The sequence below is a fragment of the Euleptes europaea genome, chromosome 2, assembly GCF_029931775.1.
Source record: "Euleptes europaea isolate rEulEur1 chromosome 2, rEulEur1.hap1, whole genome shotgun sequence".
Lineage (NCBI taxonomy): Eukaryota > Metazoa > Chordata > Lepidosauria > Squamata > Sphaerodactylidae > Euleptes > Euleptes europaea.
In genome coordinates, this window is record NC_079313.1 from 30,251,041 (window position 1) to 30,323,129 (window position 72,089).

Genomic DNA, 72,089 nt, shown 5'->3' on the forward strand with positions numbered 1-72,089 from the left:
GTAGTGGCATCGAAAGGGTACTGGAAAGCTGCCAGTTGGAAAAATGTTAGTGTGTTGTTGAGGGTTTGAAGTGATTGACAGGAATTTGCTCAGTTGTGAGCATGTTTGCCTTGCACATTGTACTTCTGAGATAAACAAGAATTAATTTGTATTTGTGAGCTTACAAATGTAAGCTGTGTATATTTTAATGATAACTCTCCAAGGGCATGGTATAAGGCAGGAATTAAACATTGCCACAGCCTTATGGAGGTTGTAGGAAATGTTTCCTGCAAGGCAGAATCCACGCAACTGTTCTAATGTACAGTGACTACTCTGTACATAGATTTCACAAACATGTTCAGGTCAGAGTTTGGTTCTCTCAGGCAATTTGAAGTGTTGCTGTTGAGATTCTCCATGTTACTATAGAATTACCACAGTATGGAAGCATATCCCATGGTCTTCACATGAATAATATAACATTACAGCATATCCTACAAAACCACTCTAGAGACAGAAGGGTTTCCAACTCCTGGTTGGGATATTCCTGGAGATTTGGGGGCAGAGTTTAGGAAGGGTGGGGTTTTGGGAGGAGACGGACCTCAGCAGACTATGATGCCATAAATCTACCCTCCAAAGCAGCCATTTTTCTGCGGGGGAACTGATTTCTCTAATATGGAGATAAATTGAAATTCTGGGAGATCTCCAGGTCCCACCTGGAGTTTGGCAACCCTAGACAAAAGAAATGCCTTACTCCAGGGGCTGCTTTGAGATGAGGTGATGTATAGGCTATAATAGACACTGAGACTAAAGCTAAATCACAAAATTGTTTATTATTTAAAAGATAATGAAATTATTTAACTGGACATTTACAATAATGGTAGATATTCTTCTTCATTTTTAATGCACTGTAGCAAAGGGAGACAACAATCCCTGTACTAGTTTTCTCTTCTAGTTAAATTCAAACAGCTATTTCCCCACAAACTACCTTCCTTCCCAAATTAGCACTTCTAGAACACTACTTGTTTTAATCTAATATATTCTTTCTGGTCAGCTTCCCTGTTGGCTGTTCCAGATCCTGATGACATGCACATTACTTTTGAAGCTAGTCATTTCTCCATGGTCAGGACCGCTTTCTGGACACACTTTCTTAACTAGGACACCCACAGAGCTTGGAAGTCTCCCATGCTTCCTCGTCTAATCTTCTTCAGGTTATCCCTCTCCAGCCTCCATCTTCCTTTCAGTCCCACCACATGCTTTATTTTTCTTCAGACAGATCTTCTCCTGCTCTCCTCTTCTATCTTCTTCAGCTCTTTTTGCTGTCATCACCTGTAGCCAACTGTAAGCACCACAATGTGTACAACCTTTTATTCTGTCAAGCCAAACCATTTCAGCCAACCACTGGTTGGTATGTCTCAGACTCCCAGTTCTTGGTTCTTATTTAAAGGCCTGTAAGAATGGATAGACTGTCCATTTACTGACTGATCATATACTGGCCAATATGTATAATGCATTTGGATTCATCTGTCCTACATGTGAGGTGCCCTTGTTGAAAACTTCATAGAGCACTATTGCCTGGGTTACAATGACCAAAGCAGCTGCCTTACTTGTTAGGCCTATAACTCTGTGCCCTTCTTAGGTTTTTTCCCCCCACATGCTCTACTTACTGCTGATTTTCTTGGGAGTCAATCCACAAGCATTGGAATTGGTTTGGGCATGGTTGTTCAGCATGTTTGCCCTCCCTCTGCATTTTCACAGTTGTGGAGCCAGTTCATTTTCTTCCACACATGCCTTCAATAATGAGGATTTTCAAGGGAGGGTGCTGTCATCATCAATGGTGTGAATGGTGGTGTCACAGAACACACACCCTTTTAAAAAACACTAAAATATCAATATATTGCTGGAGTGCTGTAACAATAGGCTTAGGAGCGTTTCTGAATTCCCAGCTTTCCTTTTATGCCTTTTCCTTATATCTCCAGGAAGGAAGAAGAGTTGATGATTATATGCCGACTTTCTCTACCACTTAAGGAAGAATCAAACCAGCATACAATCACCTTCTCTTACCCTCCCCACGACAGACACCCTGTGATGTAGGTGGGGCTGAGAGAACTCTAAGAGAGCTGTGACTAGTCCAAGGTCACCCAGCTGGCTTCATGTGGAGGAGTGGGGAAACCAACCTGGTTGTCCAGATTAGAGTCTACCGCTCATGTGGAAGAGTGGGGAATCAAACCCAGTTCTAGAACTAATGAAAAAACCCATGCAGAAAAGCTCTCAGTCCATTCTAGAATTAAGATCACTTTACTTTCCCCTCAGAACTTTGCTATTATTTCTTATTCTTGAACCTTACCCCTTTCACGCTAAACCACTCACAGTGAATTCCTAAGGAGAGTTACTCCAGCCTAAGCCCATTCATTTCAATAGGCTTAGACTGGAGTAACTTTCCTTAGGAATGCACTGTTAATGTACAATTGATAAACTTCATACAGGATTTTATGTTGTTTCATCCCATCCTTCCAACCCTACCTCCATACAAAGGAAGATGACATCCACAGCAAGGCATGTAAATTAACAACCAAAAACTGCTGTCAAAAACTCACATCTCTACCTTTGTGAATGTATCCTGGATTTGTGATGCCACTGCCTAGTGAGGTGGCCATTGTATGGAACAAATTAGGAAAGGCTTCACGCATCCCTTCAAGATAACTGTTGTTATATTCTCATGCAGAGGAAAAGTTCAGCAAGGAGAACAAAAGTACACTTGCAGCAGATTGACACAAAGGAAAGCTAAACAGGAGGTTGTGATTATGCAGACGATGAGATAAGTGACAAAACAATATGCATCACCCGCACAGCAACATGCGAGCTGATTTGATTTGAATTACATTACTCTGAATAAAGCACGTACCTTCCAAATACACTTGCTAAATTTGAAGGCAATGGAAAAATGTCCCAAGATTAATGCAATCTGTCACCATTTTATTCAGGTCTATTCAATAAGGGGGGGAAAAGCAAAGGAGGATGATAATGATCTGTGTCTTTTGCTGAAAAGAATTTACTCCCCACAGGTTTTATGCTGAGCTTTTGGGGGGCTTCAAAGAAATAATACACAAGAAATGTTTTCCAGCTGGGATATGGACAACCTAATAATGAATAAGCAATATGATTACAAATGAGAAAATGCATTGTGCTTTAAACAATGTTATCAATACGTAAGCTTACTGGAACACAATTCCCCCAACTAAAATAAATTTAAAACTCACAATGACTTGGATTAATCTCAGTATATGAATAGTGTTTCTCCTAGTGGGAGAAATGAATTTTTGCCCTTGTAAAATGGCAGTTGAATAGGTCAGGATAATCGTGAGAGGTCAACCAACATTTTTGTAAATCAGAACTAAGGGATTGTAGGATGGTGGTCAGTGTGGGGAAATTACTTCTGAGGCCTTGGATTGCGTGGAGGAGATGGCCTCACTCTTGGATGGTGTAGGGATGGTTGACAGAAAGGGAGAAGTTCAGTGCCCAAATCTCTTGAATTGCTGTTGATGGACTGGATCCATTCAGGGTTTCTAGTAGTGAAAAAGAGAGATGGGGATCCTGTTTCACCAACAAAAAGGCTATGCTAGGGATCATGGGACGTACATGAACATAAGCCATGTGGGATGGGAGCTGTAGTAGGGAGGGTAACTGGATGAGATTGAGTGAAAAAGGTGACTGGATCCAACACCAATAACTGTACTGTGGGGCTCCAATGGACTCCCAGATGATAGCACAGAGTTCTTACAGCGGAGAAAAATGGTGTGAAGACCAGTGTAATGGGGAATTACCACTCTGGAGCAAAACCTTTGCAGAGCTACAAGGAGCTTTTAAAAAGTAAAGTCATTGTTGCAGTTTTTTAATGACAGAGAGCCTTCCCACCCTCCAGTCTCTATAAGATGTAAACATTTTGATGTTTTGAAATTATACAGTTTTAGGAAAGTGTATATTGCAGTGAGATGTCTATTTCAAATGGATTGCTCAAGCTGTAATAACATATTATCATGGGAAATACCAAAGAATCCAATAATTATTTGCTTCTCAATGGAAAAAGGGCTGACAAAATAATTAGTAACCGGTATATCCTATAAAGTACAAGCACAGACGGAGATGGCGCTGAGAACCAGTGTTCCTGACAATCACCCGTCAAAAACTAGATCCTAATGATAGCCGCAGTTAGCATGACATAGGATGGCATTTATCTGAGTAACCCATTAGTGAGATACCTGTTATAGAGATGCTAAGAATACAGCATGCAATTACTAGTGCATGAGTCACGCACAGGATGACAAAACAGCTGAGGGTGGAGTCACAGCAAACACAGGTGTCCAGTGCTTTGAGCCTGCTTGAGTAATATTGCTTGAGGAGAACTGTTCTTTGAAAAACAGTAGGCAGGGATGGGCTGAATGATACCTCTCTCTTCTTCTCCCCTGAAAAGTTCATCCTCCTTAAGATAAAGGTCCCCTGTGCAAGCACCGGGTCATTCCTGACCCATGGGGTGACGTCACATCCTGACGTTTCCAAGGCAGACTTTGTTTGCGGGGTGGTTTGCCAGTGCCTTCCCCAGTCATCTTCCCTTTACTCCCAGCAAGCTGGGTACTCATTTGACCGACCTCAGAAGGATGGAAGGCTGAGTCAACCTTGAGCCGGCTACCTGAAACCAACTTCCGTCGGGATCGAACTCAGGTCGTGAGCAGAGCTTTTGAGTGCAGTACTGCAGCTTAACACTCTGCACCACGGGGCTCCTATATTACCATTATTCAGTAAACCCTGGGGGTTACCGCATTATGTATTCCCACTGATGTATTAAGAATTTGAAACTGTTATAAAAAATACTGTTTGCACTGTGTTTGGCCCCTTTAGCTGTAAAGACGTCTTCCAACCGTTTTTTAGCTGTGGCATCCAAAAACCCTTTTAAAGCTATGTTTTTTATAACATTTTCAAACTCTTAATACATCGCTGGGAATACATAATGTGGTAACCCCCACAGAAAGTCAAACTATACAGGACAGCAGGCACAAGTCCAGTCTGTGGCTGTCAGCGCTGTTGTAAAAGCATCCATATTTCTTTTAAAAATTGCCATGAGGCCTTAGTCCTGATAGGGTGCCTGGTGCAGTGGTCCTACAGGCTCCTGTTTCACTCCACCCTGCACGCCTTTTCAGGTGCAGAAATACCCACCATGGCTGTTCTGGCACTTGAAAAGGTGCAAGAGGGGGGAGAGCTCCTCAGCTGCTGCACTGAGCTCCTCAGCTGCTGCCTGATCCAAACCGGGGCCTCAAAGCAATGTTTAAAGATGTCCCGGGGGGCCCACCCCCCATTCCCGGGCCGAGTTGCAGCCCCTCCACTCACCAGTCTTCCCGGGGGGGGGGGTGAGTCACGGGGGCTTGCTCTCTCCACAGCGCCGCTACGAGCCTGCCAGAGGAGAGGGAACTTGCCCGCAGCCTCCACAGGAGCAGCGAGCCGCCGCCACGCTGGCCCGGCCGACGCAGGAGCCGTGGGCCACAGATGCACCAGTCCAGCCGAAGCTGACGCGGGAACCGCGGGCCTCCGACTCGTCGGCCCGGCCAAAGCCAATGAGGGAGCCGCGGGCCACAGACGCACTGGCCCAGCCGAAGCTGATGAGGGAGCCGCGGGCCACCGCCCCACAAGCCTAGCTGAGGGAGGAGGGGGCCCTGGTGGCAGCGCAGGGGGGCGTTGATGGTAGCCGGCCTCCCCGCCCCCCCCAGCTGGTTTGCGGGCGAGCTCGGGCGGGGGACAGACGTGGTCTTCGCCCGGCACCTCAAGGCTGGGAGGCGACGCCTTCCAGTCCTTATGGGGCGGAGCTTGGGAGAGACTTCTCTGGCCTGGAGGGTATATAAGGCCAGAGAAGTCTGATTGCCGGGGAGGATACAAGCCAGAGGCTGCCCGCAAGGTGCGTCCTGTGGCAACCTGGCGACGCCCGAGGGAGAGTCGAGCTCTGACTCCCCCTCGGACTGGTCTGAGGCAGAAGAGATTGTCTCAGCCCCAACGTCCTCCAGGCCAGAGACCCTCCCGGCGACAGGGCCCAAGGCGCCTTGCGACAAAAGAAGTACAAATGCCTTTGAAATGGTATTGGAGGCCACAGGATGGACCCACTCCTCTTGTCTTTGGTTGTTTGGCCCTGTGTTAAGAGTTCTTAGTACAGATATCATACTGGCCTTAAAGGCCATCAAGTGAGTTGCCAATGGTCCCTTAATGTTTACCCTCAAATGAGAGATGCTATCAAACTTTTTCCAAAGCAACATTTTGAGGCAGATTTGTGTGTTCCTGTCAAACAAAATATTTATTTATTTATTGAACTTCTAACACACCCTTCCCGGCCAAGACCAGGCTAAGGGCAGGTAACAACATTAAAATCCCAATGTATATAACAATAAAAACATCTAACGCCATAAAATAGAATCTCCTAAAACTGATGGCATACCAAATTAATACAGTGTCCAGTGCAGCATAATGAGTGCCCAATTCAAGTAGGCAGGTCACCCTAGGGTTGCCAGGTCCCTCTTTGCCACTGGTGGAAGGTTTTTGGTGTGGAGCCTGAGGAGAGTTTGGGGAGGGAAAGGACTTCAATGCCATAGGATCAAATTTGCCAAAGCGGCCATTTTCTCCAGATGAACCGATTTCTATTGGCTGGAGATGAGTTGTAATAGCAGGACATCTCCAGCTAGTACCTGGTGGTTGGCAACCCTAGATCACCCCCCTATAATGTGAGTTGTAGAAGAAGAAAAAAAGGGGCGAGTACGTAGTCCAGCATTAATACCACCTGGGGCTGGCCTCAATTGTAGGCCTGGTGGAACAGCTCTATCTTATGGGCCCTGAGGAACTCTTTCAGGTCCCACAGGGCCCTGATATTACTAGGCAGAGCATTCCACCAGGCCAGGGCCGAAAGGGCCTTGGCTCTTTTCGAGGACAGCCACACACTCTTAGGACCACCATCAAGTTGGGGACCACCAACAAGTTATTATCAGATGAACATAATGTCCTTCGAAGGGTGTACGAGGAGAAATATTTGAAAAATATTGAGAAAAGCCAAAAAAGAAGAAATTAAGATTAACAAAATTGGCTTGCTGAAGGAGGGTGTTATAGATATTCCCTGCCACCGAAAGAAAACATTAATGTGGGTTAGTGGAATTGTGGGCTTCTTTTGCCTCTCACCAGCACTTCATACCCTGATGGGAGTTCATCACTGGTGAAGAACCTCTTCCGCAGACATTAAGGTGATGAGACCCTGGGCTTACATTTGCAACTAAATCTTGGCTGAGGTGAAATTATGCAAAGAAGCCAGAGGTTTTTTTTCAGAAGCAGCATCTAAACTTCCAACGGGAGCAAAAAGAGTTTTAGTAAAGTTAGCATGAACACACATGAAGCTGCCTTCTACTGAATCAGACCTTTGGTCCATCAAAGTCAGTATTGTCTACTCAGACCGGCAGCGGCTCTCCAGGGTCTCAGGCAGGGGTCTTTCCCATCACCTACCTGCCTAGTCCCTTTAACTGGAGATGCCGGGGATTGAACCTGGGACCTTCTGCATGCCAAGCAGATGCTCTACCACTGAGCCACAGCCCCTCCCCAAGATTGGTTCAAACCTTGTAGCCTGGTCCCCTGAAGGGAACTGAGTTCTGTATTTTGGGGGGGGCAGAGACACTGATAAACAGAAGAGTGCATGTTTTATATATAGAAGGATTCAGGTTTAATCTCTGTTGTTTTCACTTAAAAGGAACCAGGTAGCAAAGGCACCTCTGGTTTAGACATTGGAGAGCTGCTACCAGTTGAAATAGAATACCAGTTGTAGAGGTTTTGCCTTCTGCACAAGTGCAAGTGCAAAAAATGTGGCTGAGGCACTTACCTCTAGCCACAGTTGTGGCTGGGGGACTGCGGTTCCTCCCAGGAAATGGGGAGAGGCTGCTGCCAGGATCACATGCTCCCAGGCTGCTATTCTCTGTGGCTGCATGGCCGGGCATTGCTGCCTGCCCCCGCTAGATAAGCAGCCAGTAGCTTGCAGGAGCAGGCTGTAATGAGGGTGGGGGAATTGTGCCAGTTGATAACGTGTGTGTGCCAGTGTCGCCCTGCCCCTATTCTTCTATAAAAGGCCCCCTCACCCAGCCATTCAACCTTGCTTCTCTAGCAGCCGATCCTCCCTCCCTATAATTGTTGGTTTGTTAAAATTCATTTGTCACAGTTTGATGGGTTTTGAAATTGGGTTGGATCCAGTTTGGAGAAGATGTCCCTGCGTGCCTGCCTTCCCTCTTTTGGGGATTCCCCATAAGGTGTCTTGAGGTGGAGTCCTTCTACGGATGCCCAGCTTGGGGGCTGTTGTGTGGCTCCACTCCCAGGTGGCGAAGGAACCACTCAGAGATTTATGTCCTAGTGGAACCACTGGTTTCAACGTTCCAGTTTGCCCCCAACATTCTGGTTGGGGAACGTTCATCAGCTAACAAGGTGGTTGCCTGATGCTGGATCCATGCCCTATGTCTCGCCTATGCTCCATCTGCTGTAACCAATAAAGCTGTGGCCTGTTTTGTTTCCCACATCTGTTGTATTGTTTTATTTCTGGGGTCATTTCCAAAGCGGAACCACTTATCGGAAGGTGAAATATGGTACACATGCAGCACAGGATGGTCTGATCACTGGAAACATTTGAAGAGGCAACATTTTTAACAGCAACAGAATATGAGACATGACACTTACTTCATAGCAGAAATGAAACATTGAGGTGTAGGACATTGTGCATAAGTGAACGAAGTAGTCATGAGGTGTCATAGAATGAGCAGTTCGTTTCAGCCCACAAGTCAAGTATTATCAAAGATCATATATGGGAATGTTCTCCTGTGTCAAAACACTCCATGAAAATAGAAAACTAGCACAGTAAGTAAACAGGAACTAGAACCTTTCTCCCTGCTGTGCTAGTTTTCTACTCGTGTAGTTTTTTGTTTGTTTTTAATGCAAAGGATCATTCAAAGCTGGCACTTTCTGTCTGTGGTCTGAAATGGTACTGTCCATTCTACCCCCTCAGGGCTCTGCCACATTCTCCTCTATGTGTGAACCTAGCCTAGGAGTTCCCTAGCTTCCTCAAACACCAGAATTAGCCAGAAGAAAGGGTGCAAGGTCCGTAACTTCCAAAGATCTGTGTTTGACGAATGCAGCTAGATAGACTAGTACAACATCCACCAAAAGATGCAGACACAATTGAAAAATACTCAAGTACTTAGCACTCAAAACTCTTACAAGGTACGTGCATTCTTCTGGCTTCCTTTTGCCTTTGAGAAGCCTTTGTATCAAATGTTTTTGATACACTCCATTAATATGTATGTACTATTGCACAAATACACTCAGACTAGATAAATAACACTAACATCCAAATGTTTCCGAAACACCCTGTCTTTTTCTTTTTCTCCTTAAGTGTACTTGATGCAGATTAATACAAAGAACAGACAGGATTATTTTCTCCTAGGAGCCAGGCTGGCTCTTATTTGCATCCTAAAGTGAATTGTTGTTTAAAATGACCCACCAATTGTTTCATATCAAGGTTGTTGTTAAAGTGGGGCTTTCAGAAATCAGAATGCAAAAATCAAGCTTGCCAAAAGATAGAAGCAAGTTCTTCTGCAGAAATAAGGTACGAGTGCCAGAAAGAGGATCAAAATAATTTGCATTGGAAATAAAAGGGTGGGGGGGGGACACCTTCGAATTAACCACACTGGCATCCAATCACCCAGCAGGAGGAGAAGAGAAACACGGGCAACAAAGATGTAATTAATTCAATCTGTCACACTGTTTCTTTGAATAACAAGGACGATGTTTGAAGGCTACCTACACGAACATGGGAAGGTGATATGGAAGTGTGTTGTTCTTTCCTGTTTAGTTCTACATTGGAAGCATTATTTATAACGAACATGCTCATCGGGATGATGTGTCATACATATGTGTGTGGAGAGAGGTAATGCAAGACCTATATATTGCAGAAACCTCAGGGGGGTGCAAGGTATCTCTACGTTATCTTCAGGTGTCTTGTCCCCATGGGGGTCCCTTGACACTGGGGGGCTGCACAGTTAAGGATAGTACTGAGATGGGACTCCTAGCCCTGGTGGCTGTGGTATCTGAGGAAAGCAGTAGTTTTTGCCACTTCCCAACTGTATCCCACAATGCAGCCTGTTTGCATCCCAGCAAAGGAAACTAGAATATTATACCAAACCATACCTTTTATCCCTGGCAGTGGGTTAGGGGAACTTATAATGGTATGGGTACCATTCACTTCTGTGGGGGGGAAAATGCTGTACTGGGGCACAAATCATGACTCTCATGAGTGTCCCAAAGTGTGGGGTTTGGCCTCCACCAAGAGGTACTATATGGCAATAAATGTATTTAGTATATTTATCACATCTACCCTCCAAAGAGCTCAGAGGTGTACATGGTTCACCCTTCCCTCATTTTACCCTCTCAACAGTCCTGTAAAATGGGTTAGACAAAGAGTGAATGACTGCCCAAGGGCATCCCACAAGCTTGATGGCAGGGTATTTGAACCCAAGTCTCCCAGATCAGAGAAGCTGACCACTAGCTCTCATCATAGTGTGTACATGAACACACTGAGAGTGCAGCAGGTATCTATGCTTTATGCTTTTCATTGCTTTTGTAGTCCACCTGTTATGGGAAAGAGATGCAAAACTGGGTGTGCATATTTTGAAGGGAGCAAGTATGGTTGTTAAACTCTATGTTAGTTCAGTATTAAACAATGTGACCAATGAGATAAATATTCACTCCCCTAGCAAATATCTCTGGATCAGGCAGAGAGCTGACTGTTTAGGGAGCTATTTGGATATGTTCAAATGAATTTGAATGAGTCTATTTGTATGACTTCCTGCTTTTTCTCACAATTACAGTGCTTTTCCTAAGGTATCCACTCCTCACCACTTGTCTGTTGCCAATTTCAATTTTTGAAAACACGTCATTAAAAAAAGTTTGAGATTTTTGAGTTGAGACTTACTGTTTAGTGTCTATTTGTGCCTTTAGTGTCTGCTCAAAAGCCCAACTAACCTTGCAATAATTTCTTTCAATCACTTCTAGAACAGATGCCCCTCACTGCACAACCATAAAAAGCAGGTGATACAATCTTGCCAAACTAAGCCTAAGTAAAATGGTAAAGGTCCCCTGTGCAAGCACTGGGTCATTCCTGACCCATGGGGTGATGTCACATCCTGACGTTTTCTAGGCAGACTTTGTTTATGGGGCGGTTTGCCAGTGCCTTCCCCAGTCATCTTCCCTTTACCCCCAGCAAGCTGGGTACTCATTTTACCGACCTCGGAAGGATGGAAGGCTGAGTCAACCTTGAGCCAGCTACCTGAAACCAACTTCCGTTGGGATCGAACTCAGGTCGTGAGCAGAGCTTTTGACTGCAGTACTGCAGCTTGCCACTCTGCGCCACGGGGCTCTTACAAGCCTAAGTAGATGTACCTAAACAAATGGAGATTCTTCCAGTGTTTGTCATGTCTTCTACCTCCCTTCCTTGGTTTTGTTGTCTTCACTGCCAAACATTTTATATTGGAAGCTCCTCAGGACAGGGTCCTTTCTTTTTATACTATGTGAATATCCCTACATGTAAATGGAACTAAATAATGTATTACAAGAAGAAAATCACAGAAAGGACCTAAGAAGGAAGAGTGAAGCAAGAGTCAGGGTTGCCGGCACAGGCTCCTGGGAGAAGATTCCCTTTGCATCCTCCTCACATAAAGACAGACAGAGTACATACACATGGGAGGAAACTCACCAGTCTTTAATGAAGCAGAGGAGTGAAAGCCTTCCTAAGAATGTTCTCTTTCTTGCTGTAAAAAAACAAAGAGTAAATGTTCTCTTTCTTCCTGCAAAGAGTAAACATAAGTGACTATGTGTTGGTGAAGCCTTGTATGAAAGACAATGAGGTAGAAGGACTGCTCCCCCCAACCCCTCGAAACTCAGGTCTGGGGAAATTTGTATCCCTGGCTCTCTCCCCCTCAGTGGCCTGGAAAAATACATTTCAATTACAGCTTTGATGCTGAATGTTTTACAGATACTATTGGAATACACTATTTTGGCCGAATATTCACAGAATATTTGATACCTGTATTTGAGAGTTGAGAGTTGACATCTAATACTAGCTGGCAGCTGACATGGAATCGGATCAAATATTTAATCATTGACACGCAATGACATTTAACATTTAACAGCTGACAGCTTATGATATTTCAGATCACATTCTTCTCAAAATAAACAAGATAAGACAATATATTATCCAGTTTCAAATGCTGAGTTGAAATTTCACATCACAATGAAAATTTGATTTTTAAAAATTGAAATTTGAAAACTGAGTAGCCAAACTGGAATTTTCAGGAAATTCCAACTATTTGCAAAAAAGCCAAAAAAACAAAAACAAAAAAACCCCACCTTTGCCTTCAGTTTAGTGCTTTAAATTCATTTTACCCCCTCCCTCCAAAAATCAGGTTGCTAAATCAAATGGAATATATGGTCTTAATGGTGTTATATAAGCCTTTTTTCCAAACAGGAAAAGGCGTGTATAACACCATGAAGAACCATGTAATCAGTTTAATTCAGTTATCTGAAGGTAGTATCTATATTTAATCCAGCTGAAATACTCCCAAAATGTATGTGAGTATGATGGATCAAGAGTCTAGTCAACCCTCTAGAGATGCCAAATGATTTTATGATTCCTGTGTGACTGCCAGAAACATGGATCCTCTCTCTCCTGTACACATACTTCAGAGGCAGTAAACCAGATGGGGCTTTGAAACATTTCAACCCAGAGTTGGATGAAAGTCTGCTCCAGATGGTGAAGGGGAATATTGCTAAATGTTGCTTTTAAGGTATTTCAGTAAAGCGTGTCGGAAAGTCCCTATAAAGCAAGAGTGGGGGGAAATGCCAATGTGGTTGTTAGTTAAGGAGAGGATGCAGCCATCAGGTGTAGGCACTAAAGAAGAGGAAGCATGAATGTACAGTAGTTTTATCCTTGTTTTCATGGATATTCCTGCTGCTAGCATCATAGGTTCAGGACTGATGAACTGCCAAAAACAACTCTTCAATTTTCATAAGCCGTTCTGAATTATTGTTGCATATCACATGCAGAAATGGCTCGATTGTATATCAGCCATGCAGTTGGCTTCTCACTGCACAACAGCTTGTATAATTTAGCCACCATATTTGTAGGGTTTGGTGGATTTGTGTGCGTGTGTGTGTGTGTGTGTGAAGATCTAACAATAATATTTACAAACATGCTTCCATTTGAATGCAGTTATCTGCTGTGCTGAATATGCAAGCTTTGCTTTAGGATCAGGAAAGCAGTGATATTATTAGCTTCCTTTGGATGCGCTGATTTGGGGACAATCCTGCTGTTTGAAAATACCCCACATTTGCACACCAATTTCAATATGCATTACAACTGACTTCTCACTGACACAATCACTTGACTGTCCAACCATATGACATGTGCAGTTTTTAAAGTTTTGGGAGGCATGGTGAGCTAAACATATGCACTGAATTTGACATATGACTAGGGACACATTTACATGTCTTGCCCCATGGAACAGCTTTTAATGGCCATAAGATGGTTCCTTCTTCACGTCAGACATCATTCTCTGGTGGGGCTCACTACCATAAAATGTGGTAATGATAAATGCTAGGTTAGATGGCTTACTAAAAAAAAAGATGAGATACGAAACCATTGGCGATCAGTCAATCAATGGCAATTAGCAATGGCAGTCAAAGGGCATTTCCAAATGTAAAAGTAGTATGATACGAGGAGCAAACCACAGGAGAAAGCTATTTCTTTTGAACATAATTTCTCTTGTGCAATGTAAAACTCCCCAGTCCATCTATACCGTATCATGAATCATGAAGAAAAAATATTTTATTTCTGAAATGACAGAAGTATAAGTTATCATGGCAATATGCTTGCAGCCTGGCCTGGGTCCCCCAAGCACCCCTGGAGTATACCTTATCTACCATATTTTGATCTTGTCTTTCCTCCAAGCAACTCAGGGCTACATACACCTTCTTGGTTTTAGCCTCTCAACAATCCTTTGAGAGAGAATGGCTGGGCCAAGTTCAGCATTATAACTGGGGGTCATTGACCTTGTAGAGCCTGTGGGCACTTTTGGAATTTTAAGAGAACTGGGCACCACCACAAAATGGATGCCATGGGAGGCAAGAACAATCACTAAATGGCTGCTGTGGAGCAATTATAAAAAGTTGGGAAGTTCTAAGCCTAGCATCCTCCTATGATAGGGGATAACTATTTCCAAATGGATGTTCCCTGCAGACCCAAATGTGATGCTTCCCAGGTCTTCTGAAGCATCTCTCCACTCCCAGGAAATGGAGGATAGTGACAGTTTGCTCTTTGCCCTGGGAAGAGATGTCTGGGGGCAGAAGCAGTTGCCAGAAAACACATGGGTGGGAAGCATGTTGCCCATGGATGCCATGTTAGGATCATCACGATAAAATAACACAGCCTTACTTTGTAAGCATCAATTATCAATTCAAGATCATTTATAGTGCATACAATCTAACAGAGAACCAAGTATGGGTCAGACAACTTAGATGGGTTTAAATGTACGTAACTCTATGATGGATTGTGTCCAGTATGATTTAGGTTTTTGCCGCTGGTGAGAGCAAATTGCATCCAAGCTGTTTGTACAACAACGTAAGTTCGAACAGATAAATTCCATTTTAGGTGGCAGTAATGCTGCTTAATATTCATACCGTGGATCTGAGCAATCAGTATCTAAACCTCTTTACTATTCTCACTGGTGCTCCTGAAATCAACACATAGCATAATCAGTTAGCCTGTCTCCATCAAAAGGCTTTGAAATACATTTCCCTCTCTAAAGCATCATTTAAAAACCTATGCCATCTAAGCAATACTCAATTTGTTTTTTAAAGCATTCCATTGGCTAATTTGCTCTGATGCTTGCCATGGTCAAATTTAAGACCAATAAGCCCCATAGCACTCAGAAACAAGAGTCTCATTGTGACATCACGGAATGTCTACCAATTGCATCAAGAAAGGTAGAGTCAGAAGATAGGACAGAATCCAGGGGATAAATTGAAAAAAAGGGGTTGAAGATCAAGGATAAGTTTATGGCAGGTGTCAGATTAAAGCGTCCGGCTAGAATCTGGGAGACCCAAATTGCATTCCCACTCTCAGGTGGAAACTTTCTGGGAGACATTGGGCCAGTCACTCACTCTCAGCCTAATTTACCTCAGATGATAAATCGGAGGAGAGGACAATGATGTCAGCCACTTTGGATCTCCACTGGGAAGAAAAGCAGGGCATAAATAAAGTAAATAATGGCCTAACTGAAATTCAGAAGTACAAAAATAATAAAAGGAAATGTTGAAACTTAATTATACTAAGGAAGAATATACAAACATCTAAACCTGATATTTTCCAGTTGAGGTCAATATTGCTACTTCTATATCAGTCATTCAAACATAGTGTTCAACTTTGTCAAGTCATATGGCAGATAATTAAAAGAAACTGTCTCTTAATTACTGGACTTGAAAGATCTCTTTGTCTGTATGATAGAAAATAAATATTGAATCTCATATCCTTGGAATCTAAATAGATATTTTACAATTATTGATCACTGTCATTTAATGGACTAGTGGCTGTCATGAAAATCAGTCATGTAGTTTTACAGAATATGTTTGCATTGGATACAGACAGGACTAATCCTTTTGGTTAGCGGAAATACAGTGACCAAGTAAAGGAATACATATTTAAGGGTAGTTACCTGCCATCAGAGAACCTAGATTTGAATAGGAATCTCTTGGCTTGAGAGTAGGGTCTGGTCTATTGTTACCTGGGAGAATCAGTATTTAGTTTTTAGAGCCCTAGGAGAGAATACAAGTATGCACCATTGGCCTCTGAGCAGTATGAAGCCGTATACTCGGAGCCTGGCCTTCTGCCCTTGCCTGGTCTACAGAAGTGCACTGTCCCCCTCCCCCACTCCAGTCTAGGGTTGGCAGCTCTGGGCTGGGAAATACCTGGAGATTTTGGGATTGGAGCCTGAGGAGGGGGTTTGGGGAGTGGACAGACTTCAATAGTCCACCTTTTGAGGCAGCCATTTTCTCCAGGTGAGCTGATCTTTGTCGCCTGAAGATCAGTTGTAATAGCAGATCTCTAGCCAACACCTGGAGGTTGGCAACCCTAACTCCAGTTTCCTCTTCAGCAATGTGGCTCTATGAGAAGAAAGGAACCACTCCTTAAACTATGTTGCTGTTAGGATTGACAACTCCACCTTGGGAAAATCCTGGAGATTTGGAGAGTGCCTGGGGAGGGTAGAGTTTGAGGGGGGGAGCCTATCAGGGATGTAATACCATAGAGCCAACTCTCCAAGGTCGTTTATTCATGGGAGTTTTACCTGGGGCTTGATGCTTGCCCATCCCACACTTTTCTGTTGCAAATGCTAAAAATGCTATGCACCAACACAATCACCAGCTCAAATCCGGAAGAGTGAGTCCCCACCCCTTGAAATAACTGCTTAGTAATTGGCTGTAGTGCTTACTGTGAGAAAAAACATCCAGTTCCCCTCTCCCTCACCCCCTGCGGAAACCCAAGTGCCATGTTAAAAAGCATTTCACAAAAAGGAGCTCTTTTAAAGGAACGGAATGGGGTGGGGGACACAAGTGTCATTTTAAAACCTATTTTTATGTGACAATCTACTGTCTGAGGAAGAACTCCGTCTGGGAGATGAAAAATCAGAAAGCATTTGAGTCCCTACCTCTTGAAACATTGCTTTGTAATTGGCTGGAGTGCTTACTGTAAAAAAAATCACACACACCCAGCTCCCCTGTCCTGTGCTTGGCTTATACATGGAGAGAAAGATGATTTGATCCGGGCTGATCTCAGGAGAGATAGAAGAATCAGGATTTAACAGCATCGGGAAGATGTTGGATTTGCGAGGGCTGGCCGCAAGGTCTTTTCTGAGGGATGGAAAACTCATGCATAACTCCAAGGAATAACTGGGTCAGTCTAGGACGAATGTGAGTCCTAGTACCCATGCATAAAGAATTTAAATCTGTCATTTCATTCAGAGGAATTGATCACTGAAGTCTGGAGATCAGTTGTAATTTCAGCAGAACTCTGGATTTACCCGGAGACTGGCAACCCTAGGTTGTCCCTTTTCTGTTCAAGTGAAATAGAAGTTAAGAGCCTCCAAAAAATGTAAATACAATGCCCTTGGTGGGGGGGGGGAGAAAGAAAAAGATAAAAGAAAATGTAGATATGGTGGAGCACTTTTCAGAAAATAACATTTTCTAATTGGGAAGTCAATTTCGTATTATCAGGAAATTATACAGCCTGTAGGTCTTGTGGGGAAAAATCATTTAAGTGTCTTCTATATATGTACATATGTTTTTCAATGTGATCAGAAGCAGCAGTGTTTGAGAAAAAGTAGGCCATAGAAGCAGGAATACAAGGGAAACTTCAAAAATAAACTCTTTGAACTTACAAATAAGTCGTTACAGTTTCTATGTTGTTCAGTCAGAAAGTCTATTTCTGATAAGTCATATTTCAGTGTATTAAATCTAAGAAGGAACTGGGATGGGTTCTTCCTCTCTTGATTCCCCCCCTTTGCAGTTAAAAGACTCTTGCTGCTATGTGTGGCTTTCTCACCAGTTGAGACTTATTCCTTTGGTGTCTTGGTGTGTCTTAACTTGCTGTCTATTAATGGATGCTATCTGAATTCAGATCCATTTGTGCATGAAAATTCTTGCATAGCCTTATGGGAGCGGTAGTTTATTTCTCTCTCAAAGGGATGCATCTCAGCAGGCTTGTTGCAATGCAGTGTTTCTGGCACACAGCACCTGCACTTACAACAAAAAGACAAGGTAGCTGAACTGGCCCTGTCAGGGATACATTTGTACAAAGAGAGAGCAATCAGTGAGTGATCCATGCGTTTTAAAAAATAAAAATAAAAGACCTGGCTTCAACCCTGGGGAACATGTGCAGTCTTTTCCAGTGATCTAAAAGATTGCTAACTGTGCAGACTGCAGAGGTAAGAGCAGTCGCAAGCTGCAACATAGAAATAAATGAAAACTATCTAATGAGGCATGGCTGAGCCATGAACGTGAAACACAAGTGGCCACTGTACAGCCAGAAAGCTGTTCAGCACGGCGTTCAAGTCAGATGGCAAGCAACAACAAGGAAATCTGGTACAGCAGCTCAGCTCCTGTGTAAGCGAGTAGCTCAGTCAAAGCAATCAGTCATGATCAGTCAAGATCAGTCAAGGCAATCATGTTTGCATTAAAGTTCTCTGCCCATTTGATAGTTTTCTGCATTCTAGAAACAGTCCACCAACGAAATAATCCAGTCCTCATTCACATTCTTTCCACCTCCCATGCACATTGTTTCATATGTAGCATTCCCTCCCACTCCTCCCTGTCTTTCCTCCCACATGTAGAAATAGGGCTGAATCACCATTTAGATCTGTACATAAAACACTAATAATAATGAGGAGATTTATGTAAGATACTTTGTTCTTCCTTGTAGCAAATCTTTCCTTTCTTTTTTGTCCCTCCTCGTTGCTTTCTGGTGGTTTTTGCTAGCTTGTGGCTTTCTAAAACCACATAAAAATCTGCCCTCAATTCCAGAATATCAAAATGCCCCTCCTCTCAGTAAATGCTTTAATTCTGTATTCCACCCCCACCCCAACTTCAGTGTCTTTGGAGAATGAAGAAAAATAGAGCTGGGTTATTTTTGTCAATGCTTATAAAGGCATTAAATTGTAGGATAATACACAGCCAATCTTATTCAGGCATAAGTAAACTTCGTTAAATGGTAGAGTGCTTTATTTGGTTTTTAATCCTAATGCACAATAGGTCTCTGGTGAGCTCCTCACAGTGACTGAAAGAGACACATATTCTACTGAGGTTATTTTTTCCTCCTTTTCTACAGCTGAAACCAACATGTTTTGAAATTCACAGTATCTGAGGGCTCAAGCAGATGAGACACTGGCAGTTGCATTAACTAAGCCCCCAGCAGTCCCCCCCAAAAAAAATCAGGCACACAGGACCCCAATTTGAATTGGGATAATGGCGCAAAGGGGATAAGGTTACATCTCCACTCCATGGCATTATCTTGATCTAAAATGGCTCAAGGACCTGCTACCTGTTAGGGTTCAGTTTGCTTGCATGATGGGAGGCATGCGTTGGCAAAGTACCTTGAACTGGGTCTGAATTTCCTCTAATTTTCTCCAGTCTTACCATGATAATGGGGGGGGGGGAGAGGGATTTGCATTCTTGAGGGGAGGAACTGAGGGAAGGAAGGCATGATACTTTGGTGTGTCCCTCACTTTCTTCTACAGAATGCTGTGGCATATACATTTCCTTGGAAACGTGAGTTACATAATATAAGGTATAGTGGTTAAGAGTGTCAGAGACACGGGTTCTGGGAGGCACAGGTTCGGATTCCCACTCGTGCCATGGAAGATCACTGGGTGACCTTGGGCCAGTCACACTTTCTTAGCCTAATCTTCCTCAAAGGGCTGTAGTGAGAATAAAATGAAGGAGAGGAGAATGCTGTAAGCAGCTTTGGGTCCCCACTGGGGAGAAAGGTAGAATATAAATGAATTAAATAAATAGATAAATGTTGTGATGCAGTAGGGACAGTGGCACTGAGAGAGATGTGGAATTTACTTCAGCATTTACTGCTGTTAAAGACATTATTAGTAATAAAACATTGCTATTAGACTGGGAGAATGGCGTGATGGGGTGTGGAGCCTGGGTAGGGTCGCCAACCTTCGGGGGAGCCTGCAGATCTCCCAGAATTACATCAGATATCCAGACTACAGAGATCAGTTCCCCTGGAGAAGATGGCGCTTTGGAAGGTAGGCTCTATAATATTATACCCCACTGATGTCTCTCCTTTTCCAAAACCCCACCTTCCCCAAGCCTCCAGGAATTTCCCACTCTGGACTTTGCAACCCTAAGCCTGCAGAGAGGGAGCATCACTGACACTGTGACATCATTTCAGGGTGAGCACCCAGAAGTGACATCATGGCATCCATGATGCTCTAGAAATCCCCCTAATCATAAGAACATAAGAAAAGCCATGCTGGATCAGACCAAGGGCCATCAAGTCCAGCAGTCTGTTCATACAGTGGCCAACCAGGGGCCTCTAGGAATCCCACAAACAAGCCTGCGTTTCACAGCACCTAATACAATAGGCAGTCAAAAGCTCTGCTCACAACCTGAGTTTGATCCCGACGAAAGTTGATTTCAGGTAGCTGGCTCAAGGTTGACTCAGCCTTCCATCCTTCCAAGGTTGGTAAAATGAGTACCCAGCTTGCTGGGGGTAAAATGTAGATGACTGGGGAAGGCAATGGCAAACCACCCCATAAACATAGTCTTCCTAGTAAATGTTGGGATGTGACATCACCCCATGGGTAATGGCCCGGTAATGGCCCGGTGCTTGCACAGGGGGCTACTTTTACCTTTTTAATATAATAGACATGCTTCTCTGATACTGGAGAGAATAGGTATGCATCATGATTAATCCCTACTGCAAAAACCATAGAGATCTGAGGAAGTTCCCAGACTGTCGCAGATGCTGTGAAGTCACTTCTGGATGGTCACCTGACAGTGGCATTCAAGTTTACTTAAAACACCAGGTTGCTTAAGTTTTTTTGAGTAAGGAACTACACAAATCACTTCACCAGTCAATCCTTAAACTGGATTGGGTTCACTCTGGAGTCTAGAGAATAATTCTCCTCAACCTTTCAGGGATCACTCAATACACCTGAGTTGCCTTCCCTCTGCCTGGTTTTGAGAACTCTCTTTCCCTCAGAGCTATCTCCCAATTTCAATACCAAGACGCACTCTATACACTCAGAGTTAATGTCCTTGTGAACCAGTTGCTGACCCTGTCTTGGTCAAACAACTTAAATAGTTGGTTCTTATAGGTTATCCGGGCTGTGTAAGACCACGGTTACACAGCCCGGATAACCTACAAGAACCAATGAACTCTGACCGTGAAAGCCTTCGACAACTTAAATAGTGTTCCTTTGAGTTTAACTCCTGAGGACAAATCCTCCTCAAACAGCCCACAGCTCTCTCTAGCTGCTTAGACCTCTGGCCGTACTGAACTCCGGTGCTGAACCGACTCTCTCTTTCTCTTCCTGAGTGCTGAATGTTACCATTTCATTGGCCACTCCCAGAATTCATTAGCTGTCAATCAACTAGCTCCTAAACCAGAACAACTTCCGGGATTCTTGCATTCTTCACAGCAAGACCTGAAAACCAAGAATTCACGCACACAGCCTCTCACCTTTTTTGCTTTATGCAAAATGAAAAGGGTGTTAATGCAAGAACAAATGACTTTTCCTGACCCTGGACCCCTAGAAATGGCTGAAATCTTTGACCCATGGGATGGCCTTGACAGAAAGGCAGCAACTTTACACAAGGTAATGGGTAGTTACCTGTGGATAATTATAGACACTTATCCAGTAAGTGTGTAGACAGTTTCCAAAATTCAAGTGGAAAGAGCCATGGTTGCACATCAAATTGTAATCAGCAATCTAATTAGGCTCCCGCTGTGAAGTTTCTCACATTTTCAGCAAAAACTGTTTTCAGACAAATGAGGAGGGGGTGGGTGGGCTGTAAGGTGTGAAAAAATTAACAATAAATGATAGTGTGAGCCTTCAAAGAAAAGCTGTCCAGAGAGAATTAATAAAAACTTGAGATTAAAATTACACTCCGGCATTGTATAGAGTCAGAGTGTCTTTTGGTGTCTTTTACTTTTCATTCAAAACTATATATTTTTTTCCTCAGCATCACGAATGAATTAAGGCAGATCATTAATTGTGGAGTCCATTAGAAACATGGATTAATTAGGAAGGCATTTCTCCCCCTGTAAATTTAAATAAAACACAGTAAATATGCATGTCTTCAAAAACAAAGCTTTCAGAATTATCATGAAACATTTTTAATATCAGTCACAGTTTACTAATGCACTAATCTATCTATGTACTAAAAATCAAAGACAGCTTTGCATATATATATTTTTAAAAACAGCATTGCACAGGCCCGGGTCAAACGACTCATTTCAGAACTCAAACATAAATTACATCATAAGACTACGGGCATGATTTCGTTTTCTGCAATGTTTAGAGTACAGAACAATAGCAGTAACAACCAGGGGCAGAATGTTCCTTTTACTTACCCAGTGGATAGCCATCTTAGAGGGCCACTTAGGGTTGTCAACCACCAGGTAAGGCCTAGAGAACTTCTCGGTCAGTGGATTTCCAGACTACAGAGATCAGTACCCCTAGAGAAAATGGCAACGAAGGAGGAGGAGGAGGAGGAGGAGGAGGAGGAGGAGGAGAAGGTGGTTTTTATGGCCGCATTTCTCTACTGTAAGGAGTCTGAAAACAGCTTACAATTGCCTTTCCCCCCCCTCCCCACAACAGGCACCTTGTGAGGTAGGTGGGGCTGAGAGAGTTCTGAGAGAACTGTGATAGCCCAAGGTCACCCAGCTGGCTTCACATGGAGGAGTGGGGAAACAAACCTGGTTCACCAGATTAGAGTCTGCTACTCATGTGGAGGACTGGGGAATCAAATCCAGTTCTCCAGATTATAGTCTGCCGCTCTTAACCACTCCACTACGCTGGAGGGTAGACTCTGTGGCATTATACCCACCCTTCCTCAGACTACCCTCTCCAGGCTCCACCCCCAGGGCCACTCTCAGTCAAAAACCAGCCAAAACTGAACTTCAGCGGTGTTGGTGGCTCCACAGAGACCACAAGCCTCTCACTGAGCTGGAAAGAATACTGGAGAAGACAATGAACAAGACTATTCCTATTGCCACCATTGCCAATGGCTAGGCCTGAGTTCAGTGGCTAGGGCTGCTGGGTAACCAACTGAAGCCAGGTTCTTGCAACAAATAACTATACCTTTCACGACTACTTCAGATTTTCTTCTTCTGTCAAGGTATGTGGCGGGTGGGGGAGAATGGTTGTACCACTAGTAGTAGGCTGACCATATTTCCTTGAGACAAAAACGGGACATTGGGATGGCAAAAATGGGACAGGGGTTCTGTAATATTCTGTAATCATAAAAAAGCAAGGTGATAAAAACTTTTTATTACACAAACATATTGAGCTTCTTCAGTGACAGAACCCATACAAAAATGTAGGTAGATGTAGAACGTTGCCCATAACAAGTTGCCCATAATAATCTGACAGAGACAGCTGACAGGTATCTGTCAGATCAGAGGCATCTAGGATGATGCAAGAGGCAGCAATAGCCTTGCAGATTCTAGGGTGAACTGCAACTAACCGGTTTGAAGCAGTAAGGATGATGTAATACTGTGGCCAGGTCTACAGGTGGCCTTATTGGTTTCAGATGATGTTATGTATATAAGCCTATGTAACTCTGTGTTGAGAAGTTTGGTGGAGAGAAGTGTACGTGACGGGTTGTCTTTTATCTGTGCACTGTAAATTAAACAACACTGTTTTCTATAAAGCAAGGAGTTTTGGTGGTGTGTCCTGGATAACTGCTAATCCGCCTGCCTCCACGTCAGGGTACTGGCTAAAATCAAACTGAGAAATTTAAAGATAATACTGTTATTTTATACTACATACAACATTCCACTATATTTTAGTTGTTTTAGCTAATCACTATATTTTTCAAACCAAGAGCTTAAATACAAATATTTTTATGCTCCTGGGGCCATGTTTTCTCAATATATCCCAGCTATACATCAATAAGAACAAGAGTATATGGATGCCATATTCAGAAAAATAATGTGCTATAGGAAAATATAGGAAATATCTACTCTAGTAAATAGAAATATTTAATTGTAATACTTTTATATAATTTTACAGCAACATGATAAATATTAATGCCCTGCTGATATCATACTGCCCTTGTACAAATCTGTGGTGAGACCACTCTTGGAAAACTGTGTGCAGTTCTGGTTACCACACCTAAGAAAGGATATTTATTGCAGAGCTTGAGAAAGTGCAGAAAAGAGCAACCAAAATGATCAGGGGACTAGAGCAACTTCCCAATGAGAAGATGTTAAAACGCTTAGGGCTGTTAAGGGGAGACAGGATGGAGCTATAAAATTATGCATGGTACAGGGAGAGTGGACAGGGAGCTTTTCTCCATCTTTCATAATACTAGGCTGTGGGGTCATCTGCTGAAGCTGGAGGGTGAGAGATTCAAAACTGATAAAAGTATTTCTTCACACAATGCACAGTTAAATTGTGGAACTCCCTGCCCCAGGATGTAGTGATGGCTGCCAACTTGGAAGGCTTTAAGAGGGGAGTGGACATGTTCATGGAGGACAGGGGTATTCATGGCTACTAGTTAAAATGGATACTGGTCATGATGCATACCTATTCTCTCCAGGATCATGAGCATGCCTATTATATTAGGTGCTGTGAAACACAGGCAGGATAATGCTGCTGCAGTCATCTTGTTTGTGGGTTTCCTAGAGGCACCCAGTTGGCCACTGAGTGAACAGACTGCTGGACTTGATGGGCCTTGGTCTGATCCAGCATGGCTTTTCTTATGTCCGTCTTATGTGCAATAAGGAATTTGTAGCAGAACATGGAACATGATCAACTGTATTCTGAATGTTCATCCAACAGTAGAATTAGGCACCTTAACGTGGAAAACCACAACTAAAACTGCAGGTGTAGCCGAGGCATTTTGTGTCCCACATATTCCACCCCTGGGGCTATCAATCCAGTCCCAGTCTAATCGGCTAGCCTGTCATTCATTTTAGTACATCCTGACCTCACCTCCTTGCTTCCACCCATGCTCAGGTGGCCAAAGGGGAGGGGAAGGCAAGCATGCATTTTGGGCATGTAATTTCAGAGGTTCGCAACAGCACAGCGGGTGAGAACGTGTTGATTGATGGGCCACGTTTTGCTTCCACCCATAACTGGAAAGCTGTGCCTTTTTCTTCGGAGTGTAAAATAAAGCTGCGTGGTGAGGGTGAGGCAACAAAACTGGCTTGGCTTATTCAAAATGGGACAAAATTGACATTTTAATTAAAAAGACGGGACTGTCAGGAAATGTGACAAAAATGGGACTGTCCCGTTCAAAACGGGACTGTCCTGTTCAAAACGGTATGTGTGGTCAGCCTAACTAGTAGGGTTGCCAACCTCCAGGTACTAGCAGGCGATCTCCTGCTATTACAACTGATCTCCAACCAATAGATATCAGTTCACCTGGAGAAAATGGCCACTTTGGCAATTGGACTTTATGGCATTGAAGTCCCTCCCCTCCCTAAACCCCATCCTCCTCAGGCTCCACTCCCCAAACCCCATTCTCCACCACAAAAACCTCCTGCCGGTAGCGAAGAGGGATCTGCCAACTCTAACCACTAGTTTTTATCATATTTCTATGCTCATTGCTTCTCTCTCAATGAACATAGTAGGTGCATGGAAAAATTATGCACAATTGACTTTGATTTTGTAATTAGTATATAGCTAATAATAGTACTAGTGATGGATAGATGGTGACTAATATTCACCATCTGTCAAATGACTGATATTTATAAAAAAGTTTCACAATAATTCTGCAAAACTTGTAACATGCCAAAGTTTTGTCTGTAACCACATGCATATTTACTGTGTTTTATTAAATCTACATGGGAGAAATACCTGCATCATTAATCCAGGATCAGAGCCTGGAAATGACATACAAGTTTTTATTCAAACTTGTCAACCATGGGAGTCCAGCCAGCTTTCAGGTGGGGCCTGGAGAGCTCTCAGAATTGCAACTGATTTCCAGACTACAGAGATCAATTCTCCTGGAGAAAGTGGTTGCTTTGGAGAGTGGACTCCATGGCATTATACCCTGCTGAGATCTCGCCTTTCCCCAAACCCCGCCCTTCCCAGGATACACCACCAAATCTCAAGAATTTCCCAATCTGGATTGGTAAACCTAGTTCTAAAACCATAAATACACACCAATTAATGATGACATCAGAATGGATGTAAATCATTACAGAATCCTGTTTTTCCGGCTGTAATAGACCTTTCTTAGCTGCAGTCTTATGAAATCAATGAAGAAGAATGATGACATTTTGTGTATTACACTTTTGTTACTTTCTGTTACGGTGCATAAGTGGATGTTCTTATCCCCAGCTTTTCCCGGCATTATCGGCACAGGGTAGCTGACTGTCACAGAAGGTAGAAGGTTAACCAAGATTCTTCCTCCCAAATGTCATTCACTTGCATCACCACAGTGCAGAACATCATGTCTGGGGCATCTTTGACAACGAGTTCATGACCTGCTCAGCCCAGTCTGACAACTTGCTGCATGTTAATTAATGTCAGAACTGTTTAAACAGCAGCGCAGAAGCAAACCTGTAGAATCCAAAGGAAATCTTGGAGACAATTCTGTCACTTTTTCATTGTTTTACTTTTTTTTGTTCCTTTTTATTTCTTAATATTTGTGTGGAGTTTTGGATTTCAGCAGGTGGTTCCCTAATGATTTAACATCAAGCAGTCAATCTGAGAACACTTGGGGTGGCAGATAATGATGGCATGTCTGCTTGCAAAATGGTGGGCGCGTTGCAGATGTTGCAGAGACACCACAAGGATGTAACTAAGGCAGTAGAAATGAATGAGAATTAGGGCTGTACAATGCAGGGTAACAATGAATGTGCATTTTCACAGGAGCTTAAAATTCAACTCATAGGAGAGGGAAAGCTAACAGATAATTGGTTCACCATGTGGTTATTGTTCTAAGGAGACAGGTTTTAAACTTAAAGAGTCTCCCCCACCCCAAGCTGACCACGGGCAGAAGCAATACTCAGGGCTGTAGTGGGGGGGGGGGGCAGCCGCCACCCCTGTGGCATGCAGAGAAGGTAGCAGAACTACCTCTCCTACAGGAGGAGTGGGCCAGGTAGGAAAGATTGTTCTGCCATCCTCTCTTCATGCCACAGGGGTGGTGACTGCTTTCCTGCCCCCCCCCCAGTTACGGCCCTGCCAATCCCTCTGAATTCCCACCGCCAAAAGGGGAGGAAAAGTTAATTTCTGCCTTTTCTCTGCAGCCCAAGATGACAGCCTGGGGTAGGGAGAAAAGAAGAGGAAGCAGCTTGGAGTAGGGAGAAGAGAAGGAAAATCAGCTGTGCTTCTGTTCCCCCATTCCTCAATCTGTTGCATCTCAGCAAGTCTGGGAGTTAGCAAAGTTTCCAAGATGGGAGATTAGAAGAACCCTACTTCCAGCTGATCAGCTGGGAGTTAGTTTCTGATCCCCCCCCCCCTTCTCATAAACTTTGCTGGGTACAGGAGATCAGAAGCTGGGAGTTGGCTTCTAATGGTTGCCAGGAGCCTCTTCCTTCAAATGCACTCAAACAGGTTGCAAACAGCCAAACAGCCTGCCAATTAGTTTGCTGCCTTCTCACTGCTGGTGAATAGGAAGTGAGCTAGGGTTGCCAGGTCCCTCTTCACCATTGGAGATTTTAGGGGTGGAGCCTGAAGAGGGAGGGGTTTGGGGAGGGGAGGGACTTAAATGCCGTAGAGTCCTATTGCCAAAGCGGCCAGGTGAAATGATCTCTATTGGCTGGAGATAGGCTTACCAGGACCCGAAGCTCCATCAGCCCGCGCGTGATGCACCTACGTCACTTCCAGGTTTACTCGGAATTGACACGGACACTTTATCTGAAACTCTATGGTTTCTGGTAAAACCGGAAATGACGTGGGCACGTCGCGCCCCTCAGGTGGTCATCGGGCAGCCTGGTGGATTTTACCCGCCACCACCGGGCACTTGGCAACCCTAGCTGGAGATCAGTTGTAATAGCGGAAGATCTCCAGCTACTACCTGGGGGTTGGCAACCCTAAAATGAGCTGAAGTGGCAGGAGTCTGTGTTGGCAGAGTGCCTTCACAGCAGTCAGGATGCTGAACAGATTTGAGGTAACAAAAGAAAAGCCTAAGATTAACATTACGCAGCCAGACAAGAAAAAAGTCCCTGTAGAAAGAAGGCACTCACCCTTCAGTCCTGTCTAGCTATAGCTTGCTGCCCCGTGCACGATTTTCTTTCTTTTTTGTACACAAGACATTGCTATATTCAAACAGTTTGAGCATCCCAGATCTCTAGGGTTGCCAACCTCGAGGTACTAGCTGGAGTTCTCCTGCCGTTACAACTGATCTCCAGCCGATAGAGATCAGTTCACCTGGAGAAAATGGCTGCTTTGGCAATTGAATTCTATGGCATTGAAGTCCCTCCTCTCCCCAAACCCAGCCCTCCTCAGGCTCCCCCCAAAAAACCTAACACCAGTGGCAAAGAGGGAACTGGAAACCCTTCAGATCTCAGGCAGTTTCTGCTTGTGCATTAATCACTGGTGTTAGAGGGTGAGGATGCGGTTGCACCTTTGTAAATAAGCAGCAAAGCAATATGTAGCTGCTTTTGCACTTTTCAGTCTGCAAATGAAATCTCAGTCACTGAGGAGTAACTGGGGGGGGGGCAAAGATAATGATAATGATTAGGTCATTAAAGTGACCTACTTGTTGCATACAGATGCAATGGCAGGTCATCTCTTCTTTGTGTAGTCTTTGCATGTATCTCCTACATCAGGGGTGTCTTAACTTATTTGTTACGAGGACCGGATATAACATAAGTATCACTTAGTTGGGCAAGGCCAAGCCTCGCCAGATCAGGAGCAAGGGAAAGGGGCTGCCTTGGCTGGTAAGCCCACAGTGGGCTCACGTCCTGATTGAGAGTGGGGGGTGGCCTTCTCAGCTGGCGAGGCGGCAGCGGGCTCACCAGTCCAAATTAAGACAGGGGGTGGCTGCCTTGGCTGGTTAAGAGCTCTCAAGGGGCTGGATCTGGCCCCGGGCCGTATGTTTGACACCCCTGCTCTATATGAACCTACAGGGGACACATTGCCTGCTTCTTGCATACATGCAGCCAGTGACATTGTCTGTGAAGTGACTGCAAAAATGGATGCAACATTACTCTCCTAGATGTATATGTTGACACTAAGTCACCATCTCAGAAGGCAGGCGTAGAAACCAAAATAGTAAGTCTCCACTCAAAACTCTCAAACTTAAAAAAAAAAAAAACTGTATACCTTTTAACCATTGGAGGTGACCGCTACAGGTGGGTCACATGCAGAAACTGTGATGAAGTCTAATTAGGCAAATGGACAGATCTGAACTGTTTAGACAGAGATGAACTGCTTGTCCAAAAATGGCTCCTTGTTGGGTGGTTGAATATCCTCGGTATCATAGTGGTAATTGCAGATAAACATCATGAAAGATGATCCTGCCAGGTCACAAGGAATTAGGAGTACACACGGAGGTGATAGAGGTTAAAAGCATTTTTTCGTGCACTTGCATGTCCAAACTTGAAGTTCACACTCCATTTGTGGTCTTATGGCCTAATCAATATTTCGTGGCAAGTGGGGAACAATTTTTAATTTTTGTTTTGTTCCTCATAAGAAAATCATAAATCCAGTAGAGAAATCTACTACGAAGATAAGGCTAGAGTATTAGCCACAGAGCATTTGAACCAGCCCTGTCTCTCTAGGGAAAGATATTTCCATGAGGAAAGTTATGGTATAAACATTTAAATAAAAATAATGAAAAGAAAATGGGCAAAGCAGCTTTCGGATCAGTCTTCCCCCACCCAAAGCACACAAAAAAAATTTTTTTTGATTCTTCAGGAAAGCAGAAATCAATTATTTATCTTCTGACCATGTGAATACATTATAAATAATGAGTTGTTAATATTTTCCATTTATTAGGCATCCCGTATGCTGTCCAGATGGCATCCCAGCTAACAGATACATTATTTTTCTTATTATACGTTTAGACATATGTGGCAGCAAATAGCATTAAGGAAATAAAGGATCTGCAGGGTCATTGACTGCAACCCTGAAATATGCCCTCTATTCACAAAATCATAAACATCCACAGAGTATGCATTAGTATCATTGAACTTCATTCTCATATTTCCTTTCAAGCCTTCTGCTCCTCCTTCTGCATATCTACTGATAGTCACCACTTGCTCTGTTTGCCTCACTAATGTGACTAATAACATTTTGGCTTGATCTTGGATTCCTTCCTCTCCTTTTATTCTCAGATTTTGTCCATCACTATCATGTTACTGAGCAACTTATCTCTTCACCCTTGGGAAATACTTTGGTTCACACTCTAATCATCTCCAGGGTTGGTTAGTGCTACCTTCCCCTAGCTGGCCTCCTACAACCATATCTTAGATGTTTTCCGTACGCTCGACTTACTCCTGATTTTTTTGGCATTCAATCCAGAAGCACTGGGATCAATTTGTGCACTGTTCTTCCACACATCTGTTTTCCCTGGGCATTTTCACAGTTGTGGAGTCAGTTCTGCATGTGCCTTAAATAATGATGATTTCAAGGGAGGGTAGTGTCACCATCGATTATGTCACAGCATCACCCTTGTTTTTAAAATGGCCCTAAAATATCAATATAGTATTGTAAGGATACTTTAAGCAGGTTCTCTGAATCCCCAGCTTTCTTATTTTTTTAAAAGTTGCTAGCCTCTCCCTCATGGAGATATGTTTTTTCCCTTATATCTTCCATGAGGCAAGGGGATGGAGACTTACTTTAAAAAAAATGAAAGCTGGGAATTCATGGAATCTGCTTAAACTATCGTTGCAACACCATGTACATATACTGATATTTTAGGGCCTTAAAAAAATAAAAACGGAAACCACTCATTTTCAGGGTGGAGGGGAGAGGAAAGTGAGTGGTTTGTCAGTGATGACAGTCCAATCATTGAAAAGTAGGCTGGAGGTGGGTGGGACTGGGTGCTACAAAGAAAACTGAAAGAAACATTATGCATGAGGAAAAAGCCGACTTAAAAGTGGCTTCAAGAAAAAGATCAGGGTCAAGGTGGTTTGAAAAGAACTGAGGAAAACCTGGGGGGGGGGAGGTCAAGCAAAAAAAACCCCAAAAAACAAAACAATGAAGTGAAAACTAAAGACAAAATACATGCAGAAATTGTGGGATAAACGAAAGCAGTATGGGGCCAAAACCAATAGGGGGGGAAACATGTGGAAAAGCCCTCTATCTTTTTACCCCCTTCCAGAACTCTGTTACTATGGCTGGAGTCCTAAGAATGCTTTCGTGGAGGTAATCCCTTTTGAATAACATAAAATTTACTTTCACGTAGAAACTTCTTAGGATTGTTTTGCAAACTATTTACCTCTCTCATCATTGACGCCTCCCTTCAATAGCTTCCCCCCCCCTCCCAGTTCCAGCATAAAAGTCCTCATCTTTATTTCCACAGCCTACCCTGGCCTTTTTTTCTCTTAATTTCTTCCCATCTTCTAATATATTTCTGTCTGTGCCCTTTTCTCCTCCAGCTCCATCAGCTATCTGCAGATCTCCTACTCCCTTAAACAATTCCACTCTTTCCCCTTTCTACCCCTTATGCCTGGAATTTTCTCCCAGAACACCTAAATAATGCAGCAATTCTCTGTTTCTGCAAATCCCTCTTTAAAATCCCTCTTTTTTGTGAACCAGTTCACTCAGGCCCCTCACCCCTATCTTCTGATAGAAACCTAAATGTATGTAATGCTGTGTAACTGAACGGAATGCATAATTTTCTCTGAGTACCAACCTGTCTCTAATTTTAGTTTGTAACCTCCCCAAGGCAGTAATCCTTCTTTTTCTTGTTACTCTGTAATATGCCATGGACATTTTCTGTCTATCCATCCATCCATCCATCCATCTTTATCCAGTCCCTCTAAGGAGGTTAGGGTATATAGCTCTTCCCATTTTAATCTCCCAACAAACCCTATACAGTAATTAAGAGTGAGAAAGAATGGCTCAAGGTCACACAGCAAACGTGAAGGCTGAATGGGGATTTTAATTGCTCATCTAACACTCTAATCACATAGTACATGTTCATCCCACATTTCCTCTAAGGAGTTCAGGGCAGAGCATATTGTTCTCCCTCCTCCATTTTATCCTCAGGTAGGTTATACTTAGAGAGAAAGAAAATGTGTGACCAAGGTCACCCAGCAAGCTTCCATGGCAGTTTGGAGATCCAAACTTGGTATCCTAGATCCTATTCCAACATTCTAACCACTACACCACATTGGCTCATTACATCAACTACACACCGTTGGCTCATATGAAATGGTTCTATAACAGCAACCACAGTTTCCCAGTTTGATCCTTTCCCTTTCCCTCCACTGAGGAACAACTATCCCCAAAACAGGTTTGTAGAGTTGCCCACTTTTTGTTTTTCTAGTAAGGCTTTTGTGTAGGATAAGCAAGACTTTTCCACATGAGTTTTCCCCATCATTTCTGGCCCCATAATGCATCAGTTTATCCCTTGATTTCTGCATGCATTTTTGTGTCTTTAGCTTTCACTTAAGTATATATATAAAAATCCAGGGGGAAATATATATTTTCCTCTGGATTTTTCCCCCTGGTGCTTTCAAAACCACTTTAATTGAGATCTTTTTCTGGAAGCCAATTTTGAGTCAGCTGTTTTCTCGTGCATAATGTTTCTTTCGGTTTTCTTTGTCCAACTCATTCCCACCCACCTCCAACCCACTTTTCAATGATAGGACTATCCCCATTGTCAAATCACTCCCTCTCTTGCTCCCACCCTAAAGATGAGTGGTTTCAGTTGTTTTTTAAAGGCCCTAAGATATCGCTGTATCGATGTAGTGTTTAACCATAGTTTAAGCAGGCTTTCAGCCTTTCTCAATTCCAAGCTTTCATTGAAAAAAGTAAGCCTCTAGCTCCTTCCCTAGTGAAGATATCCCTTTTCCCTTCTATCTCCATGAGAGAACGGGTAGAGACTTACTTTAAAAAAACTGGAAGCTGGGAATTCAGAGGACCTGCTTAAAGTATCATTACAATACTCATCCAATTATAACCTATAAAAGAGTAAGATATCTCTTGTTTTAAAATACTGGAATTTTAAAAACAGTTTAAACCAATAAATTATCAGTTAAAATTAACCAACCCCAACGTTAACCTTATTCGTCTTTTTCATACGAATCTTAATTGCCACAGAGCAGAATCTGGCAACTTGAGAGAGACAACAAGCGTCCCTATCCCAAAGTAGAAATTTCAGCTCATCTTCCTCTGAGCCAGACTCCATTAAATTAATAAGAGGGTTGATCAACTTGTGCCGAATACCCTCATAATAGCTGCACCTTAGAAGGACATGGTTTATATTTTCGATCTCTTTTGCACCGCATGGGCACTCCCATTGTGCTTTTGGCAACTTCCTAAATTTTCCCTCCAGTACTGCTGAGGGTAGAGCAGATCCTCTCACAAGGGTCAAAACTCTCCTATGCTTGTTTAGTTCTAGTGTAAATAAATACTGAGCCGGGACCAGATGATAGCGTATACTAGGAGGAGCTAGATAAGCCGGGGGGGGGGGGGCATCTAAGATCCTTTTGTCTCTCTATGTCATATATCCTTTGCTTCACCAAAGAGCTTGCACGTTCTCAACTGAGCTCTAAAAGGGATTGGGGAGAAAAGCCTAACTTTTCTATTTTTTCAATAGAGTGCGTCCACCATTTAGATTTAAACTGATCTAGCCCAAGCAGGGGTAAAAAGCCTTCTGAGGTCATGTTTGCCTTCAACCGTAGTAAAATAGAGGCTAAGGTAATTCTTGTCTTGATTTTCAGCATGCCTGTTTCCAGGCGAGCCCAAAAATTTGAAACGAGGCGAGGAACCTGTAACACCGCTCTAAGAAATTTTGATTGGACCCTCTCCAATGGGCTAAAACTTGATTTGAAGGAGCCTAGGATTGTGCCATAGGCCATTTGGCTGACTGATTTTGCCTGGAATAGTTTGAGGGCTGCAGGAATATAAAAGACTCCTTTCGTCCTAAAGAATTTTAGAATATTATGTGAGGATCTCTCTGCAGCCATAGCCACTTGTCTGTGGTGTTCAGTGTGCAGGCCGTTCATCTGGAAAGTCACCCTCAGGTATTTAAATAATCTAACTTGCTCAATACTATTCCCATCAATTAGCCATTTACTCCTTTTCCGCTGATTTCCAAATGCTAGCACTTTGGTTTTATTATAATTTATTGAGAGCGCTTCAGCTTTATAAAAATTAGCCAGTCTTCCCAGCGCTCTTTTCATGCCACCTGGGCTCTAGATAAGATCACCAGATCATCAACATAAAGTCATAATGGGATATTATGCTGTGCTATTTTCGAGGGGTGCAAGTCCTCTGAACTTAAATACTCCACAATATTATTGCTATAAAAAGAAAACAAAGCAGGAGCACGAAGGCACCCCCGTCTGACATTACAATACTTCATCGATAATTGATACTTTAGAGCAGTTTTTTTCTTAAATAAGGGTGTGTGTGCTCTGACACTATCGATGATGACACCACTGGCGACAGCACCCCTTCTTGAAAATTCTTATTATTTCAGGTACATGCAGAAAACAACAAACTGACTCCATAGCTGTGAAAATATCCAGGGAGGGAAGATGTGCTGAACAACTGTGTCCAAACCGATTCCAATGCTTGTGGATCAACTACCAAGAAAATCAAGAGTAAGACGAGTGTGCAGAAAAGGTCACAATTATTCAGCAGCAGAAGCTCCCCCTCCACACACACACACATCAATTTTAAACATATGGGGAAGTGAATTTCAGCAAGCCAAAAGTCTTCATGGCTCTTCTAGCAAGCTCAAAATTTATGATAATACTCCAAATTTATGATAATACCTTAACTAGATTTTGCCATCCAGAATCTTGTACCAGTTAAGATGCACACCAGAAACAAAAGACTGAGCTTGTGTTTCTTCTTGTCAACTTCACCAGAAGTCCCAAAATCTTGACAGATGTCCACTTTACCCTTGGAACGATCTAAACACGGAGTTTAGCTTCTATCATGTATTCCTGGCCCTTATTAGAAATCCCTAGTGAGCCTTAGGACAAAAGAGGTATAATGAACGTAAGGCTCTGATCTAGGGATGCCAGCCTCCAGGTGGGGCCTGGGGATCCCCTAGAATTACAGCTAATCTCCTGATTATACAGAGCAGTTCCTCTGGAGCAAGTGGATGCTTTGGAGGGTGGATTCTATGGCATTGTACCCCACTGAGGTCCCTGACCTGCCCAGGCTCCATCCCCAAATCTCCAGCAGTTTTCCAACCTGGATGTGGCAACCCTACCTTCTCATCTCCCACTGAGGACCTGGCAACCCTACCCTGATCATATTTCTGAGAGGAAGCAAGCAATATCATTGCGTTGCATGTGCTCTCTGTTGGTTAATGCTTCTCCCTGTGTTGTTCACAGGGGTGCCAGCAACCATCCCTATAAGGAATGCATCCCATCCACAGGATGCCTTCCTTCCTGCTGGCAGAGCTATATGGTAAAAATCAGCCCTACTCATGATCTTTATTTGCTGCCCACTTCTGCAAAAGCCCCCTTTTATACGTGTGATAGAAGAAATCAGCCATATTTATATGTGTTAAGACTGTACAGGGCCAGCCCAACTACACATGCAGGGTAGGCAATTTCCTGGGGTTCCATAATTCCAGAATGGCATCCTCCAGCTACAAAAAAAAAAAAAAAAAAACAAGTTGTGGAGGGAGAACTGTGACTCCATCTTTAGGTTTATCCACTTATTTCATTGTATGCTTGTAAGTAAAAAGGAGATTTTAATCAATGTTACTGATCATGTCCAGGACTTCAGGGTGATTGTTGCTCTACTTTAATGGACAGGGACCATTAACAGTGTGATAGTGCAATTAAAAATCAAAAATTCTTCTCTTTTTGATAATATACTTTTTAGGATGCTCAGCAATAGAACACGATAATAGGCAGTTTGAATTCAACTGGGACAGCATCCAGCTGTTTTCTGCCACCTCTGGGAACCAAATTTGACGCGGTTTTGTCAGTGCCTGGAACAGGAAAAGCAGTTGCCTAACTTGCAGAGCAATCCTAAGGGGAAGGCACAGTAGAGGAACCCCCGAAGACAGTGCAGCCGGGTGAGCAAACTGATCGGGAAAATCACCCAAGCCCCGTAAAATTGCCCTATACAGTTCCATGGGGCTAATCCACCATTTTTGCTGGGGAAACTCAATGCCAGCAAAATGGGATGATTTAGGGGTGAAAGGGCTTAGGGAGCTGAATAAAGTCAGCCCCGCCCACAGGAACGACCCTTTGGCGCCAGAACGAGCCCCAGCACCGGAGATACACTGCTGCAGATGCTGTGGCCCGGCTCCCTGCTACCAGCATAAGTGGCCCTTTGCGGGCATAAATGCCAATTTAGCAGGCGTAACTGGCACTTATGCCGGGGCATGGGTCAATCTGCACCCACCCCCTTTAGGTCTCACCCTCAGGATTGCACTGTTGGTGTCCTCAGAAGCTGGAAGAGAACCTGAAAAAATTTGTTCTAACCAAGCATTTTCTCTAACCAATTATCACACTGCCTCCCTGTGAAACTGAACATACTATTTCTTCATTTAATATTTATTTATGCCCTCTTTAAAAAATTCATACCTGGATGATCCTATTTTCTGTAGTGGGTACTATTTACAGTTTAGCGTTATTAACAGAAATTCTCTTCATTCCTCTTTATTCAATTTGTCCTTGAAATCCAAAAATCCATATATTTTTTCCTATTTGTTTTAGGAATTTTGAGCCTGTTTGAAATCAATTCCATTTTGATCAGCAGAGAAAGTTGAAGAGAGAAGGGACAGGAAGGGAGGTTCTGGAAAATTTCAGAATTTCACTCTGCAGGTGCTCAGAAGCAGGCAGTGTCTTCCCAAACCTCCCTATCCTCCTTGTAGAGCACTGCCCTGTGGTGTGTAACTTCAACACACCCTACAAGGGCTCAAATTCAAAAGGGCACACAGAACAATGTCAACTGGTTTAAGAGAAAATTACAAAGATAAGCCAAAAAGAAATTAAAGAGAAATTATTCTTTTGAAAGAGAAGAAAGAATAAGAAGACTCAATAGCTATATCTAAAAAAGTGAATTTTGGAAAAAAGAAATTATCCTTCCCATAACAACACTACTATTACTTGGTTTCCTCTCTGCCAGAAGGCTTATCATTTCAAACAACCTTTCCTCCTTGTCCCTAGTTAACTGCATTGACATGCAATGGCCTTTTTACCTGTTCAGACTTAATAGAATTAATTTCCCTTGTGGTGCACACAATAGCTTCTTAAGCATTAACTACTTTTCTGCACTGGATGTCATATGCAATGCATTATAGAATTCCAATTAACTTTTCTGCAGGCAATTCATATGCCTTGAAAATCAAGCTTTATTTCCATGAAAAGGGAAAGAGACAGAATACTTTGTGGTAATAAGCATCATATCCCCTCTGCAATCAGAGGCAGTCTTACTGATGTACCTTCCATCTTCCATTAGACATTCCAATGGAAAACCTAGAATTGTAATTAAAGTTCTTAGCAGCCCTAGAATAAAGGGAGAAAATGAAGGGGCAGCAAAGAAGTGAAAAATGTTAGCCCCCCCCCCATATATCATGACCCCCCCCCCCACACACACCTATAGATTTAACAATCCAATTATCTCTTATATCCCAAAGGAGTCCCAGGGCAATTTGTAGATAAATAACTATAAACATTTTTTTAAAGGAAAAGGTCACCCATAACTAACTAAGTAGAAAAGAGCAAGAGTCCAGTAGCACCTTAAAGACTAACAAAAATATTTTCTGGCAAGGTATGAGCTTTCGTGAGCCACAGCTCACTTCTTCAGATACTAACTCACTTCTTCATAACTAACTAAAGCACTAATCCAGCACACCTATGCTTTGAGTAAGCCCCATTGCATACAGACAGGCTTCCTTGTGAATAAACCACACAGGTATAAAAGCAATTGTTAGTTAGGGTTGCCAGTTTACAAACTGCCCCCGCCCCAGCTATTCCTTTAATATTAGTTAGGACTGGAAGAGATTATCGGGTGATGTTACTGAATTTCATGCCATGAAAAGCTGCAACTGCCGATTTCCATTCATTTAACACTTTTTAAAAGGATAGTACATTTTCCCAGTCTGATTGGCAAATTTACTCACAAGGGGCATCATGTAAATTACAAATGTGGGTACAATCTGCCCCCTACCCTGTAGCACATGTAGCTACTGTGCAGATACTAAGCTGCTCAGCAGTGCACAGCATTCAAGGCAAACACAGAACAGCAGTAAGGGATCTGGCAAGGGGACTTGACTTGCATGTGAATGAGGGCTTCGGTCAAGATAATTCTGGCTATGTTCAAACACCTACACCTGCCCCTGCAGAAGATCCGCTGTTGTTTCCACAGTGAACAAAGGATTTTTGATCTAATTAAGTTTGCAGTCCAGGCATTAAAACCAAGTAATCCACCAATCACTCCTGAAGCTGAGTGCCTCTTTATTTCTTAAATGTGAACCCATATCTTCATGGGCACACTGTTCCCAAAAGCATTATGTGCCCTGTACCTTTGTAAAACCCCTATTATAGGAACACACTGGAACCAAAGTAGGCTTAAACAGTGTGTAATTGGCTAATCAATTGTCCCTCACTGATAATCCAATAAAATCTTTGCTGCTCTGTATACTAGTTAAGCAGATAACCTTATAGCCCTAATAAGCCAGACACCACATGCAGTAACTATTTTGTCTTGCCTTTACAACATCCAAAGTGTACATGGCTGGCTCCTACTTGCACTTAATTTCTGTTTGGTTAGTTAGAACTTCCAAAAGTGCTTAGATTAAAGAGATGCTCCTCGTCTTTATTTTTTCATTGTTACAATAGTTGATGGTATGTATTCTGCTGCATCAAAGAATGGAGGGCAAGAATCACTATTCTTACACTGTTTGTAATAGCCTTTTTTGTATTTTTTCCCCTTCTGCCCAAAGGGATGTCTACTGTAAGTGCAGGATAAGTTGTCATTCCTGCAACATATACTCTAAGACAGTGAGGGAGTTATTATCTTTCCCTGCAGCATAGCCTGCAGAAAAGTAGTGGAAATTTCCACCATTACTGTGAATTACCACCTCCCTGATGGGTCTGTAAAGCTGTGCAGATCTGAAGGAGTTTGTTGTAACATCAATAGGCATCTATAATTTAAAAGGATGTTTGATGTCTAATGGCAAGATCACAATGAGAAGTATGATATATGTATATAAATATGCACATATCCTGAGAACAATCTTTGTTTTTCATGGAAATTATTCTAAGCGTGCTTGTTTCATCAAAATTCATAGAACAGCAAATTTTCTCACCAGTGCAAACTTATAACAAATTCTATACATTCATCACCAAGTCTTAAAAGGAAGAGTAAAGAATGCTAAACCTAGTCTGGAAATCACCCCACAGATTTTAGTAACTATAGAAGACTAGAATTGCCAACAGGTCTGGAGAAAAATGCCCATCCCTTTAATAGATGTTTAACGCTAGGGAGGGTGGCATAGAAATTGAAAATAAATAAATAACATATGGAAAGGGGCAGTTGAAGTTTTTCCTGGCATAGAGTTAAATGATATCACTGGAAAAACTAGCATCCCTTACAGCCACTATTAAAAGCAGATGATATATTTTTTTTCCTCCAGGGACTTGTCAACTCAACAGTGGACTACTGGAGCTGCATGCAAAGCAGAGGCTCTACCACTGAGCCACAGCCCCTCATATTCTGCTTTAAGCAAAATCTGGTGGTAGTTCTACTTTGAGGTCTTACCAATTTTGTTCACAGTTGGTAGTAAGGAGATGGCCCTATGGCCATTTATGCATGGGAGGTTTTGCCTTGGATTTGCTGCTCTCTAGATGAAAAATTTCCCCTTCCAAATTCTGAAAACTCAAAAATGGGGAAAATGTGCAAATAGAGAGCAGTAATTGGTTCTTGTAGGTTATCCGGGCTGTGTAACCGTGGTCTTGGAATTTTCTTTCCTGACGTTTCGCCAGCAACTGTGGCAGGCATCTTCAGAGTAGTAACACTGAAGGACAGTGTCTCTCAGTGTCAAGGGTGTAGAAAGAGTAATATATAGTCAGAAAGGGGTTGGGTTTGAGCTGAGTATTGTCCTGCAAAAGTATTGTCCTGTAAGTATCAAGATAATGTGCTAATGAGGATATGGTATGTTAATATGGAACCATTGTATCCTGAAGTGATCTGTTAATGTGTGTAATCCAAAACTAATCTGTATGGCTATTGTTGAATGTTGTCTTTGTCTGGAGGTTTTTCAGGGCAGGAAGCCAAGCCTTATTCATTCTTAAACTCTCCTCTTTTCTGTTAAAGTTGTGCTGATGTTTGTGAATTTCAATGGCTTCTCTGTGCAATCTGACAAAATAGTTGGTAGAACTGTCCAGTCTTTCAGTGTCTTGGAATAAGACCCTGTGTCCTGTTTGTGTCAGTCCATGTTCAGCCACTGCTGATTTCTCAGGTTGGCCAAGTCTGCAGTATCTTTCATGTTCTTTTATCCTTGTTTGTATGCTGCGTTTTGTGGTCCCGATGTAAACTTCTCCACAGCTGCAAGGTATACGATATACTCCTGCAGAGGTGAGGGGGTCTCTTTTGTCTTTTGCTGATCGTAGCATTTGTTGTATTTTCTTGGTGGGTTTAAACACTGTTTGTAGGTTATGTTTTTTCAAAAGTTTCTCCATCCTATCAGTGACTCCTTTAATAAATGGCAAGAATACCTTTCCTATGGGAGACTGTTTTTCTTGAGTTTTCTGATTTTTGTTTGGTTCAATGGCCCTTCTGATTTCATTCTTGGAGTAGCCGTTTGCTAGCAGTGCGTGATTTAGATGGTTAGTTTCTTCCTTGAGAAACTGTGGTTCACAGATCCGTCTTGCACGGTCCATTAATGTTTTGATTATTCCTCTTTTCTGTCGGGGGTGGTGGTTGGAGTTTTTGTGTAAGTAGCGATCTGTGTGAGTTGGTTTCCGGTAGACCTTGTGACCTAACTGAAGGTTTGATTTACGGATGACAAGGGTATCAAGAAATGGGAGTTTACCCTCAATTTCCTTTTCCATGGTAAACTGAATGTTTGGATGGATATTATTAAGATGGTTTAGAAAGTCCATTAATTTTTCTTCACCATGGCTCCAAATGGTAAATGTATCATCTACGAACCTGAACCAGACTGTAGGTTTGTAAGGTGCTGATTCTAATGCTGTCTTTTCAAAATATTCCATGTAAAAGTTTGCTATTACTGGACTGAGTGGACTTCCCATAGCTACTCCATCAATCTGTTCATAAAATTCTTGATCCCATAGGAAATAACTTGTTGTCAAACAATGGTGAAATAAGGCTGTTATATCTTCTGGAAAAATCTGGTTAATCAATGAGATTGTGTCTTTAACTGGAACCTTGGTAAAGAGGGATACAACATCAAAACTGATTAATATATCCTTTGGATTGAGTCTTAACGGACTGATTTTGTTGATGAAGTGAGTTGAATCTTTGATGTAAGAAGTGGTTTTTCCAATGTGGTCCTGTAGGAGGGTGGTCAAATATTTAGCTAATTCATATGTTGGGGAACCAATGGCACTCACGATGGGTCGGAGTAGAACGGAATCCTTATGAATTTTAGGTAGTCCATATAATCGTGGTGGTTGTGCTTCAGTCTTGCATAGTTTTCTGTGTGTGTCGGGATGAAGAGTGGAATTCTTGATCAGAATGCTAGTTTTCCTGGTAATTTTGCAAGTTGGATCTTGTTTTAGTTTTTTGTATGTGGCAGGGTCCAGAAGTTCCTCAATCTTCTTTTTGTATTCTTCTGTTTTCATGATCACTGTGGCATTGCCTTTGTCAGCTGGTAGAATAATGATTTCTGGATCTGCATTGAGGGTCTTGATGGCGTTTCTCTCCTTGCGTGTTATATTGCTAGCAGGGGGCTTTGCTTTTCGTAGAATTCTTGCTGTCTCTCCTCTTATTTCCTCAGCATCTTCTTCAGGTAGATTACGAATGGCAGATTCTACATTTGCAATGATGTCTTCCACTGGAATTTGGGTGGGAGTGACTGCAAAGTTTCCTCCCTTAGCTAAGATGGAAGTTTCTTCAGGTGAGAGTTGTCGGTCTGTCAGATTGAAGATAATCCGTTTGTTGTCAAGTTTTGGACTGTTCTGTCTTCTTTCCTGTAATTTGTTAAACTTTTGCTTCTGTCTGGAAGTATGGCTGGTTAACCCCTGTTCCATTTTTCTGTAGGTGAGATTATCAATCTTGTCCCAATCATGGCTTCTCATTTTGTGGCTAGTATTGATATGTAAGGAAAACAACTCCTTGTCTGTGGCAGCAAGTTCTCTGCGGGTAGTGTGAATTCTCTCTCGTAAGAGAGCCCGTTCTAGATGGTCATAAATGCGGTTAGCTCGGGAAGTTTTAAAGATTCTTTTACTTGTGAGAAAAGATGGAATGGTTCCAGTGTCTCTGCATCGCAGTAGAAAAGTTAAAGAACAAAGTAGATGTGCTTTCTTGTTCCGAAGTGTTTCCAATCTCCGGGTCTGTTGAAATATTTCCTCCCCGTAGAGGCGTTCAAAATATTGTCGAAGGCTTTCACGGTCAGAGTTCATTGGTTCTTGTAGGTTATCCGGGCTGTGTAACCGTGGTCTTGGAATTTTCTTTCCTGACGTTTCGCCAGCAACTGTGGCCGGCATCTTCAGAGTAGTAACACTGAAGGACAGTGTCTCTCAGTGTCAAGGGTGTAGAAAGAGTAATATATAGTCAGAAAGGGGTTGGGTTTGAGCTGAGTATTGTCCTGCAAAAGTATTGTCCTGTAAGTATCAAGATAATGTGCTAATGAGGATATGGTATGTTAATATGGAACCATTGTATCCTGAAGTGATCTGTTAATGTGTGTAATCCAAAACTAATCTGTATGGCTATTGTTGAATGTTGTCTTTGTCTGGAGGTTTTTCAGGGCAGGAAGCCAAGCCTTATTCATTCTTAAACTCTCCTCTTTTCTGTTAAAGTTGTGCTGATGTTTGTGAATTTCAATGGCTTCTCTGTGCAATCTGACAAAATAGTTGGTAGAACTGTCCAGTCTTTCAGTGTCTTGGAATAAGACCCTGTGTCCTGTTTGTGTCAGTCCATGTTCAGCCACTGCTGATTTCTCAGGTTGGCCAAGTCTGCAGTATCTTTCAGCATTAGAATCAGCACCTTACAAACCTACAGTCTGGTTCAGGTTCGTAGATGATACATTTACCATTTGGAGCCATGGTGAAGAAAAATTAATGGACTTTCTAAACCATCTTAATAATATCCATCCAAACATTCAGTTTACCATGGAAAAGGAAATTGAGGGTAAACTCCCATTTCTTGATACCCTTGTCATCCGTAAATCAAACCTTCAGTTAGGTCACAAGGTCTACCGGAAACCAACTCACACAGATCGCTACTTACACAAAAACTCCAACCACCACCCCCGACAGAAAAGAGGAATAATCAAAACATTAATGGACCGTGCAAGACGGATCTGTGAACCACAGTTTCTCAAGGAAGAAACTAACCATCTAAATCACGCACTGCTAGCAAACGGCTACTCCAAGAATGAAATCAGAAGGGCCATTGAACCAAACAAAAATCAGAAAACTCAAGAAAAACAGTCTCCCATAGGAAAGGTATTCTTGCCATTTATTAAAGGAGTCACTGATAGGATGGAGAAACTTTTGAAAAAACATAACCTACAAACAGTGTTTAAACCCACCAAGAAAATACAACAAATGCTACGATCAGCAAAAGACAAAAGAGACCCCCTCACCTCTGCAGGAGTATATCGTATACCTTGCAGCTGTGGAGAAGTTTACATCGGGACCACAAAACGCAGCATACAAACAAGGATAAAAGAACATGAAAGATACTGCAGACTTGGCCAACCTGAGAAATCAGCAGTGGCTGAACATGGACTGACACAAACAGGACACAGGGTCTTATTCCAAGACACTGAAAGACTGGACAGTTCTACCAACTATTTTGTCAGATTGCACAGAGAAGCCATTGAAATTCACAAACATCAGCACAACTTTAACAGAAAAGAGGAGAGTTTAAGAATGAATAAGGCTTGGCTTCCTGCCCTGAAAAACCTCCAGACAAAGACAACATTCAACAATAGCCATACAGATTAGTTTTGGATTACACACATTAACAGATCACTTCAGGATACAATGGTTCCATATTAACATACCATATCCTCATTAGCACATTATCTTGATACTTACAGGACAATACTTTTGCAGGACAATACTCAGCTCAAACCCAACCCCTTTCTGACTATATATTACTCTTTCTACACCCTTGACACTGAGAGACACTGTCCTTCAGTGTTACTACTCTGAAGATGCCTGCCACAGTTGCTGGCGAAACGTCAGGAAAGAAAATTCCAAGACCACGGTTACACAGCCCGGATAACCTACAAGAACCAATGAACTCTGACCGTGAAAGCCTTCGACAATATTTAGAGAGCAGTAAATCCAAGGCAAAACCTCCCATGTGTAAATGGCCTATATTGCAGCCAGATCAGCAACCTGCATTAATGTGTTTTGTGGAACCTGGCTAAGCACATGTGTTATGTGGCTCAGTGGTGGGGCGCCTGCTCTGCACACAGAAGGCTCCAGGTTCAATCGCCAACATCTCCAGTTGAAAGAGTCAGGTAGTAAGTAACGTGGAAGACCGCCACCTGAGGCCCTGGGGAGTTACTGCCAATTAGAGTAGATAACGCTGACCTAGATAGTCCAATGTTCTGACTCAGTATAAGACAGTTTCAAGTGTTCACCCTGAAAAACACATTCAGTTGTGAGAACAATTGAAGTTCCTCAGTTTGTTTGTTTGTTTGTTTGTTTGTTTGTTTGTTTTCCTGAGCAGGAGCTTCCAGATATGTCTTAAGGTTTTGCTTTAAGAAAAATTCAGTGACAACTCTATAAGATTTTTATCAGGTCTGTACAGCAACATCTTGTCACTGTGTAAACACAAAATCATAATAAGAATGACAGCAGTCACAGGAAGCCATAGGAGACTACTACCGGCAGTCTACTATCATTAAACTGTGGCTCTAATAGGTAAGCATTTGCTGTAAAAAGCAATTGGTACTGTTTCCCGGATGTTAATGACTCTTCCATTTTAGTAAGTCAAATTTTTCATGAACTTTGATGCTCAGAAAAAGAAAGTAGAACAACCAGAAACCTTCCTTGTGTCACATTGTCGTCCTCTGAAAGGACACAAGAAGTGAAGGGATTTTAAATATGTATCATACTCTTGGTCATTTACTGAAAGAGGTTGTCATCTTTCTTGGAACTGCAGATTAAGATGCAGATTTTCTTGGCAACGGTTGCCATGTAAAGCATTCAGTGATCAAATGGCCTATCATGACTCATAGGAGAAGGAAGTCTGGAAAGTTACCTATGCCTTGTATTAATGATTTTTTGATTTACGAGTGTGTCATTTGGAGGACTCTTGACATTCTGGGCCCAGGGATGTGTCAAAGAGACAAATGGAAGTTGTATTACATTGGCCAGTGTTCCTATTACATGGTAGAATTTGGGTTTGCAACAATACATTAGTCTTATGGTGCCTATATCCCTCAGAGAGTCCCTTGTTCCCATATGAGAATGACCCCTCTCGCTTGTGTTACCACCAGATTTCACCTAAACGCATGCAGAGTGCTGATGGTGGCATACAAGTAAATCATATAAATAAATAACCTCCTTTAAAACCCCCTTTTTACAACAGTAGATTAAAAGTTAATGGTAAGTATAAGACATTAACACAATGGTAACACTGTTACCATTAACACAATAAGTGTATTAGTTTTTCTGTATTGAAGGAAAAACATATTCCAGTTCACCATGTGAGGAATGATACATCAGCTACTGAAATAGTCAGTGACCCAGGAATGAAAATATTTAAGGTCACCTGAACCACCAGACATCAAAGTAGAGTTACTTAAGCATTATTATGTGAATTGGTTTAATACCAAACATGGGAGAATGGGCAGAACAGAGTATTCTGACCTCTTCTGGCTTCTTCAGTATGGCTTAAATAGACTACAAAGAAAGAAATGAGATTTGAATTTCAAAAGGAAGAGACTATTCACTGTGCTTGCTAATCTCAAGCTTATTAATAGGTTATAGTTCAAGAAAATTGTATTAGGCATGGACATGGAGGCTGAAATAATCTATTTTTTTTTTTTTGTATGGGAAACACTGCCCAAAAATATTCATGTGGATCCAAATGACCACAGAGAGAAGGAGTTAATGGAAGTACATGTTTCTTGCTTTCCTCTTCTCCAAGAAACCCCATTTGACCCTCAAATGCTATCAAAAGAAAAGGAACCGAAAGGGTCCGCTGACATCCCACAGGAAATGGGAAACATTGACCAGATCAAAGCAGCAACTCTTCTTGAACTTCTTGCTTCTTAGACCTGGGTCAGTTAATGTGTCACTGAGGGTTCAGTCACTCTACAAATCTAATATGGATCCATGAAGTCCCTTTGAATAGGCATTCAGCCCATTAAGTTCTTGGCTAATGGAAGAGAAAGGCATATACTGCCTCTGAACTTTCGTTTTTCCTCCCTGGGATTTTGTGTCTCTCCCCCCCCCCCCCCACCACCACCACCCTGTTTAGGTCAACTTCCCAGTTTGTGAACTTGGATGCTATATTGCTAATCTGAAATCCTTTTTTTTTTGTGCATGACAATCTTCCTTCTGTCAATATTTTCCGCAGATGAATTAATGACCTTATTATATTTACAAAGCCCCTGTGTATTCAATAAATAAATCATTACTGCATGATTGCAATGGAAATGCTCTGTCATTGTGGGGGAAGAAACCAGTTTTTGTCCCCCAGTGGCAACATTTTATGGGCTGAATGTCAGGAAACTGAAGAATCAAGAGGGAATTCCCTGAATCAGACATGGCAACTGACTGATAACTCTGCTGTTTCAGGAAAGACAATTGGATCTCCTTCGACAATAAGGGCTACTCAGTCTTGAGCTTTGACCTTCAGATGCATGTTATGTGTCTCATTCTCAAGGTGGAAGGTTTGAAATCTGAAGAAGAAGAAGAAGAAGAAGAAGAAGAAGAAGGAAAAGGAGGAGGAGGACAAGAAGAAGAACGAAAAGGAGGAGGAAGAGGACAAGAAGAAGAAGAGTTGGTTTTTTATATGCTGACTTTCTCTACCACTTAAGGAAGAATCAGACCATCTTACAATCACCTTCCCTTCCCCACAACAGACACCCTGTGAGGTAGGTGGGGCTGAGTGTGACTAACCCAAGATCATCCAGATGGCTTAATGTGGAGGAGTGAGGAAACAAATTCAGTTCACCAGATTAGCCTCTACTGCTCATGTGGAGGAGTGGGGAATCAAACCCGGTTCTCCAGATCAGACTCCACTGCTCTTAACCACTTCACCATGCTGGCTGAATGATATAATCCCCTTGATGGTTTATTTTCAGACTGCTTGCCTGCATGGGAAACTTCTGCCTGTTTTTACTGGAGATGGGAGGCAATAATCTGGTGCTCTAATACATCTTTCATTTAGCACAAGCTTTTATTTTTGTATGAGTTCTGACTCTTCAAAACTGCATGATTGTGACTACATGCACTCAAAGATACCATGTAGTGCACTTCTTAGTGGTGTGCAGGAGTGATACCATTTCTTCTGTTCCTCAATGTGACATCATCAGGAACCACCTTATAACTCCTAGGGTTTGGGATGTGAGGGACCTCGAAACCGTAGAGGATTGTTTTCACATTAATGCATAGTTTTTAAAGGTTCTCATTTGCTCTCAAAGCCCCCCAGGCACTGCTGTTCCCATTAACATTGATCTCACTGGGAATGCTAAAGTATTGTAAATGTTTAGACTCCATTTTTATGGGGAAGCCAACTTTGATACAGTAAATAACTGGAGGCCCCTTCCCTGTCTTCAGGTCCAACATTGGACCACTTCAGTCATCACTCCCAAACTGATGTTGACAGGATCCTGATGGCTGTGAGACCCACCAAATGCCTTCTGAACCCATGCACATCCTGGCAGGTTACCCTCAGTCGAGATGCAGTGTAGGTTACCCTGGGAGAGATTATCAACCTGTCCTTTAGTATGGGGACCTTCCCAGGGAATTTGAAGGAGAAGTGGTGCATCCACTCTTGAAAAAAACCTCTTTAGATTCTAGAGATCTTACCAACTACTGACTGTTATAAAATCTATCATACCTTGGTAAGGTAGTTGAGAGAGCAGCAGCTGAGCAGCTTCAGGTTTTCCTAGATGAGACATTGACTTTGGACCCATTCTAGTCCAGCTTCTGCCCTGGCCATGAGATAGAGACAGCTCTGGTCACCTTCACAGATGATCTTCATTGACAGATGGATCAAGGCGGGTTGGGGCTGTTGATACTATTAGATCTTTAGGCAGCCTTCAACATGGTCAATCATGATTGGAATTCGGGGCACAGCCCGTCAATGGTTGTACTCCTTTCTCCAGGGTCAGGGACAGAGGGTGACACTTGGGGAAGTGGTATCGCAGCAAGACCCCTCGGTGTGTAGGGTTCCACAGGGTGCTATACTCTTTCCTATGTTATTTAACATCCATGTGTGTCCCCTCACCCAGCTTGTCCAGCGTTTCGGGCTGGGCTGTCATCAGTACTCTGATGACACCCAGCTTTATCTGCTGATAGATGGCCATCCGGACTCTTCCCCAGACACACTGGCCAGGTGCTTGGATGCTATGACTGGATGGCTGAGAAAGTGACAGACTTTGCTAGAAGCTTGCCAGAAGTCTCCGTGGCAAGCCTGCGCAAGCGCAGTTCCCTTATGTGCCTGCACAGAAGGCCACTTGATGAGCAACAGCAACAGTTACAGGTAAGTGCAACTCTGTTTTTTAGTTATACTGTGATTTTATTGCATGTTATGCATTTTATTTGATGTTGTGTTGTTAGTCACCTTGAGCCCAACTTCAGCCGGGGATTGAGGGTGGGGTAAAAATTGAATTAAATAATAATAATAAAATAAGAAGAAATGCAAACTATTGTAGCTGTGAGTGTCCACGCATCACAAGAAACCACTGGCTTATCCAGAACACCTGCCCACCTGCCACAGAACCATTATGTGTGTCTGAGAATACTAAGCCATGTCCTAGAAGGAAAAGTCAGTTCATCTGGGCACTGGTCAGGCCTGTAAATCATCATCATTGACCTGTGTATGTCCTAGGTTTCCAAACATTCTGCCTTCACAGTAGTTTCCCCACATCAGTTCATTTCCTGAGGTGAGCCAAAACACTTGCCAAAACACCTAGTGTGTTGCAAAGGATTCTGGAGAATCCAGTTCCAGTGCAAATGAGCACCTGTATGCAAATATGCATTTAGGTGTAAGTTAATTATAGCTTTGGACACATCTTCAAGGCAGTTGTTAAATGAACTACAGAAAAGGGCAACAGCCTTATCTTTACCTGACAGAAGGCATATTAAGTGATAATTGTGTGAACATACTGAAAAAGATGAGATCAATGGAGAAATAAAAGAAGATCTTATAGAAGAATACAAATCACAACTGAATAACAATTGGTGTTTCTGCCTTTGCCTTTTCACATGGGCAGACTCTCTGTTCAATTGGACTGTCTGAAAATCTGCCAAATAATTCATTGAGGGGTAAGGCATTATGTCTGGCCAAGCAGAAAAGTCTTTGGAATAATTAAAATGTTTATATTATCTGGAAATACTGTAAAAGATGGGGTAGTCAGTCCCCGGAAAAAAGGTGCACATTTCCTTTTGGCATCACTACATAATTCAAGATGGTCTTTTTGTTCTAAATCCATGAGTATCTTAATCATAACTGATGGAAGGTCAGAAGAATTTTGAAGAATATTCTGATGCACACACCAACTTCAGGCAGGACAGATTCTGGGAGCCTTATTGTGACCCTGCATGAACCGAGAATTGAAGCGAGGACACACTCAGTTTTCCTCTACAAGAGAAGACATATCCGAAGTCATAGGTATAGGGTACCTGTTTAAGTTAGCACCAGTGATGTTTCCACTGCAGCATGGCTCAAACACAAGAAAACTTAACTATGGGATGCATAGTTATTTAGCAGGAGGTACTTAGTAGTGTCCATGCCTACTAACTTGGCTACCACTACGTAATTATTGCAGTTGAACATTTCTGACAAGGATAAAACATAATAGATAAAAGAATGGCGGAGTTAATAAAAGCCCTTTACTTAACTTGATGACGAACATTCATAGCAAGTCTCAGAAATTGTGCTACTCTCCAGTATAGCAGGAGAGTGACTATTCAGCAAGAAAAGAGCTTTAAAACAATCATGAAAGTTTGACTTTTTTGTCAGAATAAGGCCTAAAAATTTACTGCGAATTTCTGTATAAAATCTTCAATGGAATAAGACATGTACAATTGATTCAGTGCAATTATTACCACAGGGGCAAAGTCTCTCTGAGAGGGGGATTTTACAAAATATTCCTTCCAAAATTGCAGATGGCATGAAATTGAATCTGGCCAGGGAGAGGGCTCTGTGTTGCTGAAGGTCATAAAGGTGGTACAAATATGGTGTAGGTTCATATATATTTTTTCAATTCAAGACCTTTATTGGCATACAATATAATAAGCTCATATATATTAAAAGGAATCCCTAGACTTAACGGGGAGCAAGTCCTGTTAGCAGCCCTATTAAGATTTTGAAATCCGATCTCTAATAGTCTGCGCTTTATTGTTTGAAATGCTTCTGTTTCCGAGAGCATAAGCAACGAGTCCAATGGAAGGCCACTGGATTGGATTTTACTCTCAATGTGATCTGACCAATTAGAGGCGTGTGATTCCATCAGCATATGATAGACAAGAGAAAAGGGATCAGTCTTGAAATGTAGGTGGCCCCCACTAATGAGAGATGGTGTGAGTGGGGAATGGCCCCACAAAGTTGGGGCATTGGTATTGCATCTTCATTAGCCTAGCTAGTTGTAAGTATGGGCTGGCCAGAAGTGGAACAGTGCCATTGTTGATAGAAGAAGGACTGCCCTGCAGCCTAGGAAGCCTGAAGGAGGGCACAGGACTGAATGAATGGGGTTCAGCAGGAAGTACCTGGGAGGCAATATAGCCAAGGTGAAACCTTGGGTACCGGGAGCCCTGAAGAGAATGTCAGGAAAGCCATTTCTGGGGTGAAGATGCCACAGTGACAAGGGGGTGCAAAGGGAGGCAAATGCTGGAAGGAGAGCTGGGAATTCTGCTGGAAGGAATTGAGGTGTGAGGATTAGGAGAATTATGGGAACAACCTTTGAGAATCTCTAAGTAAGAGGCCAGTGAGGAGAACAAGTCAAAGGCCCACACAGCATCAGTAAGAGAAGTTGGTGGCTGACCCTGCATCTGAGACTGTGGGGAAATACAGAGCAACAGGTAGTTTTGAGGATCAGGGTGGTTTTGGTTTCAAAGTATGCAAATGATCTTGGAGATAAAAATACTAAATTAAGACATACCAGTTGGTTTCCAGTTCAGTTTGGGACATCCATTGATCTCTGCCTGTAGAGTAGGGCCAGTCCTGCTTGTAGCAGTAAATGCCCCCAATGAAAGTGGAGGGACTAGCCCAGATTGGCAATGCACGCTGTAAATTTGGTAATGTGTGTATGGACACTGCCATGCACTACTGACATACTCGTGTTTTAAGTTAGATGCAAGCTCTTCCAAAGAAGTTTGTTCACCCTCATCTTTCTCCATGAGGTGCTCCCAAGAAGCTTCCAGAGAATCTGAGAGCAGAAGAACAGCATTTGAAAACCGCTGCATTCTCAGCTGGGTTGACTTAAAAACACCCCCCCCCCCAAAAAAGTAAGACTTTCTTAGATGGCACATGCAAACTTTATTGCAACATGTGCACATCCCCATTGAAAGCTTTTACTGTCTGCTTTCTCAGCATTATGTCATATTTAATAAAAACAAAAAAATAAGAACACTTCACATTTTTCTTGCTCCCTCTCCACGTTCCTGCTAGTTTGCAAAGCAATGGGAAGTGTCTCAAATATAATAAAAAATAAACAAGCTGTAATAAAAAGGAACGTCTGAAACTGAAGGGGTTTTTAAAGCTTTCTTTTGAATCATTCCACCCATCCTAATTCAATCTGACATGGATAATGAAATATTAAAGGCAGTGTACAGCTCATTTTGGGCTGCTGGCTTCTGCCAGACAAACAGTTCTTCTGAAATGACAAACCAAGACTGTCATTGCCTTGCTGCCCTTTGGGTATGCTTTTGAAGCCCTTGCACGTTAGGTCTGCAAAAACATCAAGCTTAGATTGTACTAGAGTGCATTGGATGCAGGGGAACAGGAAACACATGGCTACACCATGGAAAATGTGCAGCCTCCAAAAAAAGCAACTATGGCATGAGCAGACAAATAGGAGAGGACAAGTGAGGGACCCACAAGGACTTGTGTGGGCATCTTATTTTTCCCTCCCTACTATTTCCTCCCCCTTCCCTGAAAGCCCTTATAGCCCATCCCCTTTTACTGCTTTCTTCTGACCAGGGGTGTAGACTTTCCAACTTACTGGGCAGGGGCACATCTGGGTCTGGGACAGAGGCATTGCTATGATAGGTCCTTTAAAAAACTGAGGCCCAGTGACATCATAGGGAGGAAGAAGAAGAATTGGTTTTTATATCCCAATTTTCTCTACCTTTAAGGAGTCTCAAACCAGCTTACAATCACCTTCATTTCCTCTCCTCACACCAGACACCTTGTGAGGTAGGTGGCACTGAGAGAGCTTGGAGAGAACTGTGACTGGCCCAAGGTCACCCAGAAGGCTTCATGTGGGGTCGTGGGAAATCAAACCCAGTTCTCCAGATTAGAGTCCTCCACTCCTAACCACTACACCACACTGGCTCATCATAGGTAGGGGCCTCCATTGCCACTATCTATGGAGGCAGGGCCATGGGGGATGTAGGGAGGGGCTCCCCAGAAATGTAGGGGGGGGCAAGCACTCGGACACTCCTATAACAACACCCCTGGGTTGGGCCAAACCTAGGAAAAAGTGGGAGTTGGCCAGAGGTTATAGTGGTATCTCAGCAATCTCCTGCTGTGTCCTGTGTTTGAAATTCACTTTTAGGATAGTCACTTTAAGATCTGCAAATATACATACCATGTGCATAGGACAAACCTTTTCTTTTGATACTGAGTTTTCTGTTTGGTGGAAAGATTTTTTTTTACATATGCAGATACAACCATGAAACACGACCTTCAGTATGAAGCAGCCTATCTAGTGACCCAGACCTCTCCCCCTTCGGAGATGAAGTATGAGCCCTCAAGCCCTCCATTTCTTCACATGTAAATTGTTAGCCACTGTGGCTAATGTTGGACAATGTTTGGCATTTTTGTATTGTTTGAAAAAAAAATGATCTTGCCAAAGATAAATGGATCACAGTATATATCCAGAAGTGGAAACCTACCCTAAAGCAAGAAACCAATAGTTGCAAAGCTATTGGCTGATACTGATCCAAATGTAACCCTTGGCATGGCAAAAATGTTATCTATGGCTTTTAATGATACTTCCTTTTCATTGTATACTTTAGATTTTGTATTTCTGTATGTTTGGAAATTTTTGTTTTACTGAACTGGTGGAATTTGTTTTGCTTATGATCTGTTGGTCCACAAACATAAAGAACAGAAATAAAGGAATAAAAAACTGTGGCATGTTCAAGGTGTTGAACTAGGAATGAGGAGATCCAGGTTCAAATCCCTACACTGCCATGAATGTCACTGGGCGACCCTAGACTAGCCACTCTTTCTTTCTCAGCCTAATCTAATTGACAGCATTGTTGTGAGGATAAAATAGGGGAAGGGCGAACCATGTATGCCACTCAGATTTTTTGGAAGATGAACAAGAAATGAATGTACTAGATAGATACATTAGCCAAATATCAGATCACTAGAATCAAGTTAGAATTTAGTCAGTTACAAGGTCAAAATGAGGATGAAAAGTAAAGTGTAACACATGGTAAATTGCAGAATCTGACAAGTTCTGAATTAATGAGACAGATGTTTACAATAATTCAGATTACCTAAATAGACAAGACAGGGAGTAATCTAAGTTGATACTGGCATGTATCCAACCACCCATAGATTTTACAGAGTGGGATATTCCCACTTCCCCTGGAGCCCACTAAATCCACCAAAATTATGCCTGAGGTTCAGCAGACTATCATGAACAGCATAGAGATCAAAATGGAGATCTGCACAAGAAAGGAGAATTGCTGGAAATTGCAGTTCCCTCTTTAGCAAATGGAAATACTGTTCCATCGGAGGAACTGCATGACTCCTGGAAAAGGTTGCACCTTAAAAACCAGAACAATTTACTTTATATATTTTGAAGATATGTTTCAATCTGAGAAAAAGAGTACTTACAGATAAATGACCTGGAAGTCACTGTTCAAAGTAGTTATCTAACAAGAGCTTTGACAAGGGATGAGTCAAACATATTCACTTGGCACATGGAGGAGCAATTGAGAATATATGAAACTGCCTCAGACAGGTCGGTAATGTCTGCTTGGACAGGAAGTGGCTTTCCAGGATAGGGTTGTCTGGTCCCTCTTTGTCACTGGCAGGAGGTTTTTGGGGTGGAGCCTGAGGAGGGGAGGGACTTCAATGCCATAGAGTCCAATTGCCAAAGCGGCCATTTTCTCCAGGTGAACTGATCTCTGTTGGCTGGAGATCAATTGTAATAGCAGGACATATCCAGCTAGTTCCTGGAGGTTGGCAACCCTATTCCAGGATCTACTTGATCCTTTTAAAGGGAGATAAACCTGGACTGAACCTAGGACCTTCTACATGGAAAGCAGATACTCTACCACTGAGCCATGACCCCGCCTTACCTCTGTTCAGCTGATTTACTCTTTTAGCTGGTGGCAGCTATCACACTTACTGCCACTGCCAGCCACCTGTTTATCCTGTAACCAAAAATGCCAGAATGAAGGCAGGAAGCAGTGCCACCCTTGTTTAGCTTCAGACATAATCACATAACCAAAGCTGGCTGAGTTTCATAACATCATCATGGGGCTAAAATGGAAAATGAGCAATGCTTCCTGCCTTCACCCTAGCACTTTTGGCTAAGCCATGCGGGTGGGGAGCAGAACCTGTTAAGGACAGCAAGTATGACCACTGCCAGTGACTAATGCAATGAGAAGTTTGCTCCTTTTTCTAGCTCTGCTCCTGAAAAACAACCCCCCCAGGGGCCTCATTCATAGCTGGAAAGAGTATAATAGAGAAAAGTGGGGTGGGCTTGGTTTGGTTTCACCCTAGCTGTGACCTTCATATTATTAGTCATAAGTAAAAACAAAGCCACAGATCAACATTACAATTCTTGTCAGTCAAATTTTATTTCGATACAATATCAGCTCTGAATAAAAATCAAAGTTAGGTTTAAATAACAAAAGTTGATGGTTCTGTGAGGGATGATTTGAAGAAGAGGAGGAAAGATCTTCCATGGGTAAAGGTTTTGAATCAGCCGTTTACGAATCCCACTAGACCGGAGGCAAAATTTGGCTGCTTGAGTGGTTATCTCCCGAGAGGAGTCTGCTAAGAGAAGGGAAACTTTAGCTTCTTCCGATCTCCCAGGAAAGGATGACAGTGCGGGGAGAATGTGCTGCGATCTTATGTCGTTGTAGAAGGGACTTTGCAGCAGAACATGTTCTATTGTTTCTACTTTCTCTGTTTTGCATGGGCATAGTAGTTGATGAAAGGGAGTACGGAGATACCTGCCTTCCAGGAGAGCTGAAGGTAAGGCATTGAAATGCACAAGAGTAAAGGCCCTTCGATATTTGGATACTTCCAAGAGTCCAAGGTAGTCTGCAGGGTGGAAAGTCTTGATGTATTGCAAGATGGGTGAATATTTATGAAACTGAGCCCTATCTGATTGAAGGGCATGGTCCAAGAGTCTCTGCTTGATCGGTACCTTGGCTTTTTGGTAACCCATGGGCAATATGCCTTGAGAAGAGAGGCTGTGTTTCTGGGGGTTGCTGGCTTCTAGCAACCTTCAAACCCGGCTTGCCTCTTTTATTTTATTTTCCCTCTTATCAGCTCTTTTTAGCTCTATTGTAAGAAACATACTTAGCCGCATGTTTTTCTGGACATAAAGATAAAGGAGTATTCAGCAGCGAAACCTGTTTACAAGAGAAGAAAATAAAAAACTGGACTAATGGGGAGGAAGAAGCGCCAAAGAACCCACACGGACTCCGGTTCACCAATGAAGTCTGCAAAACAACTCCGCATGGACGATTTTTTCGCAGGGAGTGAAACAGTAAGTGACCTTTCTGATTATGTTTCCCCGAATAAATATGCAGCACTGGGAGTAGAAGTAAACGAAACTCCAGGAAATTCTCCTGTAAATTCCACTAATCACCCTAAGAAAGCAAGTGCTATGAAAATGCTCTCTCCTGAGTTGCAAAAGGAAATAGAATATCTATCAAACATCCTAAAAGAACATCTTTTAGATTTTATCGGAGACCACTGTCTTCTTACAAGCCAAACTGTTATAGCAATCTTCCAGCAACTAAACTCTATCGCCTACAAACTGGACTTATTACAAAAAAAATTTCCCTGCCAGGCACAACTGTTGCCCAGATGCCCCCCCCCTTTGAGCAAATCTTTCCAGACCCATGGCATTGAGGACTCTATTCAAAATCAAATGATCCAGGATATTCACACATCCCCAAGTCAATCAAATAATAAAATTCAAACAGTCCAATCCTCAAGTCATTTACATAATAGCATTTGGTTAAATGCGTGGATCCACATATTGGACTCCAAAGAGATCACCCAAGTTTCTAATTGGAGATGGGTGTTCTGTACACATCTCGGAACTCCAAGTATCTTCCTCAGAAACTTCGACTGGATCTTTAATCCATGTGTCACATTTAATTTTTTTATATTTTTTTCTAAATGTTATAGACATGCAAGTTCACATTTACAAACACACAGGTTGCAAGAAATGAAGAAGTAAGAAGACAAATTAAAAGTACACATGTCAAATTTGTATCTCATCCTCTAGAGGGGTAATATTTGAACCTAGGTGTGTCGGATCCTAGTATAATACTCTAACCACTACACTACTCTGACTCATGTGTGGACTTCAGCTGTACAATTCTATGGCAATGAAAAGGCACGGACACATTTTGGTTGCCCTGGTATGATAGATCTGGTTTTTGCTTTTTCTATGAAAAAATCATTACATGTTTAAAGAGGTGCGAATTTGAAGCTGTGTGAACTACATTTTAACCAATATTTTATGTTATTTTTTCCTTTAAAAAATAGTGATTGGCATCCCAAGAGGGCATCTCACTGGCATACTAATGCTGTATTTATTTAGGATGGTGCATGCAATAAGTCCATTTAAATGTGATGACGAGCTTGAAAGCTTACACAAAGATATGTTTTCTCTTAGTGTCCATATTGTATAAATTGGGCCTTAATGTATGCTCAATAGAAATGAGAGTCCTGGCTGTTGTGCTGGGATGAAATTAATCAATGAGTGGGATGGAAACCGCTGAACGGTATGGGAAAAGAACAAGAGAAAGCAAAGAAGAAGGACGAGAAAAGTAGAAAAGCCCTGCCAGTAGAACTAAAACTAATGTGTACAGTGTAAATATTAGACAGGGAGTGTCCCCCAAGCTCCACTGAATTGTTCTTCGTTACACTGTCATCAATACTACTCTCTCAGACTAAGCAGCTTTAATTAATGAGGTGATGCATTTTTTTATGCTTGGGCCTCAGTCTGTTTTTTAGCACAGAGGACCTGACCTGACACCTCGAGGAAATTATAATGACCTTAAGGCGTTTATTTGTCCACTCTCACGTGGTATTTATTGGGATCAGCACATCCATGCAGAATTTTGAAGATGACAACTCAAGAGGCTTGGAAGTTTGCCTACATTTGACATTACAATGATCTCCTGAATTGGAAAGTCTTGAGAAGAAGGAACCATATTTTGTAAGGCAAATTGTCTGGTGCAGAGGCCTTTTAGGGCAGATAACATGTCTGTTGCCAGTGATGTGGAAGCTGCTTTCCTGCGATCGATTGCCCTTACAGGTCAATGTGTATTTGAAGGAAGCACATGAGCAGCCATTATTTCTTCCTGCGCAAATGATTCTCTCCCTCCTAGTCAGTTGATACTTTTACAGGAAAGATCCATATTGTGGTTTCCATCCATGTGTTTCCTTTGTTTCACTGATCAAAACCAGATGACCTCATCATTAGAAGAAACCACATCATCACCTTCACCCAGTTTCAGCTGCTTCACGTATCTGTTCCATAGGAGGGGACTTGGGTTATACTTCTGGTTAGTAACTCCCACTGCACTTTAGGAAGGTGTGAACCGGCACACAGTTAGGCAGCACAGGCATGAAATGATTATATATTTACAGAGATTCCATTTCAGATTTCAGCAGGGGAACTCAAAGAAATGGGAGAGGGGAAGGGAGATTCTTAGCAATGGTTAAAGTGCTACCCTTGGGCATACACAGTGATTGTGGGATACCAACCCTCAAGTAAGGCTTGGAATTCTGCTGGGATTACAACATATCTCCAGACTATAGGGATCATCACCTCCCCTGGAGGAAATGGCAGCTTCAGATGCTTGACTCTGGGGCTTCACATCCCTGCTGAGCTCCCTTGCCAGGCGCTGCTTCCAGATCTCCAGGAATTTCCCAAGCCACAGTTGACAACCCTCTGGGGGGATTGGGGTACAAAATTTCCCAGACCAGGATTGGTAGGGCAAATACGAGCCAGGCAGTTTCCCTCCTCCATTTTGTTATCACCTTGCAGTTTAGTTAATAATCTCAGGGCTTCAGCAACAGCTACAAGCATCTCTAGGAATCCATAATTCTTAGCAAGTGTCCTCCTGAAGTACTCGCTAAAAATAAAAAATTAAGCAAAGTGTTAAAATAAGGTATTTAGCATTCATAAAGAGGCTATCCCTCTTCTATTCCATTAAAAATGGTGAATTCCTTCTCTTCCTCATGTCTGTCTGGCTTCCTTTTAGAGTCTGCCTTCCTTTGACATAGGGGCTCTTGACAGCCCGGTGATATATTCAAGAATAAATTTCAAAAGAAGTTTATTTTTAGAGCCCTTATGGTAGTCTTCCCTAAATGATATACCAGAACATATGCTGTTGCATATGGCTTTTCCTTCCAGGAATTTCATGTGCTACATGTACCCATCACTGCCACACAAGCCTTGAGTAGAGCCTTCGCTGCTCCCTCACCTATCTGCAAAGTAATCAGTGGGTGAAAAGTAGACCCACCATGGGGGCGTTACCCTAGCTGAATTGAAAATGGGAAGGCAATGCATCGAACAGTGGAAGTAGGGTTGCCAGCCAAGTGCCGGATACTGGTGGGAGGCCCAGGGGTGGGGAAATGCAAATCACTGTTGCCCTGATGGCACAACATCACTTCTGGTGCAAACCTGGAAGTGATGTCAAAGTGCTGGAGCAACTCTCCAGGATTAGCCATTGGACTAACGGTGATCTTCCCCACATTCCCCCCGTCCCATCGCTTTACTGAGTGGTGGTGGGGATCAAGGACTGCTATAACATGAGACTTGGCAGACCTATGTGGAAGACATGAAAATAGCAAGAAAAAGCGTGCATCTCTATCAAAAGGATGCAGGGTCTGACTTTTAATCATCATCTCATCAGCATTTTATTAGACCCCTGTTGTGATGCAATTGGAAGCAAGGAAACCAGACTGGACTATGTTCTTGGACTGCCTTGACAGTGACCAGCTTTAGCAGCTTTTGACAGAAGCTGGTCCCCCCCCCCTCCCCTCAGAATGAGAATACATCCAAATACTTCTCCCTTGTTCCAGGCATTTGCGAATAAGATTGTGGTGCAGCACCAGAGAAAGGCAAGTATAGCCAGCAACCCCTTTCATAGTTAACAAGTTCTGAAGGAGTGCAGCTGGGATTGTAATGTGTAAAGCTTTAAATAAAACAAGCTTTCTGGGCTGTTCACTCAGGAATGAGTGGCTGGCTGTTGGGAATAATGACTGAGTCATCTTTCAAAGAAGAAAATCTTCCAAGCTTGCTCTGATTATGTTTGATACCAGGCTGGCTGTTCAGTGGGGACAGTTGATAAAAAGCCTCATGTATAAGGAAATAACCTGCAGGACAAGGACGTGTTCGGCTACAGTTAGATTGTGTCTGTGACTGAGAGGTCGCCTAGAAAAGGTATCAGGTTCGTAGATGGTAACTGAGGCTCTTCCACCTTTATGGCCTCATTCGCTGTTAGAAAGACAATGTGGGATAGTGGGTGAATAAGTCTCTTCCACCTTTATGGCCTCATTCGCTGTGCACTTCCAGCTGCCACCTCCACTCATCAAAGGGGTCGCATTTGCCAGGTGGAGGTATGTGGTGGCTGGGGGGGGGGTGCAGCGTTGGCGCCAGAAGGAGCGTCTCCCGCTTCACCTCTGACGGTGGGGCTCTGGGATGCAGCCTCAGGCTGCTTTAAGGTGTGCTGAAACCCTGGCTGGTTGGTGTTGGTGCTGGGGGGAAGCCGAGGAGGGTGTGGGAGAGAGGGGGGAGAGGGGGAGAGAGAGGCATGGGTCCCTGCCGCTGCTGCTGCCCAATTTGTTTGTCCCTGTCCCTGTCCCCATGCATTCGGTGGGGTCATTAAACGTGAGACAGGACAGGGACAAACAGATGTGAATACAGCCATGTGTTAATGACCTTTGAAGTACAGTGCTTTGGTGCATGTGTTTCCTTTCTGCCTCCACATTAAAGTAATGCATTACCATATATTATTCTGAAAGTTGGTAGAGGCAAAATTAAGAAATAAAATTAAGAAGACACATAGCTTTTCTGGAGAATCAATGAATGGATCCCAGAAGACGCATAGCTTTCTGGAGAATCAATGAAGAGAGCCAGCATGGTGTAGTGGTTAAGAGCGGTGGTTTGGAGCGGTGGAGTCTGATCTGGAGAACAGGGTTTGATTCCCCACTCCTCCACATGAGTGGAAGATGCTAATCTGGTGAACTGGATTTGTTTCCCCACTCCTACACATGAAGCCAGCTGGGTGACCTTGGGCTAGTTACACTCTCTCAGCCCCACCTACCTCACAGGGTGTCTGTTGTGGGGAGGGGGAGGGAAGGTGATTGTAAGCCGGTTTGAGTCTCCCTTAAGTGGTAGAGAAAGTTGGCATATAAAAACGAACTCTTCTTCTTCTTCTTCTTCTTCTTCTTCTTCTTCTTCTTCTTCTTCTTCTTCTTCTTCTTCTTCTTCTTCTATGTAGTCATGCACTGATCTGAGAGCCTACTCATGGGGTAATATGAACGACTGTTTTGTTTTTTTCCATCTCCACAAAGGTTTATTGTAATGTTTCCAGAAGCCAGGGATCGATGTGTGCTGGATATTAACTGATATTACATCTGGAATTTTAGTTTTTGGTTACTAGTTTTTGTTGTTTGTTATAGTGTGCTTATTGTCAATTTGTATGGTTTCGGTGAATTTGTAAGCTGCAATGGATACCACAGTCTGGCAGCCATGCGACAATGTGCAAGATGTGTTGCTAGTTCCATGACTGAAATTCTTTGGTGTTCCTTGAAATTCCACAGATGAGGAACCTCCAAATGTGCTTGCTTCAGCTGAAATCCAGGAACATACTTTGCCCCACAACACAATTTCAAGGGGGTATTCTTCATGGAGATTTGCTGCTGTTTCGATGCTGACTTGCGTCGGAGGCAAATTTTGGTTATTCTCTGCAGATCCGTGTTTTCCCCCACTGAGCAAAATAAGCCGGGTTAAAAGAGAGGCAATCCAAACCACTTCTGAGCCGTACTTTCCAGTAGAAGAGCGTTTTCTTGCTCGGATGCCCATGAAGAAATGTTTGCTTCGCTCCCCGGGACGTCTCCTTTCTCCTCCCCCAAGAACGGTGATTGGCTGGGGGAGTTGCCACTCTAACAGCATCGCACCGGCAGGAGGGAGACCCAAAGCAGACTGGCTGCCCCTCTTCAGAAGTTTTGGCTTGGATTTCCTGCTCTCAGGATGCCCCCCCCCAACACACACACACACAGGATCGCACTGGCTGGAGGGAGACCCAGAGCAGACTGGCTGCCCCTCTTCAGAAGGGTGATGGGAGTTTTGGCTTGGATTTCCTGCTCTCAGGATGCCCCCCCCAACACACACACACACAGGATCGCACTGGCTGGAGGGAGACCCAGAGCAGACTGGCTGCCCCTCTTCAGAAGGGTGATGGGAGTTTTGGCTTGGATTTCCTGCTCTCAGGATGCCCCCCCAACACACACACACACAGGATCATGGGAAGAGTGGGCGGGATTAGGCGGATTTGGAGCGGTGAGTCATGAGCGGCAGCAGACGTAAGCAGCGCAGAGAAGTGCGCTGTTTCTCCCGTGAAAAATTGAAAATGCCTCGGGATGGGGGGAGAATCTGCGCTGCCATGAAATAGCTATTTAAATCAGTTTATTGTTTGCTCCGATTCGAAACCGAAGCAAAATCCACCGTGAAGAATACCCCAAGGGGAAATTATAGGTTCTGATTTGAACAAAACCCTGCGAGAATTTTGAGGGAAGCAAAGAACAACTTTTTTGCTGGAAGGTGGTATGTACACTTTCCTTACAAACATAATGTTCAAATATTTGATCTGCTGCTTTGAACGGGCACAGCCCAATGAAAGCAATGTTGTGTGAGTGATCAGATGGTTTGTAAAATGAAAATGAACATACAGGAAACACTGAACTTGATTGAAAATGTGAATCATAGTGTATGAATGTGTATGAAATCCAGAAACCAGTTTAAAACATGAAGCAGGCAGAAATCAGAATGATTTTAACCCTGACACATTAAAAATAATTACTTTCTTCTCTCTAGGAAAGTCTGTAAATGCCTTCAGCAGTTGTACAGTGTTGAGTGGGAAGTATAGTTTAGATGAAATACAGGTATATTGATTTCTATAGTTTCTGCAATGAGGTGTTTTCTTCCTGACAGTGAGAAACTAAGCAAACAAGAAAGTGGACTTCAGAGTTTCTACAGTAACCGAGAAAAGAAATTAAAGGAGCTTTTTCTGTTATTGCTGTCATTATTGTTGTTGCTGTGGTATACTGATATTTTTCCCACTCAAAATGCTGAAAAAAATCCCCTACTGATGAGAACACAAACATATTTTGTCTTCTCTGTTTTGGACAGTCAATGCCAATGATGATATAACCAATATAATAGCTTCAAGTTTTGCCCATGAATTAATGGGAAAATATTGATGAAAATAATCGGTGGAAGTACAGTACATAATGTATTACCAAAGAAACCCATTAGCTGAAGTTCGCTGAGACTAGACTGTAAAGACAAGGTAGAGAAGTTATTGCTGATTTGTCCATGAAGTAGAACTAAGGCTAAAATAAAATATGATCTGGAAGTTCCTTATCAGGAAAAATTACGGAAGAATTTTGAAGGAAGCTAAAATAGAATAAATACTAGCAGCATTTTGGAAGGGGGAGGGCCTACATATCCATAGGTTGTCACCTGATGTCTCCTAAATCAAAATTAGAATCACATTCATGTTTCCTTCTAAAATGGTTATATGACATATTCTGAGGAAAAGTCACAAAGCAAAGTGAAAAGTCATCTTTTCTTTCTCTTCTACAGTATAAACCGCTCATAATGAGGGCTAGGAAATATAAAATGGCTGCAATGTGGGGACTGCTTTAAATTGCTCTTCATGTTGGACCTTATGAAAGCCAGATTAGGAGCAGTAGACTCTAATCTGGAGAACCTGGTTTGATTCCCTACTCCTCCACATGAGCGGCGGACTCTATTCTGGTGAACCTCCTACACATGAAGCCTACATATGAAACCTGCTGGTTGTCCTTCGGCTACTCACAGTTTTCTCCAAACTCTATCAGCCTCACCTACATCACAAGGTGTCTGTTGTGGGGAAGGGAAGGGAAGGGAAGGTGACTGTAAGCCGGTTTGATTCTCCTTTTGGCAGAGAAAATTCGGGTATAAAAACCAACTCTTCTTCTTTTCTTGCATTATTTTGCTTTTTACATAGATCAGTTGATTTATGTAAAGATCACAAAAATCTCTTTAATGTTAGTAATGGGATGAGGGGAAAAAATTAACTGATCCATGTAGTAAGTCTCCAAGCCATGAATAGAGCATGGGAAATAGCCATGAGGTCGGTTATTTAAAATGTTCTCATGGTGTGCATTAACTCCGAATTTCAACCATATTTCAAGCCAGAGCTAGATATGATTGGAGATTTTAAACTCCCCCCCCAAAAAAAAAACAGTGGCCTTGTATCTCTTTGTAATGTCTAATAACTAGGGTTGTGCATATCGATAAACCTGAACCAAAAATAAACCCGAAATTAGCAGTTTCAGCAATATTCGGTTGTCAGTTTTACCGAATTCCAAAACCTGGAAATAAAGCTGAAGCCAGATAGCCAATCACTGAGTCAGCTGAATAGGTAGTCAGCTTTTTCGGCTTTCCCCAGGCTTTTCCCTATGGGAATTTCTTAATGAGCTTTGGGGGAGGCATTTTTGGAGATAGAGTCCCCAAATTTTCAGGATAGCTTCAAGGGACTCTCCTTGCATAATGTTTGGTGAAGATGTTTGGTGACCGTGAAAGCCTTCGACAATATTATGTTTGGTGAAGATTGGGTCAGGGGGTCTGATTTTATGGGGTCTGGAAGGGGTGCCCCCCTCCTCCATAAGCATTGTAAACTTTACCATACTTCTCTATGGAGGAGAAAGGGCACCCCTTCCAGACCCCATAAAATCAGACCCCTGATAACAAACTTTACCAAATTTTGGGGTTCATGCAAGGAGAGTCAGCTACGCTGTCAATTTGGTGACCCTACCTCAAAAAATGTCCCTCTGAGAGAATTTTAAACAGACTTACTTTTTACAGTCTGTAATGGCTGCTTCCTCTCCAGATTTGTGGAAAAACTCAGTTTCTCATGAATGCAGTTCATGAGCTGAATCCAACCAACTATTCTGCTGGTGAAAAAAGGAGGAAGCCCTTGTAACTACCAAAAATGCTACATAAGGGATCATGGGGCTTGCATGTACAAAAAGTAGTAAAGATAGGAATTAGTTGCATTGAGCAAAAAAGCCAGCTGAATCCAATCCATTAACTTTAAAACTATCATTAGTACTTCATTACCATCTTTTAGGCATGCATTCTTTATTTAAAATATTTGTGTTTTATGTTTCAAATTCAGAAGCCAAGGGCTCAAGGTGCTATAAAATACATGCTTTGGTTACTGGGACACCATAAATCTTTCTGCTGCATTTTGGCTAAAAAAAAAAATGGGTGGGGAGGTGTCGTTTCTTAGGAGAAGATGTCGGTGTCCATGCCTAATGGGTTCAGAGAAGGGTTTGGGTGCAGAGGTGTCGGAATGAGCAAAGAGATCAAAATATTAGTCACAATTTTTTTCATCCTTTCCATCTCTGTTTGGGAAATCCAGGCATGAAAAAGTGGCACAAAATGGTGGGTACGGTTGGCTGTGATTGGTGGTGTGCATTATAAGCTAGTTAAAGAAAGGGCACTGAAAACAAGTAGACATAAAGAAATAAAAAGACCAAGAAATGAAAATGATACAATGGCTGTCACCGAGCATCTGCTTTGTATTCAGAGTGTCCCAAGTTCAACCCTCAGCATCACGAGTTAAAAAGATCAGCAGTAGCTGATGTAAAAGACCTCTCCAGAAGACCTTGTAGAGTAAGGACGATAACATTGACCTTGATAGACTAGTGATCTGGCTCAGTATATGGCAGCTTTGTTTGTTCATATTTATACATATCAACTGCAATCAATGAGCAATACACATGTATGAATGTACCAGCTCTGAGTAATTTCATTTTCATTTTTACAAACAGCAATAATATATAATTTAGTAAATAAAATATTCATGGAAACCCATGAAACTAATTTTGCTTCATTTTAAATTGCTATTAGGTTTCCTAAAATAAATTAACACAGTAGATTATGGTTTTAATCAGGTGTCTAATTACACATCATTAATGGCTATATTACGTCTTATGAAAATTTCCTTTTTAGCAGGAAACTGAGCTCGAATCCCCTTTGTAATCTGTTTATTTTGCAACTGGTGTAGTAAGTGGGTGCAGTTTTTAAGGCACTTAGGAGCACTTCCCTGCTGATAAAATTCTTACACAGGAGTCACTTCTATGTAGCAACCTGTATGAATCCTGCACATAGAATATTATGTTTGCCTGGCATACATTTATGTAGTAAATGGTGTGTACATGTGGTGTTCAGATGTTGGGAAAGCATGCTTAATTGTTGCTGACAATCCATACTCACAGAGCAAGTAACATGTATTTAACATGTTAAATGTGACCGGTTGATATCTGCCATTTATTTATTTAAAAATTATGCTGCTTCTCTAAGTATTCGGAGCACTCTGCAAATGAAATAAAATTCACAGAAAACCAATAAAACCAATTGAAAACAATTACACTAATCAAAACAGTCCATAGCAAATTCCAGTATTCATGCTGCCAAAAACAAGCCCATTGGGAAAAAATGCACTGAATCCCATTCAAGATTTTGCTGAGAAAGCTTGCTGAAACATAACTCCACTCCGAAACTGCCTCTAAGTGCCAGTTCAGGGTTTCTACACCAACCAGTGGGAGATGGGGGGGGGGGGCAAGGACATGAGGTGTTGGTAACAGCATGATGTTATTTCCAAGGAAACCCAGAAGTGATGTCATACTTCTCTAGGAAATGCTGGAAACTCTATGGTAAAACTATAATAATTTCAGCAATTTATAAATAGGACTGATGGCACTTCCAGGGAAAACTGGGACATTAAACTACATCACAGTATGCTATTTCAACTATAAGAATGCTCGTGAGTATGTTTGTGTTATAAATTATTCTTGCTTTTTGCCTTTTGCTTTAGAATTATAGTATGACTTAGCAAGCATTGTCTTTACTTTTAGCTAACAATCAGCTTACAAGAAGCTTAGGCTCTTGTTACAACTACGTTGCACAAAGCTTATACTTTGAAAAGAAATTGTGAAACTAATGTAATTCATTGCAACATAAGAAGAGGACACAGAATTGGACACAGATGGCTGAAGAAGGAAGAAACAAGATCTTTTACCAGAGACTTGTCCCACCTTTTTGTGTCCTTGTTTAAGTTTACCACATTTTTGCTATATGTTGTATGATATATTTGTAACAAGCTGCTGATTTATCTGTCTTATTGACTCAATGTAAGAAGTATTACATTGATCATATTCCTATACCTGTTGTAAAGCCATTGTATGAAAGTATTACAAAGAAAATAGTTCATTGTCAGTAGTTGAAACTTCCAGGTGATGGCTGGAGATCTCCTGCTATTACAACTGATCTCCCACTGATAGAAATCAGTTCCCCTAGAGAAAATGGCCGCTTTGGCAATTGGACTTTATGGCATCGAAGTCCTTCCCCTTTCCAAAACCCGTCCTCCTCAGACTCCACCCCCAAAATCTCCAGGTAGAGAGCTGGAGCTGGCAACCCTTCTCTCTCTCTCTCTCTCTCTCTCTCTCTCTCGATACCCATTACAACATAGCACTTCTTAATGGAGATGAGTCACTCAAGCTTTAATCTTACTGTAAACAACAAGAATGGCACTGAGCACAATAAAACAAAGAAAGGGATAGGCAATGGGAAAAAATCCCTCAGAGAGAGTGGGGAGGTAGATGACTCACAACTCACCGACAAAATTATAAACTGTCACACAAAGTAAACTCCAAAGTCACTGCACCCCTCAACAACCCAACTTGCAACTCAAAACTACACTTCTCATTAATCTCTCTTGCACACAGGTAGGAAAAAAATATATATTTTACTCCCTGACAAAGCTCCACATCCCCACAGGCTTCGGCAACAGGCAGCAAAAGCTGCCTCAGGAGGGAGAAACAACACTACAGCTGCTTCTTCCAGCCTTCACATTGGATGGCAACTTTTGTCTTGCGGCCAATCTGGCCTTGTATTTTATTCACATTGGACTGGGGACAACCGATCCCTGGTTTACCAGCCAGGAATGCCACTTCTAGCAAATGCTATTTTTATCAGCCCTCTTTCTCTGGGCAGTTCCTAGAGAGACATGACCTCCCTTGCATGTTTTCCAGGATGGGATTTCACTCTGCTGATGATGACATTTTTTTCCCTCCCCTGCCAACTGCTGGAGTGCCAGTGGGCAATGCCCACTGGGAGCAAGAGTTCTCCTACCTCCAGTGGGCACGTGAAAGCTGAGAGACACTTTGCTCAGCTCTTTTGATCTAACTCTGCAATATACAATTACAGGGAATTGTTGGGTGATTCTAGGACATATTCAGGTCACCGTGGCTGGTGGCAAGACATAACACAGCCCTATGTGTGTGTTTTAGCATGCTCCAGAATTCTCTGCAACAGGCACAGACTTTGTAACAGACCTACATTGGATTGTTGGCCTTTGTTGAGGTGCAAAATGTGTCCTGAATGTGGAAAGACTGAAAGCTACTGTGATATGTGATTTCACTTTAGCTATTGATATTGTGAAATACTTCGTACCACTATGTGTCAAGAATGAAATGAAACAAAGTATCAACAAAAAGATCCAATATCAAATGCAGATAACGTTTACAGATTATTTGAAGGGGCAGAGGTAAGCACTTTGCAAACAAACAAAAAGGGTAGCATTGCCTTCATCTCCTAGCTTTACTATTATTATACCTTCCATCTTTTGGAAGTTCAAACATGAATAAAGTTGTATTTGCCTTAGAGATAAAGAAGAACATATCAGGATAGATACATTAATGACAAAGAACGCCAGACAAAACTTTCATAGATCTTTTGTCTGTAGCTTTTGTATTTGTGCCAGAATTTTAACACTGCACAGGGGTTCAAAACATGCACAGATGAATGTCAAATGGAGGTGAATTAGAATAATTTCTGCTGACTGTTGGATACTCAAACTGCATAGCTGTACAAGCCAATGGTATTAAGTGTTGATTACATTACAAGTACCATGCAAGAGTAGAGGGCACATAGCAAGCACACAAAACCTATGTTTGTGGTACATAGATCTGAAGGTCCTTTCGAAGATGGGCTATTGAATCATAGAGGTGAGGCCAGAAGTTGTGATCCTGCTTGCTCACTCCATGCATTCATCTAATCACACTGCAAATATATGAAAAAGACTTTTAAGCACCATGACTATATTGCGGTGCCAGCCTAGCTGGTTGTTCACTGTCTCGCAGTTCACCTCTTTATTTATGGCTTCATGGCTACTACAGGTTGTGCAACAAAATGTCACTTTGAATGAAAGCACTTTAGTAGCTCCAGCTGGAAATACCCATAAATAAACAAAAAACAAAGTACTAAATCTGAGATTGCCCTTCCCAGAGGTGCTGTTATCTATTAATGAATGCTGCTAATAAAACATTTGGCTGTCAAAGATGCACTTTTTTGAACTTTGTGTATATGGTTTTATGTTGCCATCAAATATTAATGCATGTAGATTGATGTAAACTCAAATAATCGTTTACGATCCTAGCAATCACAGCTCCGTTCGAGGGTCCTTTTGTGCTTTTCTCTGATCTTTGTCCTGCCTGTTTGTTAGCCGTCAGTTCTCATCATAAGTTTAAGAAGGAACGGATAGGAGCTCCAGAGACCTTGGCAGTTTTGTGCTCCTTGATTTGATGGATACTCAGAAAAAACTGAGGCGTCAATATGCGTATTTTATCCTATGCATCTTTAGTCAAAAAATGAATCTTAATGGATTCAACTGACCCATGAAATCCAAAATAGAACCCTGTGATTGTGCCAGATTTTAAACAAAGGCATCATTTAGGAAGCGGAATATTGGATTATTCCTATAGGTCTGGCTACTTGAGCTTCTGCTCATTGGCTATTGTTATGGGCAATTAAGTGAATTTCAGTGCAATTTTAAGCAGAGTTACCATTAAAGCTGTGGGTCAGTGATAGAACATCTGCTTGGCATGCAGAAGGTCCCAGGTTCAATCCATGGCATCTCCAGGATCAGGTTGTAGGTGATGTGAAAGACTTCCACCTGAGACCCTGGAGAGCGATTGCCAGTCTTACTCACAGTTTTGACTGTGGTGGACCAAAGGTCTGATTCCTTATAAAGCAGCATCACGTGTCCAAATATTCAACATATCCTTTGGCCTATCAAAATAAATATTTGCTGTGCTGACATCATTGCACACTTTTTTGTCATTTTGGTTGGTCCTAATAAGTTATTACATGACTTTTGTTTTGAGATTTTCTTTGAACCATCATGTCTATCTGCAACCTCTTTCAACATTGCTGTAGTTGTTATACGGTATTAAATAGAAACGAGTTCCCCAAAAGTTCTATAAATAGAACATTCCATATTCCATATTCTATATGAGCAGACTGTTTCTTTTAAAGTTTGCCTTCAGAATAATGATGTAATCCCCACTTTCCAAAACAGTCAAAAATCTTGGGGCAATACTATAGGATTTAGATTCCTTTGGGGACAATTGAGGAAAGAAAGAAAGAAAGAAAGAAAGAAAGAAAGAAAGAAAGAAAGAAAGAAAGAAAGAAAGAAAGAAAGAAAGAAAGAAAGAAAGAAAGAAAGAAAGAAAGAAAGAAAGAAAGAAAGAAAGAAAACTTCTATCTTCTAATTAATGAAAAAGAATAATATTCTAAATTTCATAAATAACTTTATAAACTGTTTTCCAGAAAATTTGCACTTTGAAACATCCCGCAACATTTTTTGGAAGTCAGATTTTCCCAACAGACAAAACCAACATTTATTACTTATCCTGCTACTAATTTTAGATAACATCAAAGGTGTCATATACCATTGATGAATCATTTTAAAATGGTTTTTAAATCCTTCTCACCTCAAGTGCACATTTAAGCAGGAGGCCTTGCTCCTGAGAAGACTGCTTTTTGGCTAGTTGCTGTTAAGATTCCACTTCCATCTTTGATCTGGGAATAAGGGACAGCTTGGTGGCTGGAAACTCCCACCCCAATGATTGCCTCTACCCTTTTCATTCAAGGTACGCATTTAAACCGAAGGCCTTGCACCAGAGGTGCGAGCCAAAGAGTGAGATCACAAGGGCTCTTGGCCTGTGGCTCTTCACCAGGAGCACTGAGCTGGGGCCCAGACACTATATGCAATGAGCAGAAGAAGGTCCTCAAATGGTGAGAAAGAGCTACACCAGTTACCCAGAAACCAGCAGCCATACTGACTGAGAACAGTACCTGTTGGGCAACTCTATCCCCAGCGCATCATGACGATGCCATGGACTGTTGTATGGCCTTCTCTGTGGATATTAGAATGTTGACTGTGAGTTGTTGGGGAGGTTTATTACAAGCAATTGGGTATAATCTTTACCTGGAACAGAATGTTTGAGGAATGCCCTATTTCAGTGCAAATGGAAGCTGGTAGGTATGGGGGGTAGGATTTATCAAAAAGGGCCAGTGGTTGACAAGGGTGCTCACTGCCTGTCTAACCTCCATAGCATTCTGGGAGTTGATGATACCAATGCTCCTCCCCCCCCACACACACACAAACACACATCTTCACCAATATTGTGCAACACCAGATCAGTGAAGCACAAAACTGCTCTCCTCTATTTGATGTTCCTGAAAGAAGAAATTGACCTGGCTTGCTTAACAGAAACATGGATGGAAGCAAACAACAAAGTGTATCTGTACAAAATGACATCCCCAGGTTATGCTGTCCTCTACCAACCCTGAACAACTGGCCAAGAGGGAGGTGTAGCTGTTATCCTCTGTGAGTCCTTCAACATCCACAGACTTCCAGTGCAAACTATCACTGGCATTGACAGTATGATCCTTATGCTAGGGACTAAAGACAGATTAGGCATTCTTCTTGTCTACTGGCTGCCTAGTTCCCGAGTGGGGACAGCAGAGGTACTGTCGGATGTGGTACTGGAGACTCCTAGCATAATCGCTCTGGGGGACTTCAATATCCATGTCAAGAATACCTCAATAGGACCAGCCCAGGATTTTATAGCCTCTTTGATGGCCTTGGGCCTCTATCAAATGACGTTGGGCCTACACATGAAAGGTCATACATTGGATTTAATGTTTTGCATTGAGCTAATGAGGGATTTCCTGATTTCATGGTTAGAAATTCAACCTGCAGCATGGCCTGATCA